The sequence below is a fragment of the Perca flavescens genome, chromosome 12, assembly GCF_004354835.1.
Source record: "Perca flavescens isolate YP-PL-M2 chromosome 12, PFLA_1.0, whole genome shotgun sequence".
In the NCBI taxonomy this organism is placed as follows: Eukaryota; Metazoa; Chordata; class Actinopteri; order Perciformes; family Percidae; genus Perca; species Perca flavescens.
Genome location: NC_041342.1, coordinates 8,030,578 through 8,102,666, shown reverse-complemented (window position 1 = coordinate 8,102,666; position 72,089 = coordinate 8,030,578). Strand labels below are relative to the sequence as shown.

At 41.8% G+C, this 72,089-nt stretch overlaps 2 protein-coding genes across 3 annotated transcripts; both read left to right on the top strand.

The window, feature by feature from the left end:
- Positions 1–41,336: 41,336 nt before the first annotated feature.
- On the top strand, positions 41,337–44,736 carry LOC114565687 (uncharacterized). 2 transcript variants are annotated; one of them, XM_028593879.1, is made up of 7 exons: positions 41,337–41,787; positions 42,602–43,035; positions 43,193–43,298; positions 43,449–43,666; positions 43,962–44,093; positions 44,324–44,481; positions 44,606–44,736. In XM_028593879.1, exons 2-6 carry the CDS (start codon positions 42,604–42,606, stop codon positions 44,327–44,329), a joined length of 894 nt encoding a protein of 297 aa, XP_028449680.1. In that variant the 5' UTR covers positions 41,337–41,787; positions 42,602–42,603; the 3' UTR covers positions 44,330–44,481; positions 44,606–44,736. The 2 variants fall into 2 exon arrangements, with proteins under 2 accessions (XP_028449680.1, XP_028449681.1); XM_028593880.1 differs by lacking the exon at positions 43,962–44,093.
- A 2,511-nt stretch (positions 44,737–47,247) lies between these two features.
- LOC114565721 (uncharacterized) lies at positions 47,248–54,457 on the top strand. Its single transcript, XM_028593928.1, has 11 exons — positions 47,248–47,348; positions 47,446–47,499; positions 50,844–50,870; positions 51,355–51,535; positions 51,686–51,775; positions 51,930–52,007; positions 52,209–52,269; positions 52,525–52,563; positions 52,649–52,836; positions 53,343–53,527; positions 53,679–54,457. The coding sequence occupies exons 4-11, from the start codon at positions 51,409–51,411 to the stop codon at positions 54,084–54,086; spliced, it is 1,176 nt and encodes a 391-aa protein (XP_028449729.1). The 5' UTR covers positions 47,248–47,348; positions 47,446–47,499; positions 50,844–50,870; positions 51,355–51,408; the 3' UTR covers positions 54,087–54,457.
- The last annotated feature ends 17,632 nt before the right edge of the window (positions 54,458–72,089 follow it).

Below are 72,089 nucleotides of genomic sequence, written 5' to 3'. Positions count from 1 at the left end.
CTTACATGTGTCACTCTGAAAAGGAAAGATGATGTCTCTGTCTCTGCAGAACTCACAGATAAAACCTCTGGCCAGACACAACTGTGTGAAAGAAGTCGGAAGGATGGTTCAGATCAGAGAGACGTGAATATTTAGTTTGTGCTGGAGAGGCTGTCTGAGTCCTTCACAACAGATCAACATGGACCTCCCCCGAAAACCTTTCCCAGAGTTTTTTAGTTCAAGCAGCAATTCTGACCAATATTTACGTTTATAGTGGCGGCGCCCATTAGTGGCCATAGTAGTTATGACTTGTTGGGAAGGTGCGAAAATACCGGTTAGCTGATTGGATAAACCATCTGTCTATCACCACCATATTGGTGATAGACGGGCCAAATCAATCAATCAGTCGGGAGAAGAGCAAAAACATCTTTTCCTCCGAGAAAAGCCTCCAATGCCGTTTTTTTGCTCTTCTTTCAATGAAGGAATACTTTCTAATTCGGATAAAACTTGCGCGATAGCTATGCTCATCTCATCCATGGAAGCTGCCATGTTGTTTAGACTGAACAGTCGCTTCTCGTTGCGTCACACCTAAACCCGCCTCAGTCGGTCATTTGGCGAACGGCTCCAAATTTTCTCTATCTCAAGATGCCAGACTGAGCTGTGAGTGGAAAACTGGAGCTCGCGAGATCAGGACGGTCTCAGGAGGCTATAAGTACACAATGTTTTGTGCAAAAAAACAAAGAACTGGAGAGCTTGTTGGAACTTGTTGTCTTTGTGAAAATAAGACGGTGCTCTTTGGTAGGAGGGCATTAACAAATCCAGTGAGCATCAAAATCCAATGCACTCGTCTTTAGACAAAAAAGTTAAATGCCTTTATTGCATTCTAACTAGAATAAGATTAAAAACATTGCATGTTTTGTGTGTTTGTGAAACAGAGGCATGCATCTCTCTGTGCCCAGGATCTTTTTTTGATGCTGCCACTGGATGGTGCCAAAGTTTAACTGTTTTTAAATCCTACACTCAGTGGCCTTGTTACTGTAGTTCACAATCTCTAAACAAGTACAGTACTACAACATAATATGTAAACCAAAAGTTGTGGAAGATATATAAACATAAATTAAATGTTCTGTGTACCTTCCAGATAATCTGCAGGCTGTCAGCAGCGTCTTGATGACCATCAGCTGATCCTGCAGCTCCTGAAGGAAAGAAGGAAGGAAGGAAGGAAGTTAATGAGACAGTCACACACACACACACACAGAGATACAAACATATATACAAAACAATGACTCGCTCACCTGCCCTTGACCCCACAATTAACATAGCACACATATTAAAGTATATTGACAAAATAATCAGCCGAATGCATTAAACAACTAATGCGTCATATATTAATAAGCCTTGACAAAATATAACATACCAGATAACATCACATCTCACATATAAATATCAAAGAAAACAAAATAAAAAATGAAAAGGAAAGTCATAATTGTATACATACTACTATATGCAGAGGTGTCAAGTAACAAAGTACAAATACTTCGTTACCTTACTTAAGTAGAAATTTTGGGTATCTATACTTTATAGGAGTAATTATTTTACAGCATACTTTTTACTTCTACTCCTTACATTTTCACGGAATTATCTGTACTTTCTACTCCTTACATTTTAAAAATAGCCTCGTTACTCATATTTCAGTTCGCCTTGTTTTCATTCCGGCTCGTCATCGTTCAAAAACACACACACAAAAAAACCTATCCAGATCGCTCCATCCGGAGAGAGTGAATGTGATTGTGGTTGGATGAGAAGTATAAACATAGTCATTCCGACACCCTATTGGTTTGTACGCAATCCATCAAACCTGCACAGACCCGGTGCTAATACGCCACCGGTGCTTTAACGACCATTATTTACTGGACAGAATAGCAACGCGGATTTCGGTGCCTTATTTAAGTGCCACTTAGATGCCTGCGCTTCTCTCTGATGCTCCGAAAACGGACGTTAGAGAGAACTGAAACATCGCCGCACGGGACGCTAGTTAACACTACAGTTGACAGCAGGTAATGTTAGCCTAGCATTATCTAGCAGCTGGAGTAAACACGGTTAAAATTCTGAGAGCTTAACGGTGTAAAAGTGTGTCTGTATTTCACTGGAGAGGATTGTAACACCAGCCTGTAGCTACCGTTGTCACCTTTTTCAGCCCTTCTGAGTTTGCAGGTACGATTTTAATATAACATTATTATAGTAATATGGTTTTGTCCCCACGTTTTGGGGTTACGTTTTTGTCCTTAATGGCATTTTCCCCCTTACATCAGGGGTCTTCAACGTTTTTAAACCAAGGACCCCTTAACTTAAAGTGAGATGTAGCAGGGACCCCCTACTACATATTGTATGAAATTAAGTTGCCTATTAAACTGGGCCTACAATAACTGTTAGGGCAACCTAAAGCCTTCTTACATACCCTTTTTTCATAAGCTATTAAAATATGAATCGTTGGCGTGATTTTATAAATCATATTTTAATGTTACATATGTGGCACAGTAAATCTAGGATTAACTGTATTTGTGGGCTGATATCTTAGTGACTACCTTACCTATAGGCCAGTAAGCCTATCATCAGTGGGAATTTATATTTGCTAATAATATGTTGGAATTATGTTAAGGCATTTTTTTAAATTTTTTTTTAAGACTCAAAAATGTACAATAATTTGGAGGCCCCCCTGCAATGACTCTGAGGACCCCCTGTTGAAGATCTCTGCCTTACATTACTTTCACTTTTATACTTTAAGTAGTTTTGAAACCAGTACTTTTACACTTTTACTTAAGTAAAAAGCTTGAGTTGATACTTCAACTTCTACAAAAGTCTTTTCAAACCCTAGTATCTATACTTCTACTTGAGTAATGAATGTGAATACGTTTGACACCGTTCTGACTATATGTTTTTTACATAAACCATTTATATATACTTTCCTTGGTGTCCCTAATTACAAGAACATATAGTTTTAAGAAAAGAAAAAAGTGACGACTTAAATAAACCAAATGTAGAAATAGACCTCAAAAAAAGAGGAAGGTTATTCCAGTCAAAAGGGGCTTTATATTGAAATGCTCTCCTACCAGCTACAGAAAATAACCTTGGTACCGTAAAAAATGTTGGACATTGGAGGTGTCTAAGTGAGTATGTTGAGCAATAGGGTATTAAGTGCTGTTTAAGGTATGCAAGACAATTGGAATAAACACATTTAAAAATAAACAGAATCCAGTGGTAATCTCTTCGTTGTTTCGGTTGTAACCAGTGTAGTGAATCACACATAAAACAATGATGAGTTTTAAATGGACAATTTAATATAAATCTGCAAAGAGAATTGAAAACAACATTAAGTGGTTTGAGATTGGACTCAAAAGTATTCATGTAAACTATGTCTGCATAATCAATAATTGGTATTACCAGTTGAAAAATAATTTTTTTTCTGACTGGAGTTGAAAAACAATTAATTGATCTGTACAAAGTGTTAAGACATCCATATACTTTCTTAATAATATTATCGATGTGTATCTTAAAAGTAAGGTTGGAATTGAGCCAGAGGCCCAAATATTTAAATTCCTCCACAATCTGCATAAGGGACCCATCTAAAAACTTTATTTCAAAACATGAAGCACAATGGCAATTTTGTATCATTGAAAACACCATACAGCAGGACTTCTTCATGTTCAACAGAAGTTTATTAGTGAACAGCCACTGTTTTACTTTATCAAAGTCAGATTGAAGAGTTTTTTGAACTTGCAGCAAATCCCGATCAGAGGTATAGATGACAGTGTCATCAGCATAAAGTTCTAATTCGCAATGAGAACAAACTTGTGCCAGGTCATTGATAAAGATTGAAAAAAGTAAGGGGCCTAAAGTTGAGCCTTGAGGAACACCTTTATCAACAATTAAATAATCTGACTGGAATCCTTGGTAAACAACACATTGACATCGTCTATTATGCAAATAAGAGTTGAACCAGAGCACAGCATGTTTATTTAAACCAATAGAGTAAAGCTTATCCAGTAGAAGGTAATGGTCAACCATATCAAAGGCCTTTGAGAGATCAATGAAAGCAGCTCAAATGAAATGACAAATGACCAAAATGATCTAAAGCCAGATTGATGTGGAGATAAAATGTTATAGTTATTAATGTAGTCAGTTAGTTGATTAAAAATTAATTTCTCAAATTTTTTAGCAACTGCACAAATGATAGAAATCGGGCGATAATTATTCACATCTGATTGATGTCCACCTTTGAAAAGAGTTTCATTTGGCTTAGCATAGTTTGACCTATTTTACTTAACTATCTTATGTTTGCTGTTTTCTTCACCTCTTTTAGCTTGATTTGTGCAAGTGAGCTACAAAACAGGCCAGCCTGTTCAATATTGATGTTACTCTTTCATCTTGATCTTTAGTTTTCATAATGGATTTTGGAGCGTCACTTTGATCCATTCACACTTATTAAAGATTATGTCATCATTATGTCTGATGCTACTATTGTGCTCTCATCCTTGTGGTGTATGTTACGTGTACGTGTTTTTTTTTTCAGTGAATAACCCCATTGGAGTGTCTTGCTCTTTCACTTACTTTTGGGTGTACTATATTTCTCAGCTCTAGGATGAGTGCGGTTGGCCACATTTGATATACCTTACCTTACATACTGGAAGATATTGCCAATAAATCCCTTGATGATAATTAGGGGCCGAGCAGTGAAGCTGCGTGGACCCTATTGTTTTTGACTGTATTATTAGGGGCAGAGCAGCGAGAGTTCTTTTTTTGATTTCGGCCACAGACACAATGTCACTTAGCACTTTGTACTGTGGATTCTTCAAGACAAGTGATACATTTCAAAAATGGGAACATTTGTATTTTCTAGTGACACCTGTGTTTTTAGTGACACCTGTCTATAGCCTCAATTGATTCTACAGTGTCGTTAACATGTACTTGCTTTTGGATCATTACAAAAAATAATGCAAATGATGATATTAAAATAAAACATATAGTGTCTCTTGCATCACATACATTATGAACAAGTATCTAAGTGGTCTTGAAGAGGATTCTATTTTTCTGTCTCTCATTTGGACTCGGTCTTGACTAGTCCTAGTCTTGGACTTGACAAAGGTTGACTTGACTACACCACTATTTACCTTGTCATCTCAACTACTTTAGTTCACTTATATTCTGCAAAATACAAGTCAACAGCTCCATCTTCTGGCAAGTAAGCAGAGCATTTCATGAATAACTTGCAGTTTAAGTTTGCAGATAATGTAGCTCTACACTGAACAATAATAACACCTGCCTCATTTAGTTTGGTTGAATCACACTAGGGTTGGTTTTCCCCCCTTGGTGCAGTTTGTTTGTGCAGGTTTGAATACAACTATCACACTAAGATGCCCAGGAGTATGAAGGCTAATAAGACACCAAAACAATCAAATACTTTCCCATCATATTTAACCCTAGCCCTAGTTTCTCTCTGACTTTAATTAATCCCTCCTTTCCTGACCCTATTTACAGACGCGAAACCTTTCTGGATGACGTCACATTACCTGCCAGCAAAAGTTGTACCAGGGCTTTTTTATTTAACAAAGCCCTGCTGCCTCAACAGAGTGTCCTTATTATATTTAACTGAATGAAAGGGCTGTCATGATGTGACACAATGTCTAAATGCAGCTACATAGCTCTGAAATGCCTATCACTTTGTGAGAATTAGGGATGATTGGAAAACGGCCAGTAAGAGTATGTGGTTCTGTCCGTTTAACTGATGAATGCCCTGCAGGCTTGCAACCCCTGGTGACCCATGTTCTTAGAGATACGGTAAACAGATTTTCTCAACCCCCCCACCCCTCTGTAGCATTTACATCATTATTGTCTTTTCAGTCCAGGACATGGAGTTATATTATGAATATGTCTTGTTTATTATATTTCATGCAACTTGACAAAAAAAAAATCACAATGCTATGTACCATTAAATGAATGCCACTAAATGTGATAATTTTTCTAATAAAAATGACTTTAAATGGCAACCCATCGCATTCACATAATTTGTCTAAAATAAGTAAATGTAACTAATATTATCTGATGAACTGTAAATAATCCTGTTTTTTAAAAGCTGTTGTTTAACTTGTTGCCCAAAGAACTTTATAGTGCTTTAAATATTTGTGTCATAGAGACAACAAATGTGATACAGGGATCAGACATGAATGGCCCTAAACTGAAAAAACTGCTTTTCTCCCTGAGCTGAAAGAGAACATTATCTTTTGTGCTGACAGTTGTATCTGATAAACAACAGCTGATTGGTTTCTATACTTGCAGTAAACTGGTCGATAACAGTATATAATGATTATGACTCTTTGCAGAGAGGAAAATGCACAACAAGCAATAGCTGAAACACAGGTATTTTAATTGATGGGTAATCATATCTTCACTTTCTGTATTTGATGACTCACTCACTGAACATCAGGAACATATTCATTCATTTATCCTTAGACCGAGTCTGATCTCAGTCCCTCCACGGCATCTCTACAGCATGTTGGTCTCAGAGGAGCCAGGCTGCAATATCTGAAGAGTTACAATGAGTTTAACTGCTTTTCTAAACCAGGGGTACAAGAAGGCATAGATCACAGGGTTTAGACAAGAGTTAAAAAAATACAGAAAGAGTATAAACTGTCCAATTAAAGTTCTAACCCAGTTTTCATCTACCCATACTATGACATAATATGGGCAGAAACACATTAGAAACACAAGTACAAGAACACCAAGATTCCTGGCTGCTTTCAGCTCTGATTTCTTTGCCTTTGGAGTCACTGAATGCTGGAGTGTGACAGCTGTAATGTGAGAGCGCATGGCACGAGCTTGAGACACAGCCACCGCAAATATTCTCAGATACAGAGCTATGATGACAGTAACTGGAACAACAAAGGTAACAAAAAGATCAAAAAGCATTGAGATGTCATCACTGGTCAAAAAACATTCTCCGTAGCATAATTTATTCTTCCCTGGTTGAGTCGGAAGATCCTTTACAAAGAGAAAGCTGTAGGTAACAGAACAGAGCCAACACAGACAAACACAGAGTTTAACTCGGTTAATAGTGATTCTGTTGTTGTAATGCAGAGGGTCACAAATAGCCACATAACGGTCAACTGATATGAGCACAATGTCACCTATTGAGGCTGAGGGAATGATGCATGAAAGAAGAGTATACGTAGCACACACAAAGTCACCAAGAAACCAGCAGGATGTTTTTCTGAGAACTTCTACAGGAATCAGCACGAGGCCCACTAGAAAGTCTGAGACAGCACCATTAAACCAACAAGAATGACAAAACAACCAAAACCAGCATTCAAAATGAAAATACAAATCCATATGAGTTATGTATATTTTTCGATCCACCACATCAGTAGTTGACGTATATTTAAGTGAAGACAGTTAAAATGACTTGGTTGAGACACAAAGCAATGCTTAATATTGGTAAGAGAGTGGACATGAACAACAGTCTCTGGCATCAAAGTCAGACATTTGGAGCAACATTATTCAGTACTAGCTCAAAGACAATTCTTCTAAATATACAGCATCTGTTCATATTTTTAAGTTACAAATCCTTTAGAGAAAAACTGAGAAGTTAATATCTGCCTGAAGTGGGAGATTGAAATTATGATGAGCAGGTTGAGAGTCACAGTGATCAGAGAAATGGAGTACAGCATAATGGTAACTGTTTGGGGCCAAGGAGACAAGGGCTTCCTGCAGGAGGTGTTTGGGAACTGTGGAAAGCAGAGCTCGGCTCCGTCCTCAACCTCCATCTGCAGAGATCTGCAGATAGCTGCAGCTCTGGCAGCTTTCTGAACTAACCTGAGTCATGTAACTGAATTATCTCTCTCACATTCTCTTCGTCCCCTCCTCTTTCTCAGTCCCCGTTTGACTCTGATGCCCCTCCTCCCTCACTCTGCACATCCCACCATCATCTTCATCACTTTCTCTGCAACCCTGCCTTTCTCACGGTCTCTCTATCCAATCTCTCTTTTGTCATTCTCTACCCTTGTTTCCTTCCCTTTGTCGTATTATTGTCCTACGGATAACTTTTCAAATTTCAAAAATAGAAGTCTTGCATTGCCTGCTCTATCTCTACAGCCCTGTGGAGTAAGGTCTAGTGCTAAATCCACTAAAATTTACAATCTTTGGTTTGCTGTCCGAGCCACCAAGGCCCAGCCAATCAGTGTCCTGTGCAGAGCTACTTGCAGCTAAGGGCATGGTTTAGGTATTTGTGCTGGGCCACTGTTCGTTTAAAACAACAATGGCCGATCCTAAAAAGGTTAGCTTAGATGCTACATCATAGATGCATCAGTCAGTGTTTGCTCAGCTCCCAAGTTAGTCTCAAGTCCAAAAGACGTTAGCTTAGAGGAACTATTGCTGTACTATTGCAGCATCTGTCATTCATTTTACCGACATTTGCGCCGGAAACAGCGAATGGAATCATTTAACCAGGGGGATGAGTTGACGGAGGGAACAACTCTCATTTTACTTGGAACCACTTCATCCAAACGGAGGAGTATACAGTATGTATTAAAGGAGTGACAGTTATTGTCAGAGTGAGAAAACAACACTGCACTTTGGTCAAAAGCTGTAAAAACTTTTGGCTAAAAATGCAAGAGCAGCATCTTAAAAAACAGGTTAAACAAAATGTCATGAGCTGTGTTCCAAACCGTTCCCTCATTAACTCACTCAATCACTATTCTCTATATAGTGTTCAAATAGTGAACTACATAGGAAACAACAAAACAAGATTTTGGACACTCTGAACATGTTCTTGCATCAGTAGATGCGCAGGTTATTCGTGTGATTGAGGCAGGCATGCTCTGCATCATGTAAACAAACTGAAACTAAATAACTTCTAATACATCCCTGAAACAAACTGAGAAGTTAATATCTGCCTGAAGTGGGAGATTGATATTATGATGAGCAGGTTGAGAGTCACAGTGATCAGAGAAATGGAGTACAGCATAATGGTAACTGTTTTTTCCTGCAGGAGGTGTTTGGGAACTGTGGAAAGCAGAGCTCGGCTCCGTCCTCAACCTCCATGCTTCTTCTTCTCCGCCAAGAAAACACGGCCGCATTGCATTGTGGTATACAAGAGTAAAATATAGGGTTCTTAAGTAGAAGATTTTATTTATTTATATTAGGACAATGCACATTAATCAACATTTCTGTAAATGCGGCAGTGTTAACCAGTCAGCTAATTTTCAGCTGTAGTCCTAGTTGCATGCATGTCTTTACGGTGGGAAGAAACTGGAGCACCCGGAAGAAACCCACGCAAGCACGGGGAGAACATGTAAACTCCACACAGAAAGGCCTGGGACGACTTGGGTTCGAACCCAGAACCTTCTTGCTGTGAGGCAGAAGTGCTAACCACTGAGCCACAGAGTAAGTACACTCAAATTAGCAGTGCATTGTGGGTGATTTATAGTGGACTAAATGGTGAATGAAATTAACCAAGGAGAATTCAAACACCACTAAAAGATGGCAAACGCACTATGTAGTGCACTATATCCGTGATAGGGAACGTATTAGAACCAGTGTCGGTCAGTAACATGCTGCTCCTCCGAGCAAATAGTCAAGATTGACTTGAGAACAAGGTGAAAAGATTGACACACATACACATACACATATATATATATATATATATATATATACACACACATATACATATATATATATACACACATATACATATATATATACACATATACATATATATACATACATACATACACGGACTGGTTTCTTCTCCGGTGTTACCCTAGCCGGCTAGCGGGCCTACCGAGCTGTCAATGGACATGCAGCACTAGATAGGAGCACGGACAAAGGTGAGCCCCACTTGAGGGTCTGGTGGCGGAGTTTGGCTGGCAGAGACCAAAGAGGAGGAGCATGGCCAAAGAGGCGGGAATGGGCTCCGCTGACCCCCGACAGAGCGGGGGACGTGAGGTAGGCTCCCTCACTTGCACGTCAGCTCCACCACAGCATTACAGCGGAGAGACCGCACAGCATGTATGGCAAAATGGCGGTGCCAATGCTTACCGGGCCCCATGTAAAACACCAAAGTACTCTGGTAAGGCAGACTGGCAGGCATTTCATGCCCAATTTGAACTGCTATCACAAGCTTCGGGCTGGTCAGAGAACGATAAAGCACTACAGTTAGCCTTATGCCTTACAGATGATGCACTAGCATGCCTGTTACTGCTCAGCCCAGAAGAGAGAAACGATTATAAGGCTCTTGTTGGAGCCCTACACAGGCGTTTTGGACACTGTGAACAGCCCAGCCTCCTGCGCTCTGAACTGTCCAACAGACGCAGGCAGCCTGGGGAGCCCCTCCGTGTCTTAGCTAACAACACTGAAACTCTAGCCCGGAGGGCGTATGCACACATGCCCTCTGCAGTACAGACGGAGCTTGGCAGGGACCAGTTCATTCAGGCCATAACCCCCAGGTGGCTGAGCATTCAGACCCAGCTCGCCCATCCCCATTCCATACAGGAGGCTTTGGAGCTTGCTCTGGAAAGGGAGATTGTGGAGGGCGGGAATATGGAAAATGGCCCTTGAGAGAGTGGTCCTACGGTGAGAGCCGCTGCATGCACTGACACAGCCTGCATGGGCGGCTGAAATGACTGAACTGATCCGAGCTGTGTCCATGCATTCGCCACAAAGTGCCACACGCCCTCGCCAACACCCTCTGGTCTGCTGGGGATGCGGAAAGCCTGGCAATCTTCTCAGACCGTGCCCCAAGCATTCCAACAACCAGGGAAACGGACCAGGGCCCGTATAGATGTGACGGTACGGACCCCTGGCATTATGTCCCATGACGCATCATCAAGAGAAGGAGGAGCCAAACAACACTGGCTCCACCCCCCGAGAACACAGAATCCACGATGGTGGTGGGTTGGACTCATGCTGAGAATTTCTGCCACATTCCTGTCACCATATGTGGGGCCTCATGTACCGCCCTTGTGGACACGGGCTCCACGGTGACACTGATGCGGCCAGATTTGGTTCCAGAGGGAACGCAGTTGGAGCGGACTACAGTGCAGCTGAGGACAGTGACTGGTGAGCTGGCACCTATGCTTGGTAGGGGGAGGGTGACGTTGAATGTGGGAGCTCGACCAGCAAATTTTACAGTGTGGGTGGCACAGGTGCAGGACCCTTGTATACTGGGGCTGGACTTTTTGAGGTCTGCGCGCTGCCAGCTGGATCTAGAGGAGAACACACTGACCTTCCCCAGGGGCCCCACTGTCAGAATGATACCAGCTACATGGTCCTCAAAGCCACACCCCCTGGTTGGGACAACCGTGGAGACACACTGCCATGACACAAAAACCCCAGACAGCAACTCCCCAATCCGCAGTGCCCTGCCTCTGGTGTCCCATGCCCCCCTGTGACCAATTGGAGCAATGGCAGCAGGAGGAGCTGTGGGAGGTGTTATCTGACTTTACAGAAATTTTTGTCAGACAATCAGACAATGAATCAGACAATGAAGTGGGCCTGACACACCTGGTACAGCACGAAATAGACACTGGGAAGGCACAGCCCATCAAGACGCGTCCCCGGCGCCTCCCCATGGCTCACTGTGAGGCTGCAGACAGAGCGGTGGAAGAGATGCAAAGAGCGGGCATTATCAAACTGTCAGACAGCCCATGGGCCTCGGGAGTGGTGATGGTGTCGAAAAAAAGGAGCCCCAAGATGAGATTCTGCGTGGACTACAGACCAGAAATTTTTGTCAGACAATCAGACAATGAATCAGACAGTGAAGTGGGCCTGACAGGTGCCACCAGCCCTGAAGCGAGAAAAAGACTGTATGGACTGGGGATGCACAACCCAGTTTTGGCCTGTGCAACGCCCCAGCTACCTTTCCCTCATGGATGGCTCACAGAGATGTGAGATGACATCCTGCACGGGACAGAGTCGCTGGAAGAGATGCAGAAGAGGGCCTGAAATTATCAAAACCGCCTGAGGAAGGAGGTGGGTTTTTGGGAGGTGGGGGTAGAAGGCATCAGCAAAAAGAGAAAGTGCAAGATGAGAGACTGGCCCACACCCACGGACCAACAGACAACTGAACAGCTTCCTTTGCCTGGCCTGACCAAAAGGAGGTTTCTTCTGCACATCCATTACCCTGGGCAGAATGGAGTCACTGGACAGTGGCAAGTGTCCAGTTCCAGAACCACACCCAGCCCATTTTACTGGGGGCGGGCCAGACGGACGTGGAGGACTTTTTCCACGACTGCGACCTCTGCACGGCCTATAAGGGCCCCCGGACCAGTCCCGCGCTCAACTACAGCAACAGGCAGTGGGGGCTCCCATGGAAAGAGTAGCTGTGGATGTCATCGGCCCATTTCCAAGCACGGACACATGCAACCGGTATGTTTTGGTCGCCATGGATTATTTTACTAAATGGCCTGAGGCGTATGCAATACCAAATCAGGAAGTAGAGACAGTGGTAGACGCTCTGGTAGAGGGCATGTTCAGCAGGTTTGGGGTGGCAGAAACCATCCACAGTGACCAAAGGAGGAATTTTGAATCACAGGTCTGTGCCACCATGTGTGAGCATATGGGCATGCATAAGACCCGGACCATGGCGCTGCACCCCCAGAGCGACGGCCTCGTTGAGAGGTTCAACAGGACCCTGGCAAAGCAGCTGGCAATCTTCACCGCAGAGCATCAACGTGAGTGGAACACGCACCTGCCCCTTGTCCTCATGGCCTACAGGTCTGCTGTTCAGGAGTCCACCTCATGCACGCCTGCCCTCCTCATGTTGGGGAGGGTGCTAAGGACACCAGTGGAGGTGGCCTTTGGCAAACCCCCTGACACCCCTGCTGTTCCCCCAGGGGGAGAGTACACCAGGAGACTCCAGGAATCGGATGGAGTCCGCCCACATCTTTGCCCGAGACCAGCTGGAGAAAGTGGGAATGACACAAAAAAGGAACTATGACATAAGGTCAAAGGGGAGACACTTCAAAGCCGGAGAATTGGTTTGGGTGTACAACCCACGTAGGAAGAAGGGACGGTGCCCCAAGTTGGACTGTCATTGGCTGGGACCTTGTCAGGTCCTGGAAGGGCTGGGTGAAAGAAAACAGATTGGCCCCGTACAGAGGAGACTCCCTCCCTTCCCAAACTCCTGTGCGGAGGGGCGACGGCACAATCACTACACGCAGACACACACACAAGCCCCTTTCCCCCTGCACATACTTCCCCAGAGACCACATGCACCCACCAAATGCACCTTTCACTGCTCAGGGGTGTAGCCCCCCCCCCCCAGGCCCACCTGCGCCCCCACTCGTCCACACGAGGGACTTTGTTGAGGGGTAGCTGTGTAACCGGCAATTTCCACTGGATGCGGAACGTCTGCGGAACGTCTCCGGGAACGTTGACGGAGTCATTAGGTTTACATTAAAGTCAGTGTGTGTATTTCCACAGACTGCGGAACGTCTGCGTCCGTACTCTGTCCCAGTTCCGTCAGTCCGCAGCCCTCCGCAGCAGATACGCAGAGCTTCTATTTTTGACGGACGGCGGAGAGCTCCGCAGCCATTCAGCACACGGCAGAAAGTGCGGGACGGGACTTCCGGTATGGCACTGTGGGGGTGAGTCACGCAGTACGGAGCTCCCAGTTAACTTTTGAAATTATACTGTTTTAACATCGCCCTGGGCTTCAATTTGTGTTTTGAGGAATCATACATTTGCGAGATAACTATACTACACTTTGTGTCACGGCTGGAATGAGTGGCAAACCGAAATCCTCGCAGCAAACACTGTCAACACGACAGGCTAGTCTTGCTAGCAAACTTTCAGCGGAGGACAGGGCTGGCGGCAAGATGGAAGATGTTGTCTCCATGCCTCAACTGGTATCTGAACTAGCTAAGCAGAGATCTGTTCTAACGGAAGATATATCCACGTTGATTCAAGGGTCGCTAAAACCACTCCAGACCGCTGTGGAGGCTAATACGAGATACCGTCAACTCGTTCCAAACCAGACTAGCATCAACGGAGGCTATAGCTGGTGAGAACTTTGAGCGCTTGAATACTGCTGAAGTAACGATAAACACGCTGAAACTGGCAAATCAAGAATTGTTAGACCGGGTGGATGATCTCGAGAACAGATCACGCAGGTCGAATCTGCGAATTGTGAATATTCCGGAGGGCAGTGAGAACGGCAAAGATCCAGTCAAATTCATGGAAAAGCTACTTATGGACTGTCTGGGGTCGAGTGTCTTCGCGGAGCCACCTGAATTGGAGAGAGCACATAGATCCTTGGCTTCTAGACCAGCGCACGGGAAGCCTGCTAGAGCATTTGTGGTGTGCTTTCGGAGTTTTCAACAAAGAAGGCGCTGCGCTGGGCAAGGAGCCATGAGGTTAAGTTCCATGATGCGAGCCTTCGGTTCTATCCTGACCTGAGTGCTACCCTGGCGAAAAAACAAAGGGCTTTCAACGGAATTAAACGAGCGTTGTATGAGAAGGGAGTGAAATTCCGCCTGGTGTATCCAGCCCGCATGAACGTGATTTTGGGGGAAGAGACGCTCACCTTTGATTCACAGCACAAAGCGCATTCGGTCCTCTGAGTGAAGGGAGGTGATGGACTTAATACAACTTGGTGGAATTGATCTAGTCTGCTTGATAACTAGGTACTCCGCTCTTAATTGATAAAAGCACACTCGCCTTATTTAGCTTGTAAAATGTATGGCACTTTCATACTGATGTACATTGACATATGTTGGGACTCTTGTAGATAACATAGTGTTTAAAGGTTGTTCACCGGTAAGGCATCTTTAGCGAGCCTGCATTTTATCCCAATTTGGGATCTAGACATAGGCAGTTCACGCGCTATGGGTTTTAGTTTATTATGTATTTGTTGGGTGGGGTGTGGGGGGTTTCAGGAGAGGGAATATCGTCATGTGTTTTCACTGTGAGTCAGTTTTGTTAAGTATTTGTGGTCTACTAGTCTTGAGTTTTTTTTTTTTTTTTTCTTCTTATGAATAAGGGTAAACTTAATCAAGACTTGGGTGAAGCTGTCAGGTTTATAAGCTGGAATGTCAAGGGGATGAATGGTCCTGTGAAACGAGCAAGAATATTTGCACATTTAAAATTTTTAAAATGTGAAATTGCTTTTTTGCAAGAAACTCATTTATTAGTCAAAGATCAGTTCAGATTAAAGAAAACATGGGTGGGTAAATTATTTCATTCTGGATTTACTCATAGGTCTAGGGGGGTGGCTATCCTGATACATAAGAAAGTGCCATTTAACCCAACTAAGGTAATAGAGGATTCACAAGGTCGATATGTCATTGTATTAGGATGTTTATATTTTAAGCCTGTCATACTGGTGAACGATATGCCCCTAATTGGGACGATGAGGGGTTTATAGAAAGGGTGTTAGCATCCATTCCAAGTCTCAATACCCATTCTCTAATTTTTGGGGGAGATTTAAATTGTACAATTACTCCGTCTCTGGATCGTTCTAAATCAAAATCTAACTCTCCCTCCAAAATGGCAAAGAGGTTGTCATTGTTCATGGATCAGGTAGGCTGTGTTGATCCATGGCGTTTCTGTTTCCCATTGAGCAAAACATATTCGTATTTCTCCCACGTACACCATACGTATAGTAGAATTGATTATTTCTTCATTGATAGAGCACTGTTGTCTTTGGTTAAAAAAATTGAATACTCATCTATAGTTGAATCTGATCATGCCCCGGTACTTTTAGACCTTTCTTTATCACACAAAAGTGCGGAGTATACTTCATGGAGATTGGATACTTCTTTATTGAAAGAGAAGGGATTTTGTCAAATGATCTCATCAGCCATTGATGAGTTTCTTGATTTTAATAGAGGTGATGGTGTATCTCCATCTATTTTATGGGAGACACTCAAGGTTGTTATTAGGGGGAATATTATTTCATATAAATCCATGCTAAATAAAAGCAGAAGTTTAGAGCAGGAAAGATTGATCAAAGCTGTACAGGTGATAGATAGCCAATATTCAGCTTCCCCATGCCCGGAACTTTATAAAGAAAAAGTAGAACATCGGGCTAAGTATGAGCTGTTTGCGTCAGAAAAAACTGCAAGGATGTTGTTGAAATCACGGGCATTATGTATGAACATGGGGAAAAGTCGGGTCGCCTATTAGCCCACCAGTTAAAAAGTAGAGCATCTGAGCATCATATCTCGTGGTATTATGAGAGAAAATAGGGAACTTACGGTTGATCCTGTAGAAATTAATGATACATTTCAGGCATTTTATTCTAATTTGTATTCATCTGAAGCTCCTAAAGACAATACAGTTATGGATAATTTTTTCAGAAATTTAAATATGCCCACCATTAGTGCAATCAGTAGAGCAGAATTAGAGCTCCCTCTTTCGCAAGACACTGAAATTGCGGATGCGATTAGGAACATGCAAAATGGGAAGGCACCCGCCCGGATGGGTACCCAGTTGAATTCTTTAAGAAATTTGCAGGGCAATTGATTCCACTTTTACTTGATATGTTTAATGACTCGAAAGCTAAAGGTACTCTGCCCAGGACTTTGACTGAAGCTTCCATAACTTTACTGTTAAAACCAGGGAAAGATGGAAAGGAATGTGGGTCATATCGCCCTATTTCCCTCCTTAATTGTGATATCAAAATATTGGCGAAAGCACTTGCACGCCGTTTGGAAAGAGTTATGCCAGAGGTGATCTCCCCGGACCAAACGGGCTTTATGACGGGACGGCACTCTTTTTCGAATGTGCGCCGCCTTTTAAACGTCTTATACTCACCAGCGTCCAGTGTGGTGGCAGAAGTGGTCATTTCATTGGACGCTGAAAAGGCGTTTGATAGGGTAGAGTGGAGTTATCTGTTTGAGTGTTTGAGTAGATTTGGTTTTGGCCCTAATTTTAGATCTTGGATTGAGCTTTTATACTTTAGTCCAAAGGCCTCAGTAGTTACCAATGGGTATCATTCCAAATTCTTTTCCCTGACGAGGGGTACGGGTCAGGGATCACCAATAAGTCCACTTCTGTTTGCTTTAGTTATTGAACCTCTCTCTATTGTGTTAAAGTCAGAGCCCGAAATATGTGGAATTCATAGATGGGGATTGACCCATAAGTTATCTTTGTATGCGGATGATTTATTGTTGTACCTGTCAGACCCTATACATTGTATTCCCCATGTTTTGAATATATTGCAAACATTCAGTGTTGTCTCTGGTTATAAACTTAACCTAACTAAAAGTGAGTGTTTTCCTATAAACGCCTTGGCCCGTTCTCTTCAGGACTCAGATTTACCTTTTTGTATGTCCAGAGATGGGTTTAAGTATTTAGGTATTAATCTGACTCCAACCTTTCCTGAGCTATACCATAAAAACTTTACTCCATTAGTAGACAAATTAAAGTCCGATTTTCAGAGGTGGAATGCCATTAATTTGTCATTGGTTGGTAGGATTAACTGTATTAAAATGAATGTTCTCCCTAGATTCCTTTATGTTTTTCAGTGCCTCCCAATTTATCTGCCTAAATTATTCTTTCAATCTCTTGATAGGTGTATAACATCATTTATTTGGGCGGGTAAAGCTCCTAGGCTTCAAAAGAGACTCCTTCAGAGACATCGTTCCAATGGAGGCTTGGGTCTGCCAAATTTACAGTTCTACTATTGGCGGCTAACTGCCAGAAAATACTTTATTGGTGTCAATCTCCAGATATGGACTGGTGTGAATCTGAGAATAACTCGTGTCTGTCAACATCACTCTTAGCTTTAGTAACTTCTAAAATCCCTTTGGCAATTTCAACACATACCTTAAATCCAACGGTCAGCAATACATTACGTATTTGGCTACAATTTAGAAAACATTTGGGTCTTCCTGATTTTTCCATTCAAGCCCCAATTTGCCATAATCATTTATTTTTACCAGCTAGACTAGATGCAACCTTTTTGGAGTGGAAAAGGCAAGGCCTTGTCAGATTTAAAGATTTTTATAAGGATGGTGTATTTGCAAGTTTCAAAGACATATGTGAAAAATTTGATCTCCCCTGCTCAAACCATTTTAGATATTTACAGATTCGTCACTTTATTCGTAGTAATTCGACGGCTTTTCCAAATGTACCAGAGCCATCCGGTTTGGATGATATCTTGGAAATGTCTTCTAAATTAAAGGGACTTATTTCCAGAATTTATAATATCATCACTTCCCATAGTGACAATACTCTGGATAAGATTAAAGCGAAGTGGGATGATGAACTAGGAGAGCCGATATCGGATAGTACATGGGAGGAAGCTGTGCGTAGGGTAAATGGGACAACATCCTGTGCTCGTTTGAGCTTAATCCAGTTTAAAGTTTTACATAGGACACATTTTTCTAGAGCTAAACTGGCAAGAATATTTTTAGGCATGAATGAAAATTGTAGCAGGTGTAATAGTGCTCCAGCAACCTTGACCCACATGTTCTGGTCATGCCCACGTTTGGATCACTTTTGGTCAGGGGTCTATAAAACGTTATCTGAAGTTATAGAAATAGAATGTGAGCCTAATGTATATACTTCAATCTTTGGAACAGTGCAGAGTGACCATGTAGGGCTTGCTAGATATAAGGATGTACTAGCCTTTCAGAACTTTGATTGCCAGGCGGCAAATTCTTTTACATTGAAATCCCCATATCCACCAAAAGTATCTGTATGGCTGACTGATCTTATGATGTATCTGAAATTGGAGAAGATAAAGTATGCACTTAGGGGGTCTGACGCCCTTTTTTTATGATATATGGAACCCTTTAATAACGTATTTTGAAAAACTTAAGTCTCTTCCTGAGATTCCCTAATGACATGTAAAGCACTTTGACAGTTTGATGGCAGAGGCTTAATGAAGTCTGCATTATTGTCTTACGTAATATTGGGATGGCTTTTTTATTTATTTATTTTTTATCACTGGATTTTGTGTAAATGTACAGTTGACTCACTATTATCTTTTGTTTGATTGGTGACATACTGAGACGCACAGAGGTTCTGATGAGGGTGGGTTTGAGGGAGGGAGACCACAAGGGTCTTGGTTTTGAAATGAAAAAAGGAAAACGAATATATTTCATGTGAGATTGTAACTTGATTGTTCTGTACGAATAAAAAGAGAGTTAAAAAAAAAGAAAGTGCGGGACAGGAATGTCGAGCACAGAAACAAAGTAAATATCCGGTTAATTTTCAAAATAAAATACACCGCGCTCACAGCGGATCATATTTCCCTGCACTACACCTTGAAAACACAGCACAGAGTTTTTTCCCCTCTAGTCCTCTGAATGGAAACAAACTTGTTGGTTTTGTGGTTATATTCTATGTGAATTTGCGAGAACTTGTGGGTCCTCGTGACTACAGCTGTCACTGCCGCAGCCGTTCCGCAACAAATCCGGACCCGGTGGGTATTGACGGATGGCAGAGCACGCAGCAGAGCCGGTCCGCAGCTGTTACACATCCAGTGGAAATCCCCGGTAATGAGCTGAGTTAATGTGTCCCTGTTATTTTGAGTTCATCAGTTATGTAGATGTTTACATGTGTTTATGTTATGCACCAATGTTACCAGCAGAGGTCAATGTGGTTATATGAGACCTATTGGGGTGGCGATTGTCTAGCCATGGCTAAGCTACATTAATCAAGGCTTTTGGGGGCTAGATTTAAGGTAGCATACCTGCTAATTTTATGTTTATTGACAGGGAACGCTCGTCAGCTGGTCGAAGTCTACAGGTGGTGATTCACGTGACTCCACCACCAGCTGATTGGGGCCGCTGCTGCTTTGTCTGCTGCTGCTTTCTCAGCAGCCTTGTCTCTGCTGCTAAATGCTGCTAAATGTACAGTTTTGTCTCTGCTGCTAAATGTACAGCTTTGTCTGCTGTTTTACCTACGCAGCGGCTTTGTCTGCTGCTGTGTCTCGGCTGCTAACTACACAGCCTACTCTCTGCTGCTAAATATACAGCTTTGCGAACTACACAGCATGTCTACTGCTTGGCTACTCATGGATTGCCGACACTAGACTTTTAACCTGTTTAGTTCTTTAATTTTAGCCGAATGACTGAGGAGTTAATCCTTAGTTTGTATCACTTTGTTTTGTTTTCTTTACTTTTTTATTGTTGGATTAAGTAACTTGTTTTAAGCTGATTTTGTGAACTATTTCCTGTTTTAGGTTGTGTGTTTTGTTGTACATTTTGGGGTTTAATTCTGTTGTAACCTCCCTTTGTTTGTCCTTCCCAGTGGCTGCAGGCTGGTGTTGGTGACGTGGGTGGTGGTGGTCTTCCTTCTTGTTTGCCGTGTTTCCTTGGATTTGGTGACATCACTGTGTGTCTGGGTGAACCCTTTTTCTTTAATTTAGTTTTATTAATTTTCCTTCCCCTTCACCTGCTCTTCCCACCAGTAGGCCTCAGCCCCGATTAGGTTTTCTTTCCTTATTATTTTACAATACATGAGACAAATACATGAAACTGTATTTTATTATTGAGCTATCTTTATTGTTTAACGCCTCAAATACAACGTTAGACAAAAACATCAATATTACGAATATTATGTATTTTTATTTTTTCTATCCGCTGAGCGGTAATTACGACGTCACTTCCGGAGTCTTCAGCTGATTTTTTTTAAATGTTATTACAATGCATAACTTACTGGAACTTGGACAAAACTCCTGATTATATATATATATATTTATTACATGGCTTGCTTATATTCTAATGTACAATGCGGTCTGTTATTTTCTTTATAACACACAGTTGCCATGGACGCAGTTCTGTTCCCTCTGGAGGAGAGCTATCAATAAATCCGCTAGAAGAAGATTGGCGTCGGGGTCCTGATCACCCCTTCATTGTTGTATTCGCTATAACAACGCTCTACATTATCCCTTACGTACATTAAAGCGATACTGCCGTTATAGACCCGCTGATCGCTGTCTGATTCTGTGAATGAATGCCCACATTGCATCGTGGGACATTGGCTTTGAATGCGCCAAGCTCGGCTCATATCGTAGCCTACTGTCCTGTCTTATTTACTGTAATATTTCACCGATAATAAGATCGAAATAATATTAAAATAAAGATAAAAATATCAATAAACAACAAAGCAATCCAGCTTCCCTGGATTGCATATAAACATACATTTAACCGTGATAAGATCTGGTGAATAAATGTTGATTAACACAGTGGTTATTGGGCTAAAAATACCAATAATATCAAAGCTGTATCCAGCTTTTCTGCTGAGTGGCAGAAAGTTTCGTGTTGTGATTACGTAAGATGCTTCTCATTGAAATACATTAGTATAAAAAACGTGACCCCAACACGTAAATCTTCACAATAACGTAATGGTATCACGTTCTAATAGATTTAATTTCGTAATGCCATCACGAACTGATGTGAGAACACAATGTGGTACCATACCCTCGTGAGCATTATTTGAACAGTATTGTACTGCAGAAAGTAGTGTGTTGCTATAAAAATGGCGGGAAAAAGGCAATTAACAATGAAAGAGAGACAGACCATCATAACACTTAAGAATGGTCTTTCCTACAGAGAAATTGCGAAGAAAGTCAAGGTGTCAGTGAGTAAAGTATTCTCCACCATCAAAAGGCACTTAGAAACTGGGGGAAACTCTGAAGGAAGAGGTCTGGCAGACCCAAAGCCACAACAGAATCAGAAGACAAGTTTCGGAGAGTCAACAGCTTCCGTGATAGGCAGCTCACAGGACAACAGCTTCAAGCACAGTTTAATAGTTGTCGTAATAAGCAAGTCTCAGTTTCAACTTTAAAGAGAAGACTTCGACTTTTTGTACGCCGTCGAGTAGGCAAAAGGATGGTTCCTCAGTGTGTGACATCAACTGTCAAACATGGAGGAGGAAGCGTGATGGTCTGGGGCTGTTTTGCTGGATCCAGGGTCGGTGATTTGTATAGAGTGAAAGGCACCCTGAACCAAAACGGCCAGCACAGCATTTTGCAGTGCCATGCAGTACCCTCTGGTATGCGCCTAGTTGGTCAGGGGTTCATCCTACAGCAAGATAATGACCCAAAATATAAGTCCAAGCTATGCCAGAACTACCTTAGCAAAAACAAACAAGATGGTAAGCTTAAAGGGGTGATAGAATGATTATATAGGGTATTTCACACTGTTCCTTATGGTCTCCTAATGGGGTATGTAACATTGGTTGGGCAGAAAATGGCCTGGTTGATATTTTATTGGCCCTTATGCATCCCTGTGTTTTGGCCTTATTTGTAACAAGAGCTTTTCTTCCAAATATGGTATGCTCATGACTTTTAGATTAGACTTAGATGAGCTGTGCGCTGATTGGTTGAGCGAATTGCCATACACACACATTAGAGACATGCGCTGATTGGTTGAGAGAATCCCCAATACACACATTAGGGGCGACAGAATCTCATATTTCAGACACTGCAATGTTTCATTACCAAATTCACTTCTGAGACTTTTTTTATGCAAGAATTCAACTATATAAAGCTCAAATATGGGCCGTTTTACGAAAATGTATGGCTAATTGAAAATTTGGTAAGACGTGTCGGACTTTAGGAGCTCCACACAGTCTGACGAAAAAGCGGCAGCCTGCTGGGCTCCATACCCAGGGCAAAGTCACCCTTTGTGGATACTGCACTACCGGGGCTCCGCGACCGGCTGCCGACATAACTATAATATATTTACGGTTTGAATTTCGTCACGCCACTTATATAACATCCACCCCAATGTCTTATAAAGCTAACAGTTGTGTCCGATTTGATTTTAAGGCATTTTTATGAACGCAAGGCATCTTTTTGTCGAGCAGGTAGCTAGCTATATGTCCAATTCAAAACAATGGGAAACAATTGCAGCTAGCTAGCTCCAATTTTGGAATAACTATAGTATATTTACAGTTTGAATTTCGTCACGGCACTTATATAACATCTACCCCAATGTCTTATAAAGCTAACCGTTGTGTATTTTTTATGAACTGAGGGGTCTTATTAGGAGGACCAGCAAGCTAGCTATGTGTCCCATTGAATACAATGGGAAATTAAAGCTGACAGAGCAGCGATGGTTACCGGGCGGACGGCCCTCGTGCCACTCTGCGCAAACCGTCACCAATGAAAAGGGTTCCCCGCCAAGTTACAAGACTCACAAGACTCACTTCCTGTTGGGTTTAAGGTATGGCTCCATTAAGTTTTTTGTACATCTTGACATGGTACATATGTGTACCAAGTTTTGTGAGTCTATGTTAAACGCACTGCAGGGGCTCAATTTTCTTAACTTTCTAGGGGGGGCGCTAGCAAGCCATTTTTGTGCGCCTATTTCCGAAACCCTTAAAATACGTACATTTTCACCAGACTTGATGTCTGGCCAAATTTGGTGAGTTTTTGAATATATTAAGCCCCTCAAAAAGCCAATTCATTTGACGGAAAAATAAAAAAATAATAATAATTCCTTCTTCAGGCCCTTTTCAATAGGGCCTTCGCGATGGACGGGCCCTGTTGGGGTTCGCAGGCCCTAAGAATTCCTTCAGTTTCAATAGGGCCTAAAGCATAGGGGGCGGGTCCAACCATCACCAATGTCTGCTGAGTTCAATGATACCTCACACAAGGGCCCGGTTCAAATGAGGGAGCGTGGCCTCAGTAAGTGGGCATGGTCTACACTGTCAGTATCACATAACTATAGTATATTCACAGTTTGAATTTCAGATTTCATGGCATGAATATTACAGGTTCCCCAAGGTCTTACAAAGCAGATTAGCTACACTCAAGTTACAACACTTGTCCAAAATTTCGGATTTCAATTGAATAACTTTTTTTTTTGTGAACCGTTTGAAGTCTGGATGTTAGGAGGAGGCTAGCTAGCTCCTGTTGATGGACTCCAGCTCACAGGGTTGGCTCTATCAATGAGACTCACGGACAAGAGGCGTTTTAGAGGGGGGGTTGGGGCGGCAACATCCAATCCAATCACTCCTTCTCGTGGCACCAACGTCCAATCCAATTATCCAATCACTCCTTCTCGTGGCTGCCTGCACGTGCACTTTCCCTGGCCTCATGGCTGCAGTTTTTGTACATCTTGACATCTTCATCTACTCTATGACATAAAAAGGGGACAAATAGGTTGTTTTTTCTTTTTGCAAAATAAAATAACAGAAACAACAAAAGTTTTTGAATAATAGGCCTCAAAACACTAAAGCTATATAATACCTCCTAAGATTGGGTTGCGCTGGAGGCACGGGCGCTGAATTCCCTTCAGTTTCAATAGGGAGGATTTCACTGCTGCCAGCACTCTCGGCTTTCCCATGATGTCTTTGTGGGAATTCTGCACAGCTCATTTGTAAATTCATTTTTACTTTAATTTTTCTGCGGACCAGGTTAAATGAGCATCTGTTTCTCACATCAGACCAGGCACCTTTCATTATGGAAAACACCCGCTCTGAGTCCAAGCGTTGCTCACAGGGATGCTCAGGACTGGCCTCAAGGACAGCAGTTTGGCATACTGAGGGGACAAAAGGTTGACCTGCTCTTCAGAAACAACAAAAGCTTGGGGGCCCAAAGCTCACCTACAGGGTGACTGTCTGTCGCCAGATTTGGCAAGACATCTTTCAGAGCACAATTCTCGTTGTAGAGCTCATCCATGTCGAGATCCTCATCCATCTGAAGGGCGGATACAGCTGTGGTCAATTGCCGGTAACTGATGGCTTGTTTTTCCTTGAGGTTCAAACACTGGATGTGGTGCCCAGTTTCGGAGAAGTTGAACCATTTCTCAAGGTATTACTCTGCGGTATCATAGAAGCTGATGAAGTCTCCACGGAGCCTGTCAACCCTCAGAGTAACGGAGGAGGCGAAGACACGGTCAACTTTTGCTCCGAAGAAAGCATCTTTTTTGTGCTGCTGGAGTTTGGTTCGGAGGCCATTCATCAGCGCATACACTTCAACTGAGGTGAGACTGTTACTCTCAAGACTCAGCACAGCACCAGAGAAAATCTTTAGAATATTTTGCAAGAAGAAGAGAGTGGCCTCCAGTCGCTGCACTCGTTTTCCTCTCCATGCTCGTTACCCCGGAGCGCATCCCAGATGACACGGGGGGCACTCTTCGCCTCCCAGCGACAAGAAGTAGCTCTGCACAGCTGGCCAGGTGTTGATAAGTCTGTCAATTGCAGGGAGTAGGCTCAACCAGCGTGTCGGGATGTGGCGCAACAAGGTAAGGTACTCCATGTCAGCAAATTCAAACATTTCTTTGAGGGTGGCAACTCTCTTGGCAGAACAGCTGAAATGATTGAATGATTTAATCACTATAGACTCAACATCTGTTTTCAGTGCATTGCTGGCACGTTTTACTGCATTGTGTATTATGTGAGCTGGGCAGTTTGCAGGCAGGATCTTGCTGTTGTGTTGTTTTAGATTTTGGTAAATGGAGTGTTTTCTGCCATAATTCACAGCCACATTGTCAGCTGAGAAGGCCGAGACGTTATGGATGCTGAGCTTGTGTTCCGCTTACTTCTGCAGTAAGGTTGCTGTGACAGCATCTGCGCTCTCGGCTGCCTGTTCAAAGAAATCCAGAACCTGGTTTTGGATGCCTTGTTCGGGGGTCCAGAATCTTACAGAGATGGGGAATGTTTTCACATTGCCTTTGTTAGAGGCATCAGTTGCAATAGAAAAATACATGTCTTTTGACTCAAGGCACTTGGAGAAGTCAGACGCGAGAGGTGCCAGTATGTTTGTGACAAGTGCCTCTGATTTTGTGCGACTGCAGCAGATGTGTTTTGCTATAGCCGAGTCAGAGTACAGTTTGGGCGTTAACTTCATAGCACAGTCAAGCGATGTGTATGATTGTTGGTGGGTCACACAGTGGAACACAGATGTCAGCTCAGCAGCAGAGTCATCCTCCCGCTTAAAGAACGAGGAGACCAACGTGTTGGTCTGTACAGACGTCTGACGTCGGACTCCCCCCCGTGTGAAACACCAAACTCCTTCCTACATACATTGCAGAACGCTTTGTTTGCATCGCGTAAAACTGCTAGCCTCGTGAGACCGTCCTGATCTCGCGAGCTCCAGTTTTCCACTCGCAGATCAGTCTGGCATCTTGAGGCAGAGAAAATTTGGAGCCGTTAGCCAAACGACCGGGCCAATCAGCGTTGGTTTTGAGGTGGGTTAGGTGGTGATAGACCGATGGTTTATCCAATCAGCTAACCAGTATTATCAGCCAGCGGTAGCCCTAATTCTGTTAGCCACTCGCTAATGCTTTTTTTCTCTTGGATCCTTCTTTTGGAATATGGTCCGGGAACCTGAAATGGTGTCTTTTATTCCTAAATTCTCATTACACAAACGGCAAATATCCTTTACTGACATGTTGCTTGCATGCTGAGCTTACGAGCTATGCTTTGCCTGCAGCAGCAGGGGCGGGCTTGTGGTTGTATTTTCATACGCTTCGTGGATCTGATTGGTTGATTTGGCCCATCTATCACCAACATAGGTGATAGACAGATGGTTCATCCAATCAAATAACCAGCATTCCGCCCCTTCCCAAAAGTTCTCCAACAGAAAGTTCCCAGATGGATATGCCGAGCAAATGCGAAGCAATCCATTCCTAAATTCTCGTTACACAAACGGCAAATATCCTTTACCGACATGTTGCTTGCATGCTGAGCTCCATTTCAAAAATGAATGAAGCTATGCTTTGCCTGCAGCAGCATGGGGCGGGCTTGTGTTTGTATTTTCATGGACGTTTTAATGTTCTGGATCTGATTGGTTGGTTGATTTGGCCCATCTATCACCAACATAGGTGATAGACAGATGGTTCATCCAATCAAATAACCAGCATTCCGCCCCTTCCCAAAAGTTCTCCAACAGAAAGTTCCCAGATGGATATGCCGAGCAAATGCGAAGCAATCCATCTGGCGGAGTCAGGTTATAAAACTGCAGTAATCCAGGGGTATTTCCCTACCCAGTCCTCCCGGTATCTGGAGAGGTGTTTTTGCTTTTTAGCTACGTGTTGATCTTGATCAGGTCCCGGGACACCAGTCTGAGCCTCCATTTCAAAAATGAATGAATGAAAATTTTCGCCTATACATACTATTGCAACTTGCAGCCAATGAGCAGCCGACGGGAGATGCCTGCAGGACGCCTCAATGCATGGACAGTTTTTAATGTTCTATCATACTAATATATAATAATAATAATAATATATAAAGAAATAATCAAGAGTCAAAAAAAAAAAAAAAAAACTCGAGAGTCTGCTTTTGAGACTTTGTTCTAATTTTCGGGACAATTAAGGCAGGATTCGGGATTTGGGACAACTGCTTGGATTTTGGGACTGTCCCGAATTTTTCGGGACGTCTGGTCACCCTAGTTGTCTTGCTGCAGTTAACTGCGCCTGCTGACCACTAGGGCGGCAGTATATAGGTGCGGCCCTCCTTCTCGCGCTCCCACTGATGCATCATTTCCGGGTCAGGTGGTTGTCTGTGCAGGTAATGCTACTGCTACTGTTTTGTCTTATTTATCACATATACATATATATATATATATATACATATATATATATATATATATATATATATATATATATATATATATATATATATATATATACATACATACATACATACATACATACATACATACATATACATATATATATATATATATATATATATATATATATATATATATACACATACACATATATATATACACACACACACACACACACACTTTATTAAAATAAAGTATTTTTGTAAACTGGGAACCACGTGTTTTACGTATCGAGTGGAACAAACCTGTGTGCTCTAAAGGTCTTGGGCCTATCCCAAGTGGCGTCGGAAATCTTAAAATCCCTGAGTGTCATCTATCCCATTCGCATTGCCACAGTTTATTTAAATAACTCAACACACATATCCATTATAAGATTAACTGGAACCTGCGGGCTGCGGTAAAAGATTGCAGGCGTAACAAGCTCGCTGACCGCGCTCTCCGTCACTCACCGGCCGGCCGGGTATTGAGCACCGGGCCGCCGGCCGAGCTCAATCGAGCTCACAGCAGGCCGGGGTCTGTGACGGAGGACAGGCAGAGCGGCGATGTAGCAACCCAGGCAGCACCGGCTGCTGAACTCCGACACACAGTCGGACAAATTAGCCATCCATTTTTATAAACGGCCCATATTTGAGCTTTACATAGTTTATTTCTCGCATAAATTGTTTCAGAAGTGAATTTTGTAATGGAATAGCATAGATCTGTGTGACCTAGATTCAGAAGACTACCTGATCTCAGGTCAGTTGTGTAGCCTATGTAAATGTTGGGGCGTGACCATTCTCTTAAGACACCCATGGGCGTGACAAAGGTACAGGTCTTGAGATGCTTACGTAAGCAACTATCTTTGTTGAGATTCGCGTGTTTTCAGCGGCAGTTTCAAAATATGATATTTTAATAGTAAAGGGGTGTCAATGGGATTTTGAGCTTCTATGTATGTCCTATTTACCCACCGAACTGTCCTTATTCAACTATGACAGGGTAAAAATCGGTTTTGCAATCTATCACCCCTTTAAAAACATGGAATGGCCAGCACAGTTACCAGACTTAAACCTGATTGAGCTGGTTTGGGATGAACTGGACAGAGAAGTGAAAGCAAAGTAACCTACAAGTGCCACACATTTATGGGAACTTCTGCAACAGAGTTTGGATGAACCTTCTGAAGAATATTTGATTTCCATTGTTGAAAGAATGCCACAAGTGTGTTCAGCTGTTATATCTGCCAACCTGGGCTACTTTGATGAGTCAAAAATTTAGAATACAGTTTACAAATTGATTCCATGATTTATTTTTTAACTTAAATTATTCATTTGTTCTATTCCTTCATTTCAGAGTACAATAAGACATTGAACTGCATGAATTTCAATAAAAACCTGGAAAAATAGGGGTGTTCTAAAACTTTTGACCAGTAGTGTATATACACACAGTTGTGTTCAAAATAGCAGTGTGATTTAAAAAAAGTGAATAATGCTCAAAATCCTTAGAATAGCTTTTAATTCCATAATATCAATGCATTGGGAACACTGCACATTCAATTCTAAATGCCCCTGGGCGCCTCCCTAGGGAGGTGTTCCAGGCACGTCCAGCTGGGAGGAGGCTCAAAACATGACCAAAATTGATCAAGTTTGTGTTATACGTGGAATATTAGGCTGTATGTGGAATATTAGGCTGTATTTGCATTTTTCTTTCAAACTCAAACATTTACTGTATAAACTGAAAAATGTCTCAAGGGTTTGCTTTACTTTGAATCACTGCACTAATATTTAGTTGCATAACCATTATTTCTGAGAACTGCTTCACATCTGTGTTGCATGGAGTCGACCAACTTCTGGCACCTGTGAACAGGTATTCCAGCCCAGGACGATTGCACTGGAATGTCCACAATTCCTCTGCATTACTGGGTTTTGCCTCAGAAACAGCATTTTTGATGTCACCTATGGGATTGAGGTCTGGGGATTGGGCTGACCACTCCATGACATCAATCTTGTTCATCTGGAACCAAGACTTTTATTGTTTACTGGTGTGTTTTGGGTCATTGTCTTGTTGAAAGACCCATTTCAAAAGGTATTTCCTCTTCAGCATAAGGCAACATGACCTCTTCAAGTATTTTGATGTATTGAAACTGATTCATGATTCCTGGTATGCGATTAATAGGCCAAACACCACAGTATGACAAACATCCCCATAACATGATTTTTGCACCACCATGCTTTACTGTCTTCACAGTACTGTGGCTTAAATTCAGTGCTTGGGGGTCGTCGGACAAACTTTGTGCGGCCCCTAGACCCAAAAAGAAAAATGTTGCTCTCATCAGTCCACAGAATTCTCCTTTGGCCAGTCAATGTGTCCTTTGGCAAATTTCAACCTATTCAGTGCATGTTTTTTTTCAGCAATGGGACTTTGCGGGGGCTTTTAGCTGATAGCTTTGCTTCACATAGCCTTCTTTTGATCGTAACAGTACTCACAGGTAACTTTAAGTCTTCTTTGATTTTCCTGGAGCTGATCATTGGTTGAGGCTTTGCCATTTTGGCTATTCTTCCATCCATTTGAATGGTAGTTGACCGTTTTTTCCCCACTTCGTTCAGGCTTTGGATGCCATTTCAAGGCGTTTGAAATTATTTTGGCTGAGCAGCCTATAGTTGTTTGCACTTTATATATTTTCCCCTCTCCAATAAACTTTTTATAGTTGTTTGCAATGTCTGGAATTATTTATATATTTTCCCCTCTCCAATAAACTTTTTTAATCAATAAAAGTATTTCAGTGTGAAATGCACTATAACCAGCATGCACAACATTTGCTTCCTTCCTTCCTTCCTTAAATATGGGCCATAATTGACACCTGTTTCTTCACAGAATCAATCACCTCACTAAGTGAACACAACATATATATTATTTTGAACATATATATTTCAATTACAGATTAAATTACACAGAATGAGCAGCATGCATGTCATGACTGTCGAGTCCGTTGGTTTTCTATGACTCTACAACACTAACTAGTACATTATTTGCCATGTAGAAATATCACTTCTACCAAAAAATTTGATTTATGGAGGTTAGTGATGATGGACTGCTATTTTGCTAACTGTGTGTGTGTGTATATATATATTATATATACACACACACACAGTACAGGCCAAAAGTTTGGACACACCTTCTCATTCAATGCATTTTCTATATTTTCATGACTATTTACATTGTAGATTCTCACTGAAGGCATCAAAACTATGAATGAACACATATGAAATTATGTACTTAACAAAAAAGTGTGAAATAACTGAAAACATGTCTTATATTTTAGATTGTTGAAAGTAGCCAACCTTTGCTTTTTTTGATAACTCTGCAAACCCTTGGTGTTCTCTCAATGAGCTTCATGAGGTAGTCACCTGAAATGGTTTTCACTTCACAAGTGTGGTTTGTCAGGGTTAATTAGTGGAATTTTTTTCCCTTATTAATAAAAAAGCAAAGGATGGCCACTTTGAAGAATCAAAAATATAAGACATGTTTTCAGTTATTTCACACTTTTTTGTTAAGTACATAATTCCACGTGTTCATTCATAATTTTGATGCCTTCAGTGAGAATCTACAATGTAAATAGTCATGAAAATAAAAAGGAAACACATTGAATCAGAAGGTGTGTCCAAACTTGGCCTGTATATATATATATATATATATATATGGGCTGTCAAAATAATGCGTTCATTTTGATTAATTAATCTCAGAAAAAATAACAAGTAAAAAAAAATAACGCAGATTAATCCATTCCATATTGAACTTTGACCCGGAGCCGTTCTAGCCACCATTCGACTATAAAATGAAGGAGGGAGACGAGACTGCGCTGCCTGGATCATTGATTGGAACATTTACTTATAAAAATCTTCTTCCCGAATAGGGTTGGGTACCAAAATCCAGTGCCAATATGGCACCGGTGCCTTAACTACCGTTATCTACCGGACCAAATAGCAACGTGGATTTCGGCACCTAATTTCGGTGCCACTGACATGTCTGCGCATCTCTCGGATGTTCTGAAATTGGACATTACAGGCAACAGAAACATCACTGTTAGTGAACACTACACTCGACAGCAGCTAACATTGGCTGGGTGGGGGGTCCTACTACCACTTCAATCAAATGCTCTCATAGCTGAACTAACATCTTTAGGACATTTAGCAAATGTGACTGATACTCTCACACTTCGAAATAACATTGATGGATTGCCGTTATTCCGTAGCGCCAGTATGAGTCTGTGGCCTATTCTGGGTAGGATTAAGGAAATTCCAGGGTGTAGTGTGTTTGTAATTTGAGTGTACTTAGGTGCGTCCAAACCTGCAAACGTGCAAGAATATGAAAGCAGTGTCTCAGAGTGGTATTGTGAACAATGGTGTACATTTCAGGGTAGCATTACCCGATGCTTTTATTTGTGATGCACCTGCTTGTGCCTTTCTTAAATGCTGCAAAGGCCATATGGGCTATTATGGGTGTGAGAGGTGCACTCAAAAAGGCCAGTACATGAATGGGAAGGTGGTTTATCTTGAAATATCAGCAGAGCCTCGGACAGATGAGCAATTTGGTAGACATGTCGAGTTAAACACTACCACACAGGCCAGAATAGTGTTTACACAGTGTGTTGCGCTTCTAACATCACAAAGTTCACTTTATGGCTCATAACTCCTGAACCACAGGACGGAAACAAAAAACAATGGTCGGGAGAGAGCTGAGATGGCGGAGGGGCCTCCTCCGCCTGGGGACCCCTGGATATGAGGTCCCTCAGTGTGGTGACAGAGTCGAGTTTCCTCCTGTATCTCGCTCTCCCCCACTGAATAGCTTTATTAAAAGATGCCGGTGTGAATGGTGGAAGGTCCTGCAGTTGTGTGGCAATGACTGGGTCGTAGTGAGTAAAAATGGCCTACCAGGCCCGGAGATAAGAAGAAAAGACCACCTATTAATTAGAGATGGTCCAATACCGATACCAGCTCCGATACTGCCTAAAACGCTGGTATCGGTATTGGGAAGTACTGGAGTTTATGCACCGATCCGATACCACGTAATAAAGCCCTAAAGAAAATATACGTTAAAGTAGTTTATTTATGTTCTTTTTCCGTTATAACTGACTGTCAAACTGGATAATAAAAGAAAGTTCAAGGCATTCATAGGCAAAGTTCTGTGGCATTCATTGTTTGTGTTTGTTCATGTTTCACAAAGAGTTTACGTGAGACAGACGGACAACAAAGATAGAAATCATATCACATCCATACAGGGATAGTAGTATACAGTTGTTAAAACATAATAAAAATATATGACACACTTGTATTGGATCGGTACTCGGTATCGGCCGATACGCAAGTTCAGGTATCGGAATCGGTATCTGGAAGCAAAAAAAGGTATCGGGCCATCTCTACTATTAATAAAAATGGTTAAAAGGAAAATACAGAGGAATAAAAAGAGAGGGGGATTAAGAAAGTAAAGAGAAAAGTAAAAGGAAGGAAGGCTCCTTAAAGCTGTGGATTAAAAGTTTACCGTGAGGTTAAAAGAACTTAAAAATCACAGGTTCGGAGGACTTGTGGGTGCTTAGGCCGTTGCCTGAAAGAAAGGGGCCCTCTTTGGGGACCCCCTGGGTCCACACAGTCTCCAAGTTATTAAAGAGAATAAAAAGCCACACTAAAAGTTGATGAAAGGCCATCCTGTATAGGTGGGGAGGTGTAGTAGTCTTTAGTGTTCACACACAATAAGTTCAGCTGACTCACCCCTTAGGTTTCCTGGCTGGCTGGCTTGTTAAAACAATCCTCCATTAAAATAAGTTTTGCAGGTTGCAGGTTAAAATCCTCCTGTGAGATTAAAAGCGATCACTGCTTTTAAAAAAGGGGTTAAAATCCACATTAAAAAGATGCCATAAAAAGGTTGTAAAAGAACTTAAAAGTAGAGCTCTCTACGTTTCGCCATGTAATGGCTTCTTCAGGAGAGAATAACTGCCACCAGAGATGGCCTAAGTTTAATAGAAATGTTTGGGGTGGGGCCACCATCACACCCCCAACCGGCACCGGACCAAGACGCGAGGAAGGGAAGCAAGTGAAGGAAACGTGGATGCAATTTAACAACCTGAGATGTACCCATAGTGTGCTCATTAGTGAAAACAGGTGTGCATCATTAGCACTGTGAGCAGCGAGTGTGTGGACTCTGACAAGAGGAGGGAGGAGTCTTTAAACTGCTCTGCAGTAGATGAATCGAATCAAGACATTTTTTTCTATTGTCTCAGACTTGTCTTGGATTTGTTGGTAATTGTACTCGGACTTGTCTCGAACTTGACCATTGGTCGAATCCAGCATTTTTTTTCTAGTAAGTAACTTTGTCCTTCAAAACAAAACCATTGAAGCGTGCTTGTTTATAAAACAGGTATTATTATATCATATGAGCCTGTATTATTATTATTATTATTATTAGGGGCCGAGCAGCAGAGCTGCGTGGAACCTATTGTATTTGTCTGTATTATTTCTTCTTCATAAGAAATCCATGTTCCCATGCATGAAAACTCACCAAACATCGCACATTAGTCCAGGCCTATGCTAAACTTAATCACTGTGATTTGTGTGCTAAATGTCCTGATGGTGGCGCTACAACAGCCATCCAAAATTCTAAACTTTAAAAATTCATAACAAATCAGCCGTACATGCTGCAACGTCGCAACTTATGCCAAACTGTAGTCCCAATAGAGTAGAAACTATGCTCTGTTGTTACCTTGTAGCAATTTTGAAGTCCATCACTCTCTTCTTAAACCTATCTCCTCCCACATGTTTGTTTCAATTGACACCAAATTTGGGCAACTCCATCTCCAGACTGTCCTCTACAAATGTACCTTTTCCGATTTTTTATAACGGTAAATATGGTGCAAAAGGCGAGAGCTTGTAGAATACAATGTGAAACTTGCAGAACAAAAAATCTGAACTTGTATGTTAAGATTTGCACTTGTAAAAAATATTCACACACGTGATCTGAATTTGAAGTCACACAAAGAAAAAAAACACACGAGAGCTTGTAAAAAAAATCTGAGCTTGTAAATTGAAATTTGCACTTGTAGAAAACAGACCTGTATTCTGAATGTGAAGTCGCAGAAAAAATATTCACAAATGTGTAGATTGATATTTGCATGAACACAATGACAGCTGCAAACTTGTAATGCAACATGTACTTGTGTACTTTTTTTTTAACTCAGGTTCATTTTCCATCACAACCACAATGCAGTGATTACAACCTCTCAAATCGGTCACTGCAACTTCACATATGTGCTCTCTCGCATCACAAAGTGGCGAATAGCCAATAGAACGGGGGAAAGCAGGGTTTCTATTACCAGATGAGGGACAACTCTGTCCGGCTTATTTAGCTATGTAGCGTGGAAGCTTGGTGGAATAGAAAGCTAGCTAGCAAGTTAGCTAACTAACCAACCAGCCCGCTTTAAATAAATACCTTTTAATTATCTTAAAACTTTTTAACAGTCAAACTGAAACACTGGCGGTGAGCTCCAGGTCCTGCAGCTGCAGATGGACCGTCACCAGTGAGGATCGGCCAGCGTAGCAACATCGCTATTATTGCCAGAAAGCTTTGCTGCCGACCTTGACCTGCAGTCGGAGCTCCAGCACCCGGTTGACTTAAAGGAGAGCCCCGTTAATCTTGATCACTTGCTTTTAGAAAAAAGTTAGTGCAGGTAACACGGGGTGACCAGACGCGTCCTCTGTTTGACGGGGCGGAAAGTGCCCTTAACAGACACAATATGCAAATGTTGTTTGTTCAACAAGAGTTTTCCTCAGACATTGTTTAAATTCACCTACTCTGGTCCCTGTCTCGATCCTGCCAGTAAAGCCTGTCGTTACTGCCGTTTGGTGAGTGTATTCAAATGATAATCATCCCCCGGGGCGGTGGTGGTGTGGCTATGTCCACCAGAGGACAGGTCATGTCACGTCTTGAAGTGTATTCCCCCTAAAAAACAATAGTGGTAGTAGCTTCAGCCCTGAATACAGTCAGAAGCTTTATCCAGTTTCAGCCAGGCATCTGTGCTAATTTTCAGAGCCCGGTGGTGTGGCTATGTCCCCAGTTACTGAAGGCTACCTTTAGCTTGTGCGGAGCAAGTTCATCTGCCTGTTTCCCCTCTGTCTGGTTCTTTCCGACCATGCTGTATTTGAATAAATAAGGCTATCAAACACAAAAGAATTCTTTCTAATATAAACAACTTTTTTCGCCACAAGGAAGGAAGTTCCAGGCTTCCCTATTACTGTGCAAGCCACAGACATCGTTTATCCCGTTTCCATGAACTGGTTGATATGGTTAACCACTACAGTTCCAATTACCTATTTGAGGGGGGCAAAGGCATGATCTGTCCTAACAGGCCAGTGCAGAATGAATGGGAATACATGGAGCTATATCTGGCTGTACCCTCAAAATCCACTTTACACTTCAGGATATAATTTTTTGTCTAGTAATTTGAATGTTGAATACACTCACCAAACGGCAGGGAGGCAAAGAAAATACACACTGCTGGGTGTTAGACGCATCTTTTTTAAGGGTTGTTTTTTGTTCTAAAAAGCCTTTAAGAACACAAAGGCAAAAAACAGACATCGACAACACAGCTGACAGGTTAGGTCGGGGTTTTTCCTGTTAATACAGCGATCAGCTGACCAATCAGCATTCATTAGCAGAATTGTTTGCGAGTCCCGACAAAAGCCTGTTAAAATGGGCAACAACGAATCACCCTATAAGAAATCAAAAGGACATAAGTACATGCTGTATTTGTTGCTATCATTCAACTTTCGACCTGAACTGGTTAAGCCATGTTGAACTTGCAGAAAAACTACAATCAAAAATCTGAGGATATAATTTTTTTCTAGTAATTTGAATGTTGCACAAGGGGAGGCAAAGAAAAGACACATTTAGATTTTTTCTAAAGTTGTTTTTTGTTCTAAAAAGCCTTTTAAAAGTCTCCATAGAGTCCCATTCATTTTGCACTGACAACACAGCTGACATCAGGCTCTCCCAGTGGAACTCTGGTGAAACTGCAACCAAAGGCTCTGCTGTCAAGCTGGATCTCCGACAATGGGGCTGAATCAGCATTCATTAGCAGAATGCTAGCGTGTTTGGGCAACAACGAATCACCCTATAAGAAATCAAAAGGACATAAGTTTGTTCATTCAACCCGACCTATAAGCCTTGTTGAATCAAAAACCAATCAAATCTGAGGTTTCTCAACGACAATTGGGCGAAAGGAAAGCATATTCCCATTCATTTTCTGGACCGCGATCACCCCCAGTGGAACTCTGGCAAATCCAATGGGGGAATGAAGTTTTCGGAGGCTTTCTATCACCCATCCTATCACCTAGCAAATCAGTGAAACCATACTGTCATTGATGCCATCAACACAAAGTTTATTGATGCCATCAACACAAAGTTTACTGATTTAGTTTGGGGTTTGGGGTTCCTGTGACGTGACTTTTCCAGTCTAGGGTTCAGACTCAGACACACGGAGCTCTGAAGCGGACCTGCTTGTGTCCACTCTCTGTAAAATGCAGCGCAGCTTCAGGTTTATGGACGTGCTCAGCTGTGATCATGCTGCGGTAGATGTGTTGCGTTTGTGCTCCGTGTATTTCTGTAGTTTCCGTTTTCCACCTCTGATGTAGAGCAGCGTTCAGTTACTTCTCCAGCTAAACTCTGTCTCATTCAGAGACAGACCCAAATGGGGCTCTGTGTCCGTCAGAAGGTCTGAGATCTACCGTATCAGCAGAGCAATCACGTAATGCACAGCAGACTATGGTGCAGGTGTAGATTAGTTTCTGAAATATAGTGACTTTATTCTTGTAATAGCCTACTAACCTAACTTTATTTTTCTCAAAATGTCACAACTCATTGTCTCCTCCAAATCACAGAGAGCACAGATATACTGTATTTTGAATGTGCACAAAGTTTTGGACATGAGCAGAAATCTTGCTCAAACACATTTGAAATATTACAGTCCAGGGATCTATTATAAATTCAAATGAATTAATGTATCATTGAGGTGAATAATTGTCATATGCACATTTAAAGAGGTTACTTCCTCACCAAAAGACGCCCAACAGGAGGGAGGAATAATTGATGCCTAGGCTACAGATATTTGCAGGTTGCAGTATACATTGATTCAGAAAAAGGTAGAAATATGTGCATAAAATTTCACCAGAATGCAAGAAATGTAGTGGTTATGGTCAAAATTTTCAATAATAATTGAAATTATTTTGGTGTTATTGGAATAAATAACTGTTAGGCTGGGCCGTGTGGATTCACGCGCAGACACGGAAAAAGGTCGGAAGAGGTTTTGAGGTTTATTGAACACAAAAAATGAGTGATGCAGGTGCTGGATATCCCCTGGGGCTGAGAGCGGGCAGACAGGTGAGAAGCAGGTTCGAGAGAAGAACAAGGCTCAGACAGGCAGACTGGGCTTCCGGGGCTGTAGTAGGAATCTGGACACAAAAACACAAAAAGTCAAAACAAGGCTTGCAACAGGTATACAAAAGAAAAGCAATCTTTCGAAACCACTGAAGCTGGCCGTAGCAAGTGTTACCACTTGGGTGAACGGACGATCTGGCAGAGACTGGTTGGAAGGATAGGGTTTTAAAACAGGAGTGGTGATTGCTGGATGTGAATCAGGTGAACAGGAAGCCACAGGTGTCTTGATGAGGAGGGAGAGAGAGCCAGGAGCGCCACACCCACTCAGCACATGACAGACAAAAAAACAAGGGAGAGGGGAGAGGGAAAACAGACAGCACCATGACAATAACATTTCAAAGAATCTTTTTTAGAAAAAATCTCAACATAAATCTCACACTAAAACTGAAAAGGCTGTTGCTGCAATTTTGTTAATTTTACAGGAAAAAGCACTGTTATTATTAGACGAGGAGCCTACGATCAAAATAATGAAGTAACTGTCTATGTCTGACCTGGGCTGGCAGATGTTCACATTAAAAAGCGTGTGCGGTCACGTGCAAAGTGTCCCGGTTTTAGCTCCGGGAAATCTGGTCACCCTATCTTAAGTATTTAGATTGTGTAGGTTAAAGCCTTCTAACAACTTGAATGCTGTGTTAGAGAACAGAAGAGCTGTTGGGCTGAACAGCCCATGAAAACCTATGGGAAGCGACTTTTACGGTAGAAAAAAAGTGTGGCTGGGGAAGATGATATGGCCAAAAAAAATTTTCAGCGAAATTATTTTTTCTTGCTTTAATCCCTGTATCTGTGTGCGGTCCTCACTTTATTTTATGGACTTGCATTTTTTTTGACTACGCACCAGTAAGGTATTGAGCACGGTAAAAGTAAATTAGAAGAAAAATATCTCACAAGATGAAAATGCAAGGAATCTCTTTGTCCTGGACTGCACTATTTTTAAAACTGCTCATCTAATTTTTTTTATACTAAATAAGCTTAAATCAATATATAAATAGCAACCTTTTTACCCAAATAATGCTGGTTCTATTGGCATTTCAAATCTGAAGTCTGCATTGTACCATTGTAAATGTGCATCATTTTATTTTATGATTATTTGTACACACCTCATAAAGCTATATATTAATTATGATTATGAGGGAGTAATACAATTTTTTTATTAAGTTCAAGTACTTAATAAATATTTTCTTGTGCTCAAAATCCATAACAATGATCCATCATATCCTTCATACTTTTGCCAATATGGCCCTGAAGTTGGTCATTGTTTAAAGGTACAATATGTAACATTTCTGCTTTAAAATGTCTAAAAACGACCATACCTACGTTATATATTTTTATGATTTGTGGTCTTACACTATCCCAAATGTTTCCACCAAATGTCAAACCCAGAGAAATCTTTTATTTTATTTTCAGACACGGCACGTTTCCTTTAGTCGCCGTCAGTGGCGTCATATAACCTTTCACCCTCCAGTTACTCTAACTTCCATCAGAACCTTCTATATATGTCAATGGTCAGAACACTGGCACCAAGATGATACGTTCAGGAGTAATTGTAAATCATACAATGTCACAGAAAAAAAAATACTTGTAACTGTAATACTGCTTTTTTTTGCCATAAAGCATAATTTTGTGATTAATTACATCCCACTTTTTATCACAGTAATACAACAGAGACCTTATTTATTTTGTAAGTTCAATATCGATACCAGCTTAACGTTACTACAATGTGCTAACGTTGATGCTAATGCTTTGTGGGTAACATTATGAGGTTGCAACATTGTTCAACACGCTAATAGTTATTTTTAGTATGATTGTTTCGACCACAGCTAACAATAACTTCACTAGTAACGTTAACGTTAGCTGTATAGATAGACGATTAATCTAATGCTAATTTAGCCAGCTAGCACACCCCGGTCTATCTGCCTCACTCCCCCGGCGCAGAGAGACTCAGTCGGGATGACAGCTGACAACAGCCCCGGGACATATAGCTAGCTAGTTAACGTTAGCCCCCAGTCAGCTATCAGCCAGCTACTTTCATTACAGCAACCCCCCCCGGCCAGAACTTATCTCCAGTGCCTGGTGCTTACGACGCTAACAGCAGTTTAATTAAACGTCGGGAAACGGACTACATCAGACCCAGCACCGAGTCACAACAGCGGCCATCCATAGCGGTGTATGTGCCGAAAATCTCCTCCCTGCCGAATTTCTCCCCTCTTCGCGTCTAGCTGTCTTTACGGTTAGCTAACTTAACCCGACAAAAGGTGGGTTAAGCACCAAAACAAAAAGTTAAGATTACTGAAAAGTGAAGGGGAGATAATTCTGGGCAGCTGGAAGATGTTCTGCTGCTGCACAACAGGCATTGAACGTCCTGGCTCGCTGTCGCAGAGATTTCCCCGACAATCCCCACCCACACCCGTCTCTCAGCCTCGTTTAGTAGCTAGCTAGCGTTACAACAAACCCCGTCCGCCCCGGTGTTGAAACCATCCAAAAGGTGACATTGATATGTGAAATATTTTGTGTTTTAGCTGCTGGCTACTGTTAGCTTGCTGGCTCACTAGCTAACTGGTCAGCTACAAATAAAAATCGAATCAAGAAAAACGTAATTATGTTGGGGAAACTGCAGCTATTTTATTACAATAACATGAATAAACGTTACTAAACGTAACGTGAATAAACTTGAATGGGTAAACTCGTCCGTGAACTGATGCATTCTAACCGGCAGCAAAGGTGTTTAACACTAAAAAATCCCATAATTCCACGCAACTTCACAACGTCATCAAAAGTCCAGTTTTACCGTCCATTGTTTTGGTTGAGAGACCCCTAGCGTCAGAACGTTACATATTGTACGTTTAGTTCTAAATGGTGTTTAAAGAGAATATGTTTTTAATGTTAGCTCATACTGTCAACCAAATTTGTTTTACAGAGGCTCTTAAGAAGAATTCATTGACGGCACAGGTGAACCAGCAGGAGGCAGAGAGGGCACTGTTGAAATGGTTCACTGGGGCAATAGACAGAGGAGGACGAAGTGCATCCAGACAGCCAGTGCCAAATTAGACAGTACTGAGCAGTGGTGGAATATGAGTGAGTGCAGAACATTTGGATTCAGGTATAAGTACAGTTAAACTGATAAAATATTACTCAGTTAAAAGACAAAATGTTGACACACTGTTACATTGTTTTTATGGAACAATTATTTTCATTACCAATGAATCTGTTGATCATGTTGTCTGTTATCAGCAAAAATCAGAGAATGTGGCCATTTTTTTTAATTATATAGAGCCTGACTCAAACTGGTTGGTGATTAATAATTTTTTTTTTTTTATTAATTGTTGTTGCTCTAGGTTGGATGTTTATTCAAACTGTACTCAGTACTCAATTAGGATTTTTTAAAGCATATCTTGCCCAGCTGGGGCCTACCTAAAACCTGGTGTAATCCTGCCTTAAACCCACATGGGCAATTGGCTTGGGGCCAACATGGAACCTGCGGACAATCCCACTTGCAACCCATATTTCAGCCCATACTGTCCCCATAGGCCCCACATAGGACTTAAAGCTGGGACCAAGATGGGTCTTATCTGTTTTGCCCAGCTGGGGCCCATCACCCGCTTCGAATGTTATCATTGGATTGAATGGGCGTTATCAGTGGTTATCAGCCTCATAGATATGGGTCAGTAGGGGCCTGCTGCGCCTACTGGTAGGCTCAGAAGGCTGTTATCATCCATTCGCATGGTTAATCACGGATAAATACACGAGAAGACTCCAGATCCAATCCCAGAGCAATCCAGGTCGCCGCTAACCGGAAGTCTGTTGGATAACGGCATATGTATACACAGGTAAGACCATTAAAATGAGAGCCTTTAAACTGTGATTATTTAGTCAATAAGCGAAAACAATACAGAATTTTTTTTTTATGATGGCGTGACATTAGTGTTGACATGAGAACGTTATGGTATACGTGCAGTTAAGTGTCCCAAATTCCCCATACAACGTCCTTAATTAACTATGAACCTGCTAAACCACCTGTGCTACCATAATCTTAAACATAACCATTACCATAACCTGTCTCAAATAAGACCCTCTTCATTTGGGACACTCAGTTTTTTTATTTATTTATAAATATTACTAATTAACATGTTTTGTTTTAGTAAATGACCCCATTAGCTTGAAATTAAGTAATTTTCCACAATGTACACAGTGTAAATAGTAAGGCCTATTGCATATATCGTGTAGCGTGACATTAGTCTTGAGATGAGATAATTTTTGCCATTGCGTTAGCTAACGTTATTGTATTATTAGCCTACATTCGTTACGTTAGCATAAAACGTTACTAATTAGCATGTTTTGTTTTAGTAAATGTCCCCATTAGCTTGAAAGTAAGTCGTTTTCCACACTGTTCACAATGTAAATAGTAGTTTTCCACACTGTTCACAGTGTAAATAGTAAGGCCTATTGCATGTAGCTGCTCATTAACGCTTCAATAACGCTATACCATACGCCTATTGAGTGAAATAAAAATAATACCCAAAAGCACACTCTTTGTGCTTATCTATCTATCTATCTATCTATCTATCACATATTCCTCATTCCAGCAAGGAGTGCACTTTACATTATTAAATAATAAATAATTGCCAAATATTTTGATTTCAGATATGGGAAAAGCTATTAAGAGTGCACGCTTCAGGAGCGTTAAGATTAAGGTGGTGAGGAGGTGTATTGCTGGCCGTGCAAAGGTTTCTTACCTTAGTCAAGGTCTTCCCCAACCCAGCACCAAACAGACCCATCCTTCAGACCCTTCCACATCTGTTACACCTCAGGTTGAATCTGATGATGTGGCACCTAGTTCATGTTCTGAGACTGCATACAGTAAGGCAAAGAAGAGAGAGATTCATGCCTGGGATGCAGTCAAGGATGACATGCTTAAGGTGTCATTTGAATGTTCAGCACCAATCACTACGCAGTGTGTTGTCTGCCTAGAAGATGCTGAGTATAGGTGCATTGAGTGCAGCACAACTGCAGTCTTTTGTGAGGCTTGTCTGAAGAGGACTCACAGAAATTCACTGCACCTACCTGATAAGTGGAATGTAAGAATAATAGCATGCAGTCACACATACAGATATAACTAACTCAAAGTAATTTTAAATTGTTATGGTAATATTTTAGCACTATGTTGTATCAATTATTTGTGTCTTCAGTCTGTTGTTTTAAAAACTTTCTTAGAGCTATAAATCTTTCTTACAGAATGCTTACTATGAGCCGTTTTCCCTGGGGTTATTCCTATACTTACCTGAAGGCCATAGCACCCATGCTGTGTACATGAAGGACATGAAAGTAATTATCAGCACAGGTTTGTCATTTTACATTGAAAAAATGTGTATGCAATGTATTTAATTTTAAAGTTGAGGAATCCATTCCTATTAATTGTGGAGTAATGTATGTGTCTCTATAGTAGTACTTTGTTATGTTTTTATTTTATTTCCCTCTTTTTATTTGGCAGGACAGCTCTGCACCGTCACTGTCAATATGTGTGTGTGTGAACCAGAAGCCTGCACTCTGCTAAGGTATGGGCTCTGGCCAGCAACAGCCGACAAGCCCCAGACAGCCTTTTCCATCCCTCTGCTAGAGCTTTTTGTTTGTCTGTCACTCGAGTGTCAGGTTTCTGTTGAGGGTTTTTGCAACACCCTACGCTGGAAAAACAACCTTACACTTGCAGAGGTAAGTCAGTTTGCAGAGGTCAGTTAGAAGTCATGTTTGTGAAGTGAAGATTTTAGTTACTTTCATGGAAGACTGACCAGTCCACATAGATTTGACAATTGGACCTTTTACTTTGATTGTGCTGCATCATTATTATTTATGGAACTGTCTAGGATTATATAGTTACATGCAAAGTTATTATTGATATTTTTCTATAAAAATAATGTCTTACCATCACCTTGGACTTTATTTAGGAAGTGTAATTGTATGAAAAGTAAAGGTTTTCACTGATGTGAAAATGCTGCTTATACTGTAGGTTAACGCTCTCTACAGAGCCCTGGTGGGAGAATCCATATCCCAGTTTAGGCATTACCACTTTCGACAAAGAAGTTTGGTAGATGTTTGCCCACACTTAGATGATGGGACCACATGCCCAGCATGTCCAAAGGTTGGTTGTAGTTCTAGCATGGTTATTGTTTGATTAACTATATTTGCCATGTTTATGACCTTTTGGCATTAAATTTATATCGCAAAATCAGTTAATTGTTGTATAAGGTATTATAATAAAATAGTGACAATATTAGTATGAGCGTATCAACCAGGTGTTCTCTGGTACAACCTGCATTTATGAAGGCTGTATGAGATTAACCAGGATTACTGTAAATGTTTGTTTCCCAGATATGATAGTGACATTGGATGCCAACTTTGGCCTTGTGCGGAAGCAAAGCTCAGGGACAAGTGTGGTTGAGCCATTTCATGGAACCCGCATGTTTGTTGATGAAAAGGATGTAGAGGAATACCTTCTTTCACATCCTGACAGCTCAAAGCCTAACGAGGTTAGTCACAGTTGCAGAATACTGTATTAGGACTGAAAAATCTGAGTCCATGAAATGTTAAATGTAACTCCTGGAAGAAGACCATTATTCTGCTCATAAATCTAATAGTTCCTTAAATCTTTAGGACTGCAGTAACTTCAAGGCTGGCAATGTTCTGAGGTCCCAACAACAAGCAAAGAAACTTGATGTTACAGGAGTGTTTGGAGCTTCCTGTAGTCATGAAATGCCGCTAATGTTTGTCAACATGAGCCAAGGAGAAAGGCAAGTAGTGACATTTATGACTATTGACTAGGGCTGGGCGATATAGCTGAAAACTGTATCACGATATAAGTGTTTCATATCGGTCGATATTGATAATTATTGATATTTTTTTATGACCTATTTAAAATAAGGACCAGGAGAAAAATATATTGAATTTAAACCTTTTTATTTTAAACTTAACCTTTCTCTGATTATAATCTCCTCAGTTATAAAAGCAGAAATGTCTACACAACCATGGAAAACACTCAAATAATTAAAATGTAAACCGGTCTAAAATCACAATGACACTTAACAATTATCTCTTAACATTAAGGTGCAAAATTAAAGAATAAGTAAGAAATGCTTCATAAAGTGCAAAATGTTAAATATAAGAAACCTGAGAAGAACTATTTCCTCCATGTTTAGTGCTAGGTTGGTAACCTGGCTTCTGGACAGTGCTCAGCATGTCTGCCTCTGTTATGTCTTTGTATCGTTTAGTAAGGTGTTGATGCAGAGTACCTCTCCATGGTGGTCTGCTGCTTGTAGTGTTTAGTAAGGTGCTGATGCAGAGTACCTCTCCATGGTGGTCTGCTGCTTGTAGTGTTTAGTAAGGTCCTGATGCAGAGTACCTCTCCATGGTGGTCTGCTGCTTGTAGTGTTTAGTAAGGTGCTGATGCAGAGTACCTCTCCATGGTGATCTGCTGCTTGTAGTGTTTAGTAAGGTGCTGATGCAGAGTACCTCTCCATGGTGATCTGCTGCTTGTAGTGTTTAGTAAGGTGCTGATGCAGAGTACCTCTCCATGGCGATCTGCTGCTTGTAGTGTTTAGTAAGGTGCTGATGCAGAGTACCTCTCCATGGTGGTCTGCTGCTTGTAGTGTTTAGTAAGGTGCTGATGCAGAGTACCTCTCCATGGTGGTCTGCTGCTTGTAGTGTTTAGTAAGGCGCTGATGCAGAGTACCTCTCCATGGTGGTCTGCTGCTTGTAGTGTTTAGTAAGGTGCTGATGCAGAGTACCTCTGCATGGCGATCTGCTGCTTGTAGTGTTTAGTAAGGTGCTGATGCAGAGTACCTCTCCATGGTGGTCTGCTGCTTGTAGTGTTTAGTAAGGTCCTGATGCAGAGTACCTCTCCATGGTGGTCTGCTGCTTGTAGTGTTTAGTAAGGTGCTGATGCAGAGTACCTCTCCATGGTGATCTGCTGCTTGTAGTGTTTAGTAAGGTGCTGATGCAGAGTACCTCTCCATGGTGATCTGCTGCTTGTAGTGTTTAGTAAGGTGCTGATGCAGAGTACCTCTCCATGGCGATCTGCTGCTTGTAGTGTTTAGTAAGGTGCTGATGCAGAGTACCTCTCCATGGTGGTCTGCTGCTTGTAGTGTTTAGTAAGGTGCTGATGCAGAGTACCTCTCCATGGTGGTCTGCTGCTTGTAGTGTTTAGTAAGGCGCTGATGCAGAGTACCTCTCCATGGTGGTCTGCTGCTTGTAGTGTTTAGTAAGGTGCTGATGCAGAGTACCTCTGCATGGCGATCTGCTGCTTGTAGTGTTTAGTAAGGTTCTGATGCAGAGTACCTCTCCATGGTGGTCTGCTGCTTGTAGTGTTTAGTGAGGTGCTGATGCAGAGTACCTCTCCATGGTGGTCTGCTGCTTGTAGTGTTTAGTGAGGTGCTGATGCAGAGTACCTCTCCATGGTGGTCTGATGCTTGTGCCGTGTTGCAGCTGCAGATGTTGTTGGACGTTGCTGGCAAATATGGCTGTGCTCCAAAGTGTGAGCGCGGCTAAGGTGGTAAAACAAGTTTGTGGTAGTACCAGTGTTGGTGGAGACGACGGTCTGATGACATTGGTCTGTCTACGGTCAGAATTATAAAATCCCCAAAAACTGCCATATTGACTTTGTTTTATCAACAATTTCCTCGCTCGGTGCGGCACTCACTTTCCACTTATCACTCCACGCCGCCGGTTCTGTTATTGAAGAACACGAGACAGCGATGTGGCGCAACCAAACTTGATACTGTTACATGATTAGCTGAGTGTCACTCCCTACGTTGCTAGGTTACCAGAGAGTGAGTACCTTTGTTCATACAGCGAAACTTGCTTCACAACCTCTGGTTTCTTCTGATGAAGAAAAACAAGTTATGAAACGTCTTATCAACCGCATTTTCTATTGATATTGATTACGTGTCTATTGCGAGACATATTGTTATCGTTTTATCGCCCAGCCCTACTATTGACTCAGTCAATATTCAATGCGTAGGATAACATGAACCTAACATAAGCCATTCGGTCTACAGTTGCAGCCTTCGAAGGCTGCAGACCTTGAATTGGGAAACAGCTTATACATTTTTTTTCAATCACCAAATATGAATCTCATGGAATGTATATGGGAGATTTCAAAATATTGCAAAATTTAAACCTTGCCACCATTCTAATTTTCATTTTATTTATGTTTGTATCATTTTGAGTGTCCTTAAGTCTTCACTTTTCCTCAGTATGAAGTGTTTGATTATTCACATTTTTGTGTTGAATAGCCTATCCTCTGTATGTCATTGATGAGCTTCTTCGAAGACGTGAGGACAAGAACATACACCTCAGAGTAGTCTATGACATTGCCTGTGTTGTTGCCTCACATTTGCGTGTAAGTACTTTTTTTTGTGTGTGTAAAACTGAATTATTGATTCGATAAAAGACCTTGACAAATTAACTCAAAATTATGCCATACTGTGTTCAATTAGAAATCCGGGGAGGGCATACCACAAAACATCTCCTTGGCCGTACCAGCTTTTCACATTTCCATCCATCTTCGTCCGCTTATCCGGTGTCGGGTCGCGGGGGGAGCAGCTCCAGCAGGGGACCCCAAACTTCCCTTTCCCGAGCAACATTAACCAGCTCCGACTGGGGGATCCCGAGGCGTTCCCAGGCCAGGTTGGAGATATAATCCCTCCACCTAGTCCTGGGTCTTCCCCGAGGCCTCCTCCCAGCTGGACGTGCCTGGAACACCTCCCTAGGGAGGCGCCCAGGGGGCATCCTTACCAGATGCCCGAACCACCTCAACTGGCTCCTTTCGACGCAAAGGAGCAGCGGCTCTACTCCGAGCTCCTCACGGATGACTGAGCTTCTCACCCTATCTCTAAGGGAGACGCCAGCCACCCTCCTGAGGAAACCCATTTCGCCGCTTGCACCCTGGATCTCGTTCTTTCGGTCATGACCCAGCCTTCATGACCATAGGTGAGGGTAGGAACGAAAACTGACTGGTAGATCGAGAGCTTTGCCTTCTGGCTCAGCTCTCTTTTTCGTCCACAACGGTGCGATAGATTGAATGCAATACCGCACCCGCTGCGCCCGATTCTCCGACCAATCTCCCGCTCCATTGTCCCTCACTCGCGAACAAAACCCCAAGGTACTTGAACTCCTTCACTTGGGGTAAGGACTCATTCCCTACCTGGAGAAGGCATTCCATCGGTTTCCTGCTGAGAACCATGGCCTCCGATTTAGAGGTGCTGATCCTCATCCCAACCGCTTCACACTCGGTTGCGAACCCGATCCAGTGAGTGCTGAAGGTCGCAGGCCGATGATGCCATCAGGACCACATCATCTGCAAAGAGCAGCGATGAGATCCCCAGCCCACCAAACTGCAACCCTCCCCACCCCGACTACGCCTCGATATCCTGTCCATAAATATTACAAACAGGATTGGTGACAAAGCGCAGCCCTGGCGGAGGCCAACCCTCACCTGAAACGAGTCCGACTTACTACCGAGAACCCGGACACAGCTCTCACTTTGGTCATACAGAGATTGGATGGCCCTGAGTAGAGACCCCTCACCCCATACTCCCGCAGCACCTCCCACAGTATCTCCCGGGGGACCGGTCATACGCCTTCTCCAAATCCACAAAACACATGTAGACCGGTTGGGCATACTCCCAGGCTCCTCCAGGATCCTGCGAGTGAAGAGCTGGTCCGTTGTTCCACGACCAGGACGGAATCCGCATTGTTCCTCCTCAACCCGAGGTTCGACTATCGGCCGAACCCTCCTTTCCAGCACCTTGGAGTAGACTTTACCAGGGAGGCTGAGAAGTGTGATACCCCTATAATTGGCACACACCCTCTGGTCCCCCTTTTTAAAAAGAGGAACCACCACCCCAGTCTGCCACTCCTTTGGCACCGTCCCAGACTTCCACGCAATGTTGAAGAGGCGTGTCAACCAGGACAGCCCCTCCACACCCAGAGCCTTGAGCATTTCTGGACGGATCTCATCAATCCCCGGGCTTTGCCACTGTGTAGTTGTTTGACTACATCAGTGACTTCCGCCTGGGAAATCGACGACAATCCCCGTTATCCTCCAGCTCTGCCTCTAACATAGAGGGCGTATTAGTCGGATTCAGGAGTTCCTCAAAGTGCTCCTTCCACCGCCCTATTACCTCCTCAGTGGAGGTCAACAGTGTCCCATCCTTACTGTACACAGCTTGGATGGTTCCCCCTTCCCCCTCCTGAGGTGGCGAACAGTTTTCCAGAAACACTTTGGTGCCGACCGAAAGTCCTTCTCCATGTCTTCTCCAAACTTCTCCCACACCCGCTGCTTTGCCTCTTTCACGGCAGAGGCTGCAGCCCTTCGGGCCCCTCGGTACCCTGCAACCGCCTCCGAGTCCTCCGAGATAACATATCCCGGAAGGACTCCTTCTTCAGTCGGACGGCTTCCCTGACCACTGGTGTCCACCACGGTGTTCGTGGGTTACCGCCCCTTGAGGCACCTAAGATCCTAAGACCACAGCTCCTCGCCGCAGCTTCAGCAATGGAAACTTTGAACATTGTCCACTCGGGTTCAATGCCCCCAGCCTCCACAGGGATGCACGAAAAGCTCCGCCGGAGGTGTGAGTTGAAAGTCTGTCGGACAGGGGCCTCCTCCAGACGTTCCCAATTTACCCGCACTACACGTTTGGGCTTACCAGGTCTGTCCAGAGTCTTCCCCCACCCCTGACCCAACTCACCACCAGATGGTGATCGGTTGACAGCTCTGCCCCTCTCTTCCCCCGAGTGTCCAAAACATACGGCCTCAGATCAGATGAAACGATTATGAAATCGATCATTGACCTTCGGCCTAGGGTGCTCTGGTACCAGGTACACTTATGAGCATCCCCTATGTTCGAACATGGTGTTCGTTATAGACAATCCATGACTAGCACAGAAGTCCAACAACAAACAACCACTCTGGTTTAGATCAGGAGGCCGTTCCTCCCAATCACGCCTCCAGGTGTCTCCATCATTGCCGTGTGCGTTGAAGTCCCCCAGCAGAACAATGGAGTCCCCACTGGAGCCCCATGCAGGACTCCAGTCAAGGTCTCCAAGAAGGCCGAATACTCCGAACTCCGGTTTGGTGCATATGCACAAACAACAGTCAGAGTTTTCCCCCCCACAACCCGCAGGCGTAGGGAGGCGACCCTCTCGTCCACCGGGTAAACTCCAACACAGCGGCGCCAGCCGGGGCTTGTGAGTATCCCCACACCCGCCCGGCGCCTCACACCCTGGGCAACTCCGGAGAAGAAAAGAGTCCAACCCCTATCCAGGAGTATGGTTCCAGAACCGAGACTGTGCGTAGAGGTAAGCCCCACCAGATCTAACCGGTAGCGCTCCACCTCCCGCACCAGTTCCGGCTCCTTCCCCCACAGAGAGGTGACGTTCCACGCCCCCAGAGCCAGCGTCTGCCGCCCGGGTCTGGTCCGTCGAGGCCCCTGACCTTCACTGCCACCCATGTGGCATCGCACCCGACCCCAACGGTTCCTCCCACAGGTGGTGGGCCCATGGGCTGGAGAGATGGGAGCCACGTAGCTTGTTCGGGCTGTGCCCGCCGGGCTCCGTGGCAAACCCGCCACCAGGCGCTGGGCCGACGAGCCCGCCGCCTGGGCCTGGCTCCAGACGGGGCCCCGGGCTTCCTCCGGGCAGGGTCACTCCATCTCTACCTTGCTTCTTCATTGGGGTTTTTGAACCATTCTTTGTCTGGCCCCTCACCTGAGACCACTTTGCCTTGGGAGACCCTACCAGGAGCACAAAGCTCCAGACAACACAGCCCTCAGGTTCACAGAGACACACAAACCTCTCCACCACGATAAGGTGATGGTTCACGGAGATGGTTCACATTTATGGACACAAATTGCCCTGCCAGGTAAATTCATAATTTGCTCTCTTTTTGGCCTCCATTTTTAATGTCTATCAACTGTACACCTGAGATAAGTACAAATGCCTTGAAGTAATCTTTATTCTAACATTTCCCCACCTAGTGTTTGACTTGTTTCAGAGATGCACTGTTTAGTGATATATTGGAAACCGCTTACAGTGTTCATATCTCTCCGGGTCAAGTTAATAACTGTAAGTTGATTGTTATAAGCAAATTTGTTTTATTTTTGTTTACTTTTTATGCTGATTAACATCTAATTTCTATAATTATTACATTAATATAAAGTAATGAAATGGACAGCTTTGCTACTGATTTAAAATAACATAAACTGTATCAGGGCCCTCTCTTGCCCCAAGCCCTTCAAGTCTGAAAGGTCAGGGTGTAACCATGATCACTATAAGCAGTTTCCACTGTAGTAGGATAATGCTTAGTGTCAGTGCATGTGATTTCTAAGACTTTGCTTTAATCACAGATCAAGTACAGCACCAGGCGGCTTGAAGGGTTTGGGCTCACAGATGGGGAAGGAATGGAAAGGCTGTGGTCTTTCCTCCGAAGATTTGCCAGAGTCACAAAGGAGATGACTCCATCTCACCGCCTTGACCTGCTGACTGATGCCCTTTTACATTATGGACGGAGGAAATCAATTGACCTGGGTTTGTCCACTGCTGTATAACCTGTCTAAATTTGTTGTTCAGTGTTACCACTGTGCCAAGTTTTTTAATGTCTAAACATTTGATATATTTTGGAGTTAAGCTGATCACACACAAATTGGTAAGCATAAGTACATTAAACTTTCTTTACAGAGGTCCAGCTCCTGCAAAGATTAGACAGAGCAGAGAAAATATCAATTCTCGCTCAAGAAGACATCTCATCTGTCATCAGAGAGGCACCAGGTAAACCCTGCACATAAGAAGCAGTCAACAATAGTTGTGAATGGAAGAATTTTAGATTCCATTTACAAGCGCATTTTGTGAGTATGTAGCAATGACGGTTTTCTTTTTTTTTTTTTTTCATTGTCTTGTTTCCTGTTATTTTGTTGTTGCCTAGTGTTGGTTTCTGAGCGAGACATGGAGAGATGGAAGAAAAGGGAGATCGAACTAGCCCAACAGAAACAGAAACCAATACGTATGCAACTGAAGTGAATGTGTGAATGTCTTTAATATTGTAATAAGGTCATGAATATTATTAACAAAGACTATTGCAAATATGTTATACTTACCTTTCCATGTACAGTAATGAAATACAATCCTGTAAACTGTGAGGGTAAAGAAGTAACATGAAATTAAGCGCTTTATAGCAGTAGTAATGTCTTTATCTGTTCTCCAGACACTGTCTGTAGATGGAAAAGGGACTACATCACCAAGCTGATTCAGTTCTACAAGTTCAAGTAAGACTTCAATGTGTTGATGTAAGACTATATAGTAATTACACACATCTTTAAGTAACCTACTGATGTGCTTCAACATGGAAGCCTAGGTGTGATTACATAGCTATGAGTGAGACAATAACAGCATATTTTTTAGGGAACTCTTCCAACGTTTTTAGTAATTACCTATATGCCCACCTATAAGCAGCTCAACTCTAAATATGTTGGATTCATTTTATTTATTTATTAATTTATTATTTCATTTGTAATGTATAGATCTGGAACTCGTGAGTTGTACATGGAGGATGGAACAGAGTAAGTAGGCTGTATCTGTCTGTTGCTGTTCTCTGATCAAGTGTCTAAATAACATTTAATAATATTTTCTTGATGACTATTGTAGAATTGAGAACTCTCTGCTGAACATTGAAACAAAACACCGCATTGGGAGAAGATGGAAAGAATCTGATTTAGACTTCCAGTCTACCCTTAAAGATGTTGACAGTGACCTCAGAGGCCAACTTATGTGCAAGGCAAGAACTGAATCAAGGGAGAGAGCAGTCCTCCTCCATCTGAAAAGAAAATATCCAGGTAAAGTGCTGTGGATAAGTTAGGGCTGGGCAATATGGAGAAAATCAAATATCACGATATTTTTGACCAAATACCTAGATATCGATACCACAACGATAGTGTAGTGTTAACTATTGGTGCTTTCACAGAATATTTACACAATGAGATTTTAGATAAATGATTAAATATAATGTATGATAAATAATCATCAGTAATGTGGATATAACGAATAAGTGGGTAAAGGCAAATAATAGAACAGTTACAACAGTCTGGTAAGTTCAGAAAATGACATCACTTTACTGTAATGCAGCCTTTAAAACCAGGAAAAGACAACACTTATGCCATTTTATGATATTACAATATCCAAAATCTAAGACAATATAATATTGATATATTGCCCAGCTCTAGGATAAGTAGATAAAATAAGTAGATAGAATTTTAAGATTTGAATTTTAACTTTTCAAAGGACCATAATACAAACTAATTAATTCATTTCTTTGCATGTGTGTTTTCTAACTTTGTTTCAGATGGGCAGGGCATTGCCATTAGACTGTCCAAGCAGGTAGCCAACTCCAACAAGATACTGAGACAAGCAATCAAGGAATACAACAGTATTCAGTGGCCACCGCAGATGAGCATCTTCCCTGCAACAATTGATTTTCAGGAAGCATGCGATCCCTCTTGGCCTGTCTACTTCTGCTCTGATGAAACTGTAAGTCTAGTCACCTAAACCTAGTAACCACACTGCAATCACTCTAGTAACCATCTGACAACCGCTTAGTAACCACAACTACCTGGCAATCATTTTCATCAACCACCTGCTAACATGAGATAGCACTTTGTTTCCTTATGTCTTCTACTAGATTGAAGAAGATGATGTTTCAAAGAGTCTGAAAAGGCGTGGAATTGATGCCTTACATATGAGGACTCGGGCAGCTGAGGAAAAGCACATGCTTTACCAGGAAATGAGAACTGTAACTGAACACCTCAATCAGCAGCATGCCTTTCTGTGCTCTGCCATCAATGACACAGAGCAGCCTGGTGCAAAAGCTGCTCTAATCCAACGTCTCAAACAGCTGGAAAGAAAGCTACATCATGCCACTGTGATGTTTCACCAACATGTACCAGACATTGTTCCTGCAACATGTAGTTATGTCGTCCCAGAAACCCCCTACCTGTCTCAGGACCTCCCCATGTCAAGCATACAGACACTGGTATATGATGATGATGATGATGATGATGATGATGATGATGATAATGACAGCAACTAGCACTGTAAGCACTCATGACTAGGGCTGGTTTGCTGCTTCCTGGTTTTTAATGAATAGTTTGAGCAGGCTTGTATGCTTTTGCTATTTATCATTCAAAATGTCTCCTTAATTCAGCGCTAACCAAAATTCAACAAACTGACAGTTTAGGTTCTGTGTGTTTTCATTGTAACTGATCAGGATCTAATTGATGCTGTGTTGCTGATTAGTTGATTAGTCTAACTGCAAAAAAATCCATGTTTGTTTTTCTTAAGCTCTGAACAGTCCTGCCAATGTGAACCAAAAAAAAAATATTCAAACAAGCTGTTTTTAGACAATAAATAAACACTTTTGTAGAAGCTGCTGTCTAAGTAACTTTTTAAAGCGTTGTATATGTATAGCCAGCTTTGGTGTTTTAAATGACCTTACACTTAACCATAATATTGTATCTGTACAGTATGTTTTTCTAAGAAGGACACTTAAATAAAGTTTTTTTCAATCTTTGGTAGCAGAAGGTTTTTGGAAGTACATTGATTTTTTTTTTTTTTTATTGCAAAAAAAGGGTACAAGTCACATCTGAATAGCCAACATGTACATAACATACAACAAGGAAAACGATAAACATAATATAAAACAGAATTGCTAGGGGAAGCTTATAGGTCATTATAAAGAGAAAGAGGACCATATGTTGACAGTTTTAACAGCCTTTTTGTTGTTTGAGGCAGAAATCAAATTAATATAATGTTCAACTTCATGGAGAAAAAGTACAAAACTAGGTTTTTTAGTGCTGAATTTACACTTATGAATGTGAAATTTTGCCAAAAGAATTAATAAATTTATAATGAAGAATATATTTTCTTTACTATGATATTTATAAAAGCAAAAAATAACATCCTTCCACAATAAGGCAAAGTCTTTATAAATATGGTCAATGATGAATCTGCTGAGGTTTTGCCAAAATGTTCTAGTGTGTGGGCAATGCCAAAAGAGGTGCAGAACAGTCTTTGGGTGGTCTTCACAAAAAGAACAGTATGTGTTGATGTCTCTTTTAAATTTAATCATGTAATGATTAGTGGGGTAATATCTGTGAATTATTCTGAAAGATACTTCTTTCACCTTGTTTACTATCAAGTATTTGTGAGGAATCATCCAGACCTTTTTCCAATCAATGTCATTTACAAATCGGTTCCAATAAAATGTAACATTTGGAATAGAAACAATCTCTTTTTGAAATAATGCACGAATGTTCTTATTATTATGAGGAAGTTGGGAAAAACAGATTCTTCCTACTGGGGAAGTACATTGACAAAACAACACTACCCACAATGCTACGCGTAACAGCAACGTCTCCGATTGTCCAATCTTGCTGTTACCATAGAAACGTTTACCCCGCAAAAATACGAACGGCTACCTTTGCCTTTTCCATAGATATATATGCCTTTTCTTGCCGTTTTCAAAATGTTTTTTTTGTGCCGAATCAAATGGTTTATGCTCACTATTCATCTGTAGCTGGTTGTCATGGTTACTGGCTTAAAACTCTTTCTATCAGCTATTTTCAAATGGGGGAAAAACACTTCCGGAAGCAGAGCCATTCAAAAAGTGGGTAGTCAATGTTGAGCTCTATATATCTGAAATAAACCAACATATACATTTTTTCATAACATAGAACATCTAGATGCTGTGTAATTACTAGTTCGGCTTTACTAGATATTTGAAATATTCAGTAGATATATCTTTTCAGAACCCTAGTTTACAACCCTAATTTGCAAACCAGAGGAACTACAACTGTAGTGCTGATTTGTATCAAGCTACATGGCGTGGCTACAGGGAGTTGTAGTTTTTAAAACATTACAGTTTTTCTTAGAATTGGAGGTTGTAAATATTGAGATGAGAGTAGAGTGAGGGGTTTAGGTGTATAGTAAACGCATCTATGTAATCATATTTCAAATATGTAATTGTTAAATTGGTTAAAATTAATTAAATTACATTTTAACAGTATTTGACACCACCCCCAGTTGTTGACTATAATGACTTGATAGATGAGGCCAAGAGCTTTTTATAACACTTGGTCCCATGTCTCTAACCCCTTTTGTTACTGAATTACAAGCATTTAAACATGCACCAGAGTGACGTTTCAAAGGGCGGTCATTCAAAGCAGGAGCCATGAAGAATCTTTATACTAACATATGTTACTCTCCAGGACAAGACCTTTCCAACAATGTATTTGGTTCAACTCTACAACAAAGTTTTAATTTTCTCATTTCACAGACACAAGCCATCTCAGGTGCACTCTTTCAGAGAGCACTTTCAAGGCTTAATATATAAAATGAAGCTTTTTGTTTGTTTGTTTGTTTCTGACTGTGTAAAAATATTTAACACACACACACACACACACACACACACACACACACACACAAACACACACACACACAGAGTTTATTTCTGTTTGGGACACACATGGCATAGGCTATTATGTTAATGCTGCTATTAGGGTTGTAAATCAAACGTGTATTATTAGTGTTATTCAAAACCAAGAGGACACATAGTGTAGCCCTAGGCCCTGTTGTATTCTCTGTAGGCTAGGCCCTATTCCTCCATTGAATTTTTATATTTTGAGCTTTACAAAAGGCAAATATTTAGTTTTTCTCTTAACATTTTCCTCCTTCCAACACCCTGTCACTGTGAGCAACTAAATGCTTCAGCTATGTTTGGCAAATCTAGCATAGCATAGCCTATTTAGCCTACTGTAAAATCCAACCAGATGGTAGGCCTACTTAATGTAGAAATTGTTTTATGTTTCAAGAACGCTGATTTAATATTAAGTAGCATATCCCCAGCGACATATTCTTTTAAGTATACAATCAAATGACATAAATAAAATTTTACAATCACAGGCTATTAAACGTCTTTTCTTATAGACGTTTAATATATAGATATAGTCTAGTGGCATTTGGATGTGGGTTGCGGCCGACCAGCGGCAATTTGAAACGGAATGGAGCCCATCCACGGCGGACAGCTCTAACCATGATTCGAACGCGCCCCTAGCCTTCCGCTATCCAAACTGATGTAATAAAATGTACTTCTCAGAATCGATGGATAATAATTAAAACGGATATCCTTAACATAAACCCGTCATATTGTTGAGTTGTCACGGACGCTTTCATATTTTCTCTAAAACGTTAGAAAGAAAAGCTTAACACGTGACAGTAAAGAATACTTGTGAGCGGAAGTACGTCATGCAAGCCATGATGCAAGCTAGCTGGTTTCAGCCTCAGCTAAAGCAGCGTCCATAGCAACCAATGAAAACAATGGTTGTCTTGTGCTAGCTGTTGGGTTGTGTTGTGTAGCGTACTTACGTTTCTGTATCTTTATCTTATGTTTTTTTTTCCTTTCTTTACTTGTAGCTTTTCTTCTTCTATCTTGTTGATGTATCAATTGTTGTACTTTTCATATTTTCTTTTGATACTTAATGTCATGCTGCAACTCCAACCATTATTTTTTAATTTATTTTTAAATTAGAAATAAAGTGTAGTCTTCCAACTGTATGCCCACGTTTTCACAAGTTTACTAATCCCTTTGACATAAACCCTCTTTTCAGTATCAATTTTGCAAAATACCTACTAGTGACAATAAACAAGGAAATTCTAACAGTCTGGGTAGTAGGACTGTGGAAAATAAGTTTAAGTTATGTAAAACATTAAATCATACAGTGACCCTGGTAAGCCAATAATGAAACTGAGAAATAGGATACCTTTTATTTCCAACATGTGTACTCAATTCAGTACAATATAACTTTAAATGTTCCCCACATTGTACTGTTTGAAAGGGACCACATTGATGGAGCCAATAAACAACAATAAAGTACAAAGAATTTTAACTAGGGTAAATTAAAATATATAAGTGTAATCCAAAGGCATGTAGAGGCAAGATTCACAAGGAGTCTATTTTAATGAAAATGATGAACAGGCACCTAATAAATGTTAACACGTTTCAAATCACGTTTCAACTCAAGGCTGCCGGCCAAATCCGTACACATACAATCCGTACAGACATGCACCAGAGTTCAGATGAGCTTTCACTCAAGCCGGACTTTCCGACCAAACACTCCAGGGTTCTTTTTAAACAGAGTGTGTGTGTTCGTAGGGATGCAGTCATCAACACAGTAAAAAAACCTCAAACTTGTGTACAGTCGTACGTAAATATTTGTATTCAACAGAAAACTCAGATTGGACAGATAGTCTAGCTAGCTGTCTGGATTTACCCTGCAGAGAACACAAAAACTACTGCCAACACAAAGAAACAGGAAGGGAACGGACATCAGCTGAAAATGAGGGACATCCGTGGCAATGGACCTAGATATAGACTACTAGAAATCAGTGTGTTTGCAATGTGTGTTGACCCTGGCAATGAAGGCACATGCTTCTTTTAAAACCACAGGCAGTGTGGGACCATGATTGACACACTGAGCACTGAGACCATGAACGCCACTTCTTTGTAGCATTCTTCTTCTGGTCGTCAAAATGGATGCGGCAGACACAGCACAAATTGCCTCCATCTACCGAAAGAAAAACATAAATATTTTGGAAGTGAAGCCAGTTAGTTGAAATCATTAACATATATAAAACAATGTCTCTAAGGCAGCCACTTCATTTACAACTTTTGCCAAATGAAAATCTCCCTGATTTTTTAACGGTTAAACACCAAGCAAAATTAAATAACAATAAAATAAGTCAGAAAAGACTGTGGAGCCCAGTTGACATTTAAATTGAGCTGGTTTGACAATCAGAGGGGGCTGAGGGGCTGGGAAATGAAAAAATAATTACCATGACCAGTTACCATGGTCAAAAAACACAAAACTGTCATTTGTTCCCCATAGATAACAGGCCTGGCCTTTTTAGTTGTACATGGAAATATCCCTAATTTTCATGTCAGAACCTTTGTTCTTATATTTTATTTTCAGTTGTTTCAACTTCTTTTTTTTCCACTGGACTGCACCTAAATCAAATGCATTTTAGGTTCAATCCAATTCAACCAGTTTTCACCTGTAATAACATAATTGTGATAACATATTGCAGTATTGTAATCTGTTGAAATTACTTGTTTTTATCTTTGCTGCTTGAAAAAGGCATTATTAGTATCAATTGGACTTCCTTAAATACATATAACCACAGTTTGGACAGATACCTTCATCTTCAGTCATCACAATGGCTACATTAGTGGCTGTTTCTGAGGACTCTCCTTCCATCTGCTGTGCACCTAAAGAACATAAAAGAAAACACAATAACATCTTTCTAGATGCAAATTTTGAATCTTAATTAAAATTTGTAATTTAGCATTTATACTGTCAATGGTTATAGTAAACATCTAAATCTAAATCTCAACAGCCAATTCAAAGTGTGAAATGATCAGGATACCAAGCTTATAGAAGCTGTTTAATATTGTATCTATATATTGTAATTTTTAAACAAGTAAATGATTTGTAGCAATTGTTTTTCAAAATTTATTAAGATTGCAAGCAATACAATTTCCACACATAGCCTCAAAGCTCTGTCCCACTGACTTCTTTTGGATGCAAACTGCTGTGTCTGTTGATTTAAAGACATTCAACCATGACACAAAGGTGAAAATGTCATCATATAATTTGCATGTCTGCATGTGGACAGTGGTCAAATATGCTGTGTAATGAGGTTGAATTACAAAAGTTACATATGTAGTGAAATGTGCTTTTTAAGTTTAATGTTAAATATTCATTTAAATTTAATTCAATTCATATTTCTTATTGATCTCCAGCAGTTGGGAGGGTTCGGTGCCTTGCTAAAGATCACCTTGGCAGTTCCCAGGAGGTAATAAAACAACTCAGCGTACCTTCTGCGTACATGTGCTCGGACATTCCCTCTGCCATGTCAGTGGGGTTGCATTGTGCTGTATCTAATTGATATGTTTAGGAAAAAGGAAAACATGTGTAATATGAGCATAACAAATAATTGGTCTTCCTGCATTACTGGAGAACAAATAATCACATAGCAGTAGCAATGAAGATTAGTTTAATAGTTTATAGTTAATAGTTTAATGAGCATGAAAAATATGTAAACCATTGCCAAGGGCCATCCCAGTCACATTTAACTAAACACTTACAGGATATTCTGAAGAGGTGCCTTTTTAGAAAACGTGTTATACTATAATTTTAATTAATTTATACTGTTTATTGATCCCCAGTGGGGAAATTACAATTTACACTCTGTTTGTTAGAAATCACTACACACTGGCCTGAAACACACACAGACATGCTCAGGACCTATTCATGCACAAATGGAGAGTCGGAGTGAGTGGGCTGCGGTGGGGGTGGTACGGTAGTGCCCAGGGAACTGGCATCTCTAGATCTACCAATCCACACTCTGTACTTTGGTCCGTACTGGGACTTGAACCAGCAACCAGCAAATCCCTACAGACTGAGCTACTGCCACCCCCATAATGATGAAAACTCCAACTGAGGAATATTGTAACACTCCTTACAAACTGTCAAAGACGCAAATGCAATAAAGCTGTTCTGGATGTCTGCAAAGGCCCAGCACTAAACAAAGACTCACATGAAGGCCTGTATTATTCTTTAGTTAACTTATTTTCCCAACTTTGCATAGAGCCAAATGGTCTGCAGGAACACAAGTGAAGAAAGACAACAACCACTGTTAATATCACTTACTTATTTCAAATGAAATTTGCTCAGCAGCTGCCAAAATGGCCTCTAATTGGTTTCTTCCGTAGAAGGAGGGCTTCTTGATATGAAGTCCAATGGGCAGCCCAGCAACTTTGATTGTTACATCATCGTTATTCACAATGGACTGGTAGGGGAGCCTTCCAGTACCTCCGGCCTCCTCTGAAAGACATGGGCACACATATGCATGCACATGTTACACAGTTGGATAATTCTGACTTCCCTCCTGTTGAAAGCTAGTTTTGTGCATCATTAAATAAAAAAAACGCAAAATGATTATCTTAAAATAAAAGATATAGTGTCTCTTGCATCACATACATTATGAACAAGTATCGAAGTGGTTTTGAAATGGATTCTATTATTCTGTCTCTCATTTGGACTTGGTCTTGACTAGTGCTGGTCTTGGACTTGACAAAGGTTGACTTGACTACACCATTATTTACCTTGTCATCTCAAACTGCTTTACTTCAGTTCTATCCTGCAAAATACAAGTCAACAGCTCCATCTTCTGGCATGTCAGCAGAGCATTTCATGAATAACTGTGGCAGTTTAAGTGTGCAGATAATGTAGCGCTACACTGAACAATAATTGTTGCATGGCACAGGCTGCTATACTAAGAGTGTTTTTGCAGGCATGTGTCATCCAAGTGGACCGAAAAGCGGACCACCAAAAACGGACTCAGACTTTAACACCTGCCTCATTTAGTTTGGTTGAATCACACTAGGGTTGGTTTTCCCCCTTGGTGCGGTTCTTTTGGGCAGGTTTGAATGCAGCAATCCAACTCAGATGCCCAGGAGTATGAAGGCTAATAAAACACCTAGTTTTGTTTTTGTTCTGGAGTTTTCAACATGTCATTATTGTCTCTTGTCATTTCACATCATTGTGAAAAATCAGACTGACACAATATTACATTTTGTTTATTATCATATGCCACTTTACAACAAATCACTATGCTATGTAAAATTAAATAAATGACAATAATTCTAATAAAACTGATTTAAAATTGCAAGCCATTACACTTTACATAATTTGTGTAACTTTAACTTTCTCGGTCCTATGATTATATGTTTCTCTGGATATGTGACTGCAATGATCTGATGAACTGTAGATAATCCTGTCTTTTCAAATAATCTGTTGTTTAACTTCATAGTGTCATAAAAGAAATGTTATATATTGATCACACATGAATGACACTAAACTCAAACGATTAAAACAACATTGTAAAGGGAACATTATCTTTTTGATAGTTTAGTGTGAAACACAATTACAGTTCACAGCTGATGGTTTTCTATACTTGACGGGAAAGTGTGGCTGTTCAGGGGCATCTTTTCTCTGGGAAATAGGAGCCCAGCAGGCCTGTCATTTCTGTTTGCAACAAAATGGACATAAATCACAGGGTTGATGCTTTAACCAAACATAGAGAAATTAATACAAAGCTATAGTTTCTCTTTTGTTGGGTTGAAATGTTTCATATCATGAAGAAAAAAAGGTTCCCTATTAAAAAAAAAGACTGCATAAGTGTCATACATGTGTGAATTTAAAGCTTGCATAAACTGGGTGATTACCTAGGAACAGTATATGGTGCTTATGACTCTTTCTTTAAATGCAGCAGCAGCATCAGAGAGACAAAATACACAAGATGAAGCTGAAGCACAGGCCTTTCAATTGTGGATTACACACAATTTGGACTTTAAGAAAAGAAAACATATCTTCACTTTCTGTATTCTATAATTCACTCAGTGAACAGTAGGAACATATTCACCAAGTCTGATCTCAGTCCCTCCACAGCCTCTCTACAGCATGTTGGCCTCACAGGAGCCAGGCTTTAGTATCTTAAGAGTAACAATAAGTTGAACTGCCTTTCTAAACCATGGGTAAAAAAAAGGCATATATCACAGGATTTAGACAAGAGTTAAATTGACACACAAAGAGAACATAGGATGCAGATGAAGCATTAACGAAGCTGTAACCTGCAAGAGACACAGAGTAATATGGGCAGAAACATAGTAGGAACACAAATACAAGAACACCAAGAGTCCTGGCTGCTTTCAGCTCTGATTTCTTTGCCTTTGGAGTCACTGAATGCTGGAGTGTGACAGCTGTAATGTGAGAGCGCATGGCACGAGCCTGAGACACAGCCACAACAAATACTCTCAGATACAGAGCTATGATGACAGTAATTGGAACAATAAAGCAAAAAACAAGATCTATTACACCTGTGAAATAGTCAACAACCAACACACATTCTCCGTAGCAGGATTTATACCTCCCCGGTTGAGTCAGTTCATCCTTCACAAAGAGAAAGCTGTAGGAAATGGAAAAGAGCCACCACAGACAAACCCAGAGTTTAACTCTATTGATAGTGATTTTGATGCTGTAATGCAGAGGGTCACAAATAGCCACATAACGGTCAACTGATATGAGCACCATGTCACCTACTGAGGATACGGGAATGATGACTGTAACATACATATACAGAACACACACAAAGTCACCAAGAAACCAGCAGGATATTTTTCTGAAGATTTCTCCCGGCATCACCACGAGGCCTACTAGAAAGTCTGAGACAGCCAGAGAGAGGAGGAGGATGTTGGTGGGTGTGTGGAGCTGCCTGGAGGGAAAGAGAAAAGCACCATTAAACCAACAAGTCCTCATATCTAAATGATAAACAAACATGTTATGTTACTTCTTTCTAAAACAATCGAAACAATCACTCCAATGAGTTTTTTTTCCAATCTGATATAGAAACAGGCCTTATTCTAAGCAGTCAGTTTGATTATCACAGTATGAACAGTGTTACATTATATTAACATCATCAATCAAGCCAGCATGCACAATACCAGGACCCTGAAACTGACACAAAGTCTTCATATATCTAAAACTTAATTTTTTAGACATTAATCTTTGCCTGAAGTGGGAGACTGAGATGATGACGAGCAGGTTGAGAGCTACAGTGAGCAGAGAGATGGAGTGGAGAAAAATGTGAATGAGCATCACTTCAAACCAAGGAGGTGTCAGCTTCCTACAGGAGGTGTTGAAGAGTTGTGGAAAGCAGAGCTCTGCTCCGTCCTGTGTCTCCATCATCAGTGGGAGGATGAGAGAGGCCTCAGCTCTCTGCCTCGAGCTCTGTCGTACAAATTATTTCTCTATTTCTACTCTTGTCTCCACCCCTCCCTTTCTCCCTCTCAGTCTCTGTTGGACACTGGTGTCCTTTTTTTGCTCTACACATCACAACGTCATCTTCTACACTTTCTCTGTTAGTCCACAACCCTTTCAATAATCATTTTTCTTTTCAATCCTCCGGTGTTCTGCTTTTTCTGTCAATCTTCCGGCACCCCCAGATTCTATACTTCCAGATCTCGACCCATCTGAACACATGCAACAGCATGGCCTGGAGCAGGTATAAGCACTTTTATCTTTAGACAGTTGGGCGGCAGATCAGTGATTCAGTTTGTTTCAAGCTTACCAAACCCTTAAGTCTTCAACAGCTTCCTAGTAAAAGCCCCATGCGTTGTCTTTTATGGCGTCAGGTTTATGTCATATCTCCCGAGCTCGATAAAACATGCTCTTGAATTGGGCAATGAGAGGAGATACCCGGAATTCATGTTGTGTCTATACACACTTCCTCAACTGTAATTTCACTATTGTCCAATAAATAAGGAATATAAAAAAAAAAACATGCTCTTGAGCAAATTATTTAAGTTCAACAATCGAGAGCTGTACAGGCAGCTGAGTGCGTGAAACAAAACATAGGGAGAGTGAAAGAATGGCATATTTGCGTGTAAAACCAAGCATCACGCGCACAGAGCAGCCACTATGTGCCCGTGACTGCCTGATTTGCGTGATTTGCTTTTGCAGGTAAACTCTCCTCTCAAAGTAGATTTCTGCTCGCTCGAATGAAACTGACTTTTGACATTGTGGCGGGGGATACCAAGGGAAGCACTGGCCCTGACGGTAATAAATACCTTGGAATACATCAGATTACAGTAGTTTACTTTTGGAAGCTATATGTAGGTATGGTTCATGAGAACAGCCGGTCTGGTTTGATCTTGCTAGGCCATCTCAGTGTCCTCATCTCAGTTTGCCCAAGAAGTGGCATTCTTCAGGTGAACGCTCTGCTCCAAAACCGTGGATCTCTTTAGCCTGTTCCAGTCTCCTCTGAATCTTCCGAACTTTGCTCCCAGACCTCCAGTACTTCCATGGGCCTCTAGCACCTCTCTGGAGTCAAGCAGACTGCCCGCTAGCCCCCTGCTTGATTTCCTGCTGACTTATAGCTATTCTGATTCTTGGCCTGCGAGCATAGCCCAGCAATCAGCAAGCCTCGGGCCTTCCCACCTCCCATCCATCCTCTCCATTGCAGTCTGATTCAATTTGGCTGGCGCATTCTTGTTGCTCTCTGTGCTCTAAGTGATGTGACGCGTATTTTAGGCTACAACATTTTTCCGTTAGCTGCCTGTCCCCTGAACACACTGTAAAAAAACGCGGTCTCTGAAGACACAAACGCCAACCTGCCCCAAAAACCATAACAAACAGTTTTCCAGACAATAACCGACAAGAAGGAGCTGATTGAGCCATCACTGCAGCAGCGTTAGAACGTAGGCTACCTTGCTGTTTGTGGAGCCTGGGCTGTCTACAGAGACTGCGTTTTTTTACAGTGTGTTCAGGGGACAGGCAGCTAGCGCATAGTGAGAAGATATTTGCTGTATGTGACAAAAAAAGTTGTAGCCTAAAAAAACGCGTCACATCATTTAGAGCACCTTTAAGTACTAAAAAATAACACCAGTGGATGTTCACCACCCACCCTTCAGAACCAAAAGACGCAGAAGTAGAAACGGTAGGATAATAAAGGGTCCAACAAGTCTTCCAAACCATATGACAATATATTTTTTTATTCCCACCCTCTAATATGACCCATAAGAGCATTATATGAATTAACACCCTATCGTTGGCAAGAAAATACTCCCCCACTACTTTTATTTTCAAACAGGACACGGTTCCCGGTCTCCTGGCTGAAAGTTCTGTGTTTGTTTGACCCCCCAACCTGCTTTTACACGGAATTTGGCACTCTTATACTTTGTGTCCTTATTTAACGCTTTGCTCAATTACTAAGGCCCCTTCCGCACATTCTGGTGCAGTCCGGCAGCACTAAAACTAACTCTTTTTACCTGCTAAATCCTTCACTTTATTCACCAGCTGGTCTCTAACTGTCTATTTGCTGCTGAGCTACACCAAACTCTGTGGTACAGTGGGTTTTAGAGTCCTGAAATGGACTCTGATGAGAGGTGACTGTAGATTTGTGACTGGCAGCAACCCCTCTCACATTACACATGCTAATTGAATCCCTTTTTCTTTTTAAAAATCTAAAAAAAAAATCCACTTGATTAAATTATTATAGTATAGCATTGTAAGACACAATATCAACTGAAAAAAACATCACTGTTCAGTAATGATGTTGATGATGATGTTCCAGTATAACTTCATGAATTATGTAATTTAAAAAAATTCCACCGCTCCCGGTTGATTTTCTCCAATCAGGGCCACAGGGGGTGTCTATCTGCCTGTCAATCACTGCTCAGGCACGTACACGCATATATAGCATTCTCCCCTCCCCCCTCGAGCTGCAGAAAAGTTTCCCAAAACTCCGGTGGTGAAGTGGCTTTTCAGAGGTGGCGTGAGCTCCGGGATTTTAAAGATCTGAAGAACGATGCAGACGTAGCCACATTTCTTCTCGACAGGTAACATAATTACCATGAATGATTTATCTTTCACTTGGTTATTAGTAGTCAAAAGTCCACACAGCTACGTTGGTGAGGATGATAGTAACATTTGCACAGTGGTCGGTCAGATATGATGCTGAAATGGCTAACGCTAGCCTGCTAGTTAGCATCGTTTTACTGTTGGTGAGTAAAGTTAACATTGTGTTAGTGTTTAGTTATTGAAAATGTTGTCTGTCTGACATGCCGGCATTTCTGTTAAACTCCCTTATGTGGGAAGGGGCTTAGGACACGGTTTGGGCTGCAGCAGTAAGGGGGGAGGGACTGAGAAGTTGTCGATGTTCAAATTTGTTAGCAAAGTCCTGGCTCTTCACAATCTTACCTACAGCAGCTTTAATGCCCTTCGAGGTGTCCATTGTCAGGTATTAATGGACGAAAGTGAGGCACGGACCGTCCGACGCACAGCGGTGGCCGAAGTCCATTAATACCTGACAATGCACACCACGAAGGGCATTAACCCGCTTATACCATGGTCACTTGCCAAATAACATATTTTCAAAACAAGGACCTTAGATACGACTTGCCTCCCTTAGCTCGTAGAACCCTTCAGTTTAGCTACAAGCCAGAAAGCTAACGTTATGCTAGCAAGATCCAAAGTCCATAACATTGGGTACAGCTGGCAATCAGTAAAAATAATTTGACAGTATGTTGAACATGAAGACAAGCTAGCTATCCAGCCATGTCACTATCCCCAAAATAATAATAAAAAAAAAAATAATATAACAACTTTTATGAAACATTTTATACGCAATGTGTAACGTTACTGTCGGCCGCAGCCCGAAGCAGCTTGTGTGTTAGCGCCATCCTGTGGTGTTCAGAGGACAAGTTGGAAATAACAGATCCACATTTCCGTTTTGATTTAATGTAGCGCATTCATTTAGAACAGTAAACAGTCATTTTCACCGTAACTCCTTTAGTAGGTGTCCTACATCACTTTTTTATAAACACCCTACAACTAATCCATCCATCCATCTTCGTCCGCTTATCCGGTATCGGGTCGCGGGGGTAGCAGCTCCAGCAGGGGACCTCAAACTTCCCTTTCCCGAGCCAAATTAACCAGCTCCGACTGGGGGATCCCGAGGCGTTCCCAGGCCAGGTTGGAGATATAATCCCTCCACCTAGTCCTGGGTCTTCCCCGAGGCCTCCTCCCAGCTGGACGTGCCTGGAACACTTCCCTAGGGAGGCGCCCAGGGGGCATCCTTACCAGATGCCCGAACCACCTCAACTGGCTCCTTTCGACGCGAAGGAGCAGCGGCTCTACTCCGAGCTCCTCATGGATGACTGAGCTTCTCACCCTATCTCTAAGGGAGACGCCAGCCACCCTCCTGAGGAAACCCATTTCGGCCGCTTGTACCCTGGATCTCGTTCTTTCGGTCATGACCCAGCCTTCATGACCATAGGTGAGGGTAGGAATAAAAAAACTGACCGGTAGATTGAGAGCTTTGCCTTCTGGCTCAGCTCTCTTTTCGTCACAACGGTGCGATAAATTGAATGTAATACCAGACCCGCTGCGCCGATTCTCCGACCAATCTCCCGCTCCATTGTCCCCTCACTCGCGAACAAGACACCAAGGTACTTCAACTCCTTCACTTGGGGTAAGGACTCATTCCCTACCTGGATAAGGCACTCCATCGGTTTCCTGCTGAGAACCATGGCCTCCGATTTAGAGGTGCTGATCCTCATCCCAACCGCTTCACACTCGGCTGCGAACCGATCCAGTGAGTGCTGAAGGTCACAGGCCGATGATGCCATCAGGACCACATCATCTGCAAAAAGCAGCGATGAGATCCCCAGCCCACCGAACTGCAACCCCTCTCCACCCCGACTACGCCTCGATATCCTGTCCATAAATACTACAAACAGGATTGGTGACAAAGCGCAGCCCTGGCGGAGGCCAACCCTCACCTGAAACGAGTCCGACTTACTGCCAAGAACCCGGACACAGCTCTCGCTTTGGTTGTACAGAGATTGGATGGCCCTGAGAAGGGACCCCCTCACCCCATACTCCCGCAGCACCTCCCACAGTATCTCCCGGGAGACCCGGTCATACGCCTTCTCCAGATCCACAAAACACATGTAGACTGGTTGGGCATACTCCCAGGCTCCCTCCAGGATTCTTGCGAGAGTACAGATCTGGTCCGTTGTTCCACGACCAGGACGGAATCCGCATTGTTCCCACCTCAACCTGAGGTTCGACTATCGACCGAACCCTCCTTTCCAGCACCTTGGAGTAGACTTTACCAGGGAGGCTGAGAAGTGTGATACCCCTGCAATTGGCACACACCCTCTGGTCCCCCTTTTTGAAAAGGGGAACCACCACCCCGGTCTGCCACTCCTTAGGCACCGTCCCAGACTTCCACGCAATGTTGAAGAGGCATGTCAACCAAGACAACCCCTCCACACCCAGAACCTTAAGCATTTCTGGACGGATCTCATCAACTAATCAGAATCGAGTATTCACCCAGACCATGGTATAATTTGTTTTAATGCAGTTTTTGTTTTTAATACCATATGGTAGTAAGCAGGGCCTGAACTTAACTTTTTTGGCCACCAATCACAGGCTTTTTAACAGCCATTTTTGCCTAATCAAGGTGAAACACAGGAAAAGCACGAGTATCGTTCTTGAACTTGTCAAGAATACACATTTTAAATGCGGTCAAGTTATTAACGATTGTGCACAATCAAGTTACAGTACAGGCCAAAAGTTTGGACACACCTTCTCATTCAATGCGTTTCCTTTATTTTCATGACTATTTGCATCGTAGATTCTCACTGAAGGCATCAAAACTATGAATGAATACATATGGAATTATGTACTTAACAAAAAAGTGTGAAATAACTGAAAACATGTCTTATATAAGTAGCCACCATTTTCTTTTTTTGATAACTCTGCAAACCCTTGGTGTTCTCTCAATGAGCTTCATGAGGTAGTCACCTGAAATGGTTATCACTTCACAGGTGTCCTTTGACAGGGTTAATTAGTGGAATTTTTTTCCCTTATTAATAAAAAAGCAAAGGGTGGCTACTTTGAGGAATTTAAAATATAAGACATGTTTTCAGTTATTTCACACTTTTTTGTTAAGTACATATTTCCACATGTGTTCATTCATAGTTTTGATGCCTTCAGTGAGAATCTACAATGTAAATAGTCATGAAAATAAAAAGGAAACGCATTGAATGAGAAGGTGTGTCCAAACTTTTGGCCTGTACTATATAATTTCTACACAGTAAATAGCACTTCAGTTGTGGATTTATTGCTCTGGAGATATTGTGCAAAGTCTCGAAAACGTCACTGTCTCTCCGGCCGGATTACTAAACTACAATTGTCAGAGGACCTCCTTGAAACGGCACATTTCTCTGCTTCTAGACAAAAAAAGGAAGTCTCCACACTATATCGATCAGGAGATATTAAATAAAACAAATAAAGTATGTGTTTCTCCAAAAGTGTTATTTCTTTTTTTTTTTTTACTTTCTCTGAATTATCTAATCACCTAATCTTTTTGTTGGCTGCTTGTTTTAGCCGGCCTCTTCACCACAGTAATGTGCTGCCACATTTTTTAGCTTAAATCCAAAGAATATGGCAGACTTGGTTAAAAATGTGAAAGAACAACATTGGCAAGAAACAACTGAGTCACTCAATTCTCACTGGCTATCAGCCAACGTGGCTGGTAGATTGACAGTTTTACCGCCCAGTGGCAAAATTCACCTGCATTTGGCGCGTGGTTGGGTGTTGATTTCAGGCCCTGGTTGTAAGTATGATGGGTATCACTGTGGTTGTTCACTTGTACTTTATGTTTGGTGTTCATAAAGTTAGGATACACCTAGCCCCATAGGTGATCTCAGCACTTTCTATGTTGCTCCGTGATTTGGACACATATTGTTTCTACATAAACATTAGGGGAAAAAGTCAAAGCATCATCTTTTGACCTGTTTTCCAGCAGTGGGTCATGTCTTCAAATACGTCAAACAAACAGAGCACTGTCACCCAGAAGACTGGGATTCATGTACCGTTAAATAAAGGGTGATTTGTTTTTTTTACTTTACGGAACTACGTCCCCTTCTGTGTCAGGTGTGTGAACAGAAGTAAAGTTAGGTAATAACACAAACCAAGATGTTTTTTTAAATATAACTAGGGAATATTGGTGCATAAACCTAACCAAACTGTGACTGTTTAAAACAGCCTCTGTTAGGGTTAGAACAGGAACGCTCCTGTGGGTCATATTTCCTCTGTGTTTGCTTTGACATTTGAAAACTTTGACCAGCCATGTCAGAAGGAGACTGGTGGGTTGATTTCCCCATACTGATAAGCGACTCGTAGTCATAAAATGGCCTAGAGATGAACTTGCTAGCTTGATCTAATCTGTGTTTAAATTTGAAAACTTGAGCCAGCTGAGTCGGCAGGAGGTTAGCAGGAGGTTAGCAGTGTTGGCAAAAGAAGCCGGCAAGTTGATTTCAAGATCCTGATCAGCGACTTGTAGCCACATGCCATCATCGTCCTATGTCAACCACATAAAGCACAACTAATTTAGAAATTCTGCCTATGTGCTGATAGATTTATATTTCTTTACTGGAAAATGATAAGAAAAAATACAATCATCACGTTAAATAAATGCTCGTATGATGATATATATTAAGAATTCCAGAGCTGGTAGCAACACTAATATTTTTGCCGACTACTTTTTTCTACTTCTGCAGTCATACTTGCAAACCCTCCCCATTTTCCCAGGAGACACCTGTTTTTCATTGCCCTCTCCTGGTTTCCTCATTTTTGTTAACCAGTCCAAATCAAATCACTTATTCTGAATATTCAATAAAAATACATGATGTTACATTATGAATAAGTCTAATTTTTTATCATATTTCTTGCTACTTTACTACAAATCACCATGCTATGTTAAATAGAATGAATGACAAATCTGATTTAAATTGCAACCCATCAGATTACACAGTTTCTAAAACTTTAATTTTCTCTGTCCTATAATTACATCCATTTTCATCCCGCCTTTAACGTAGTAAAAGTAAACTGAAATCTAACTGAAATGTGAGAACACAAATTTAAGAAGTATGTCTTGGGATGTGGGTAAACGTTTGCCACTTACTTATCCGTCACACACCTTGCAGTGCCGTAGCTTTAGGCTGGACTAGAGTCTGGACTCCACACATTTTTCTATTAGCTCAGACTTGTCTTGAACTCGTTGGTAATTGGTAGGGATGCACCGAATCCAGAATACCGAATCCACTGGTTAAGATTCTGCCGAATTCGAAACTGAATACCGAATCCTACTCCCATCCTCAGTCCATTAATACAGTAAACACATTAATGAAGTAAACAACGTCCACAGCCTCTAAAATAGTGAAATGAAACAACTTAATGTTGAATTCACACGCTCTTTTCACATCGTAGCAAAGCACATCGCTATCGCCAGATGAGGGACAATTTTGTTTGGCAAATTTTCGCTAACCAGTGTACGATGAAGGCATGTTGGGGAGGGTGGAATTAGAAAGCTAAAGTTAGCTAACGCGCAGCAGCCGGCGGCCGTT

Bases quoted from the DNA above. Each gene is read 5' to 3' on its own strand.
- LOC114565687 (XM_028593879.1), top strand. From the start codon at position 42,604: ATGGGAAAAGCTATTAAGAGTGCACGCTTCAGGAGCGTTAAGATTAAG. The intron at 43,036-43,192 runs GTAAGAATAATA...TCTTTCTTACAG, and splicing joins ACCTACCTGATAAGTGGAAT to AATGCTTACTATGAGCCGTT. The intron at 43,667-43,961 runs GTAAGTCAGTTT...CTTATACTGTAG, and splicing joins ACAACCTTACACTTGCAGAG to GTTAACGCTCTCTACAGAGC.
- LOC114565721 (XM_028593928.1), top strand. From the start codon at position 51,409: ATGGAAAGGCTGTGGTCTTTCCTCCGAAGATTTGCCAGAGTCACAAAG. The intron at 51,536-51,685 runs GTTTGTCCACTG...CTTTCTTTACAG, and splicing joins GAGGAAATCAATTGACCTGG to AGGTCCAGCTCCTGCAAAGA. The intron at 52,564-52,648 runs GTAAGTAGGCTG...TGACTATTGTAG, and splicing joins TACATGGAGGATGGAACAGA to AATTGAGAACTCTCTGCTGA.